This window comes from Arachis hypogaea, chromosome 19 (genome assembly GCF_003086295.3).
Source record: "Arachis hypogaea cultivar Tifrunner chromosome 19, arahy.Tifrunner.gnm2.J5K5, whole genome shotgun sequence".
Lineage (NCBI taxonomy): Eukaryota > Viridiplantae > Streptophyta > Magnoliopsida > Fabales > Fabaceae > Arachis > Arachis hypogaea.
The window spans coordinates 142,860,982-142,933,070 of record NC_092054.1 but is presented as its reverse complement, the minus strand read 5'-3'; the positions used below and the strand labels follow the sequence as shown (position 1 = coordinate 142,933,070).

The 72,089-nt window shown below is 32.4% G+C and overlaps 3 protein-coding genes and 1 long non-coding RNA gene across 4 annotated transcripts; 3 read left to right on the top strand and 1 right to left on the bottom strand.

Annotated features, from left to right (window-relative positions):
* The first annotated feature begins 17,830 nt into the window (after positions 1–17,830).
* On the top strand, positions 17,831–19,932 carry LOC112778930 (serine/threonine-protein phosphatase 7 long form homolog). Its single transcript, XM_025823195.1, has 5 exons — positions 17,831–17,896; positions 18,323–19,065; positions 19,147–19,234; positions 19,336–19,416; positions 19,915–19,932. The coding sequence occupies exons 1-5, from the start codon at positions 17,831–17,833 to the stop codon at positions 19,930–19,932; spliced, it is 996 nt and encodes a 331-aa protein (XP_025678980.1).
* Positions 19,933–32,434: 12,502 nt separating this feature from the next.
* LOC112779494 (transcription factor bHLH30) lies at positions 32,435–35,598 on the top strand. Its single transcript, XM_025823790.3, has 2 exons — positions 32,435–33,393; positions 34,671–35,598. Exons 1-2 carry the CDS (start codon positions 32,797–32,799, stop codon positions 35,181–35,183), a joined length of 1,110 nt encoding a protein of 369 aa, XP_025679575.1. The 5' UTR covers positions 32,435–32,796; the 3' UTR covers positions 35,184–35,598.
* LOC140181961 (uncharacterized) lies at positions 32,702–34,167 on the bottom strand. The gene is made up of 2 exons (XR_011877666.1): positions 33,981–34,167; positions 32,702–33,473 (listed from the first exon to the last, which is right to left on the bottom strand). It is a non-coding gene; the product is annotated as an uncharacterized lncRNA (long non-coding RNA).
* A 15,349-nt stretch (positions 35,599–50,947) lies between the features above and the next one.
* On the top strand, positions 50,948–52,577 carry LOC112778929 (uncharacterized). Its single transcript, XM_025823194.1, has 3 exons — positions 50,948–51,370; positions 51,439–52,332; positions 52,416–52,577. Exons 1-3 carry the CDS (start codon positions 50,948–50,950, stop codon positions 52,575–52,577), a joined length of 1,479 nt encoding a protein of 492 aa, XP_025678979.1.
* The last annotated feature ends 19,512 nt before the right edge of the window (positions 52,578–72,089 follow it).

Genomic DNA, 72,089 nt, shown 5'->3' with positions numbered 1-72,089 from the left:
CTAACAAGGGCGACGCATTTTTAGTTAGCCACGGTTTTTGGTCTGTTAGCCACGGTTTTGTGACCCGTGGAGACATTTGAATAGCCACGGTTTTCACCACTTTAGCCACACTCCAAACCGTGGCTAAATGATAACAATGTAACCAATAAGTATAATTTTGCCACAATTTTTTTCGTGGCTAATATTGGCAGGTTATTTAGCCACGGTTTTTTCCGTGGCTAATCATAAAAGATAAATTAAAAAAAAAATAATAAAAAAAAAAATATATATATATATATATATATATAAAATAAAGATGCTACTTATTACAAAATTATATCATACAAAATTAAAAAAATTAGCCATATCCATATAAGTAGTATTCTTAGTAATAAAAATATGAAATTTAAGTAATAATATTGAAAAGCAAATATCCTGAACTAAATGAGTTTAAACTATTACAAAATCAAGTATCAGAATGCATCATTATTAGATCTCTAACGTCTTTATGGGAGTACCTGCAAAAACATTCAAATAAGATTGTGTTATCTCTTAATTTATGAAAAAATGTCTCAAGACATTATTTAAAATAATAATTTAATGTAGTTAAAAAAAAAGTAAAAATGCATATCCAATAAGCCTGAGTTTTCATTTTCACAATATAAAACATCTCATTAAACTCGTCATCAATTAATATATATATATATATATATATATATATATATATATATATATATATTGCTAGACTTATATTCTGTTAAACAACTTTCAATTCAATTGCTTCATGTAAGTAAGTAAAATATCCGATTGCAATCAAAACCATTTAGAGACAAAGAATTTAAAAGTAAAAATAGAAATGTGTTAGCAATTACCAAGGCCAATATTTTAAAGTAGAAAGTTGAACTTGCCAGGTAACTATCGAGTATGCGAACCTCCCAGATAAGTGTCCCTTGTTCCATGGCAACATGCATCCATTACTCTAAGTTACCATTATTCACATATTAATCCATTAGTAGCTTGAACATTGAAACAAACACTAAAAATGATTTGCTTTGCTAAAAATAAGTACCTGTTAACTCCCTCCAAGAAGGCACACAAGATATTTATGTCTAACATGACCTATAGCCTCCACTTCAATTATGAATTCTCTCTTCTTGTTCTCTGTTAAATAATTTCAAATTTCAATCACACAACAACAACTACGCTTTAATAATGGAAAGAATCATCGTCAACAAATAGTCTCAACTACTGTCTAGTGTCTAGTGCTATAATGAAAGAAAGGTTGAAAGAAGCAAATCAAATAAAGTATCCTTACATTTTTTAAGAAGTTTTTTTACTGCCACTTCATTTCTATTGATCAATCTGCCCTATAAACACATAAACTGCTTTTTACCATTCTTGGAGCTTCCTTCTTCCTCATACATCGAACTAAAACCTCTCTGATAGAGATAGTTTGAACTACACTGACTAACATTATTATGATCACAAAATAACACTCATGCAAAAAGAAATATTCACAAAGATTAGGCTCTTAAAAAAGTTGAGTATATAGAAAATTACATGTTTGAAGAATGGATGCTACCATAGTGATCTAAATGGTGGAATTTCTTCTTCTGAAATGGTTTAGAATATACAGCTAAATGCATAAAGTCATATTCAAAAGTAAGAAACACAAGAAATGCCAAGAAATGTACACAATAACTTTTGTTTGCTACCTTGCTATGGCTATGGGCATTACTAAAATAATGTTGATTTTAGGAATTTCAGCATATAAAAGAGAACTAAGGTTAATTAGGAATTAATCACATTAGTACATACTACTAAGTAGCTAATTATATTTATACATTTAAATTATACTTTATACCAGTGGTTCATTCTCTATACCACCAAAAGGATAAATGAATAAAACATGCAAATCCAAGCCAACGCACTCATCTCCACCAACAACAAGACAAGAAGAGAAAACTTAAATCGACCAGATAGTGTTTTAGAGAGGTAAGATTCAGAGCACTACCTCCAGAGAGAGTGACGGTGAGGGAAGTGCAATGGAGCAATTTAGGGTTCCTTCAAGTCTGCTTCGCGATTCGGGTTTGCCGGCATAATCGGATTGATTTTGCTTGCTTCTTTGGTGACTCGAACTGATGGCACTCGAATTGCAAATTGTGGTCCCTTGCTCTTCCACAAATAGGAATCTAAATAGGAATGGATTGAGCGAAACGGATTTGCTTTGAAGGTTAGTTGGCTTGATCTGAGTGTAGGAACTAAGAAATTACGAATTTGGAGAAACTAAAGAAAATGTTATTAGCGAAAGGGGTTGGTTGCATGTTATCAAATTTTTTTTGGTGACTGAAATAAACTAAACAAAAAAAATAAAACAAACAAAAAAAGGAACTGCTTAAATAGAGGGACAGTCCCTTTTAAGACTACTCTTAAACTCCTCCCAAGGTGAAAGAAGCTCCACATGTGAAAGTTGTAACTTCATCGCGATCTTTGCCATAGTATCTGCCACCGTGTTTGCATCTCTCATAATCAAACGAAAATCAACACGCCAATTCCAATGCATGATATCTCTTCTTTTGAGCACCAATGGATCAATAAACCCAAAACCATCTTGAGTAACAAGATTAAATGCTTCCACACAATTCGTCTCACAAATAACATCTCGTCGGCCCACATCCCAAGCTAAGAGATATCCTCTCCAAATGGCAAACAATTCTCCTTGAAGAATACTATTACTCTCAATTATTCCCAAACGCCCCCTTTGCCAACTCCCATTACAATCTCTAATAACACAAGCAAAACCAACACTATCACCCGAACCAAAATAACTAGCATCACAATTAATCTTAAAAGTACCAATGGATGGGGGATTCCAAAAACCATTTAGAGTAGAGAGAAGGGACATACGTTGTAATTCAAAAATATTCCTAAGCTCCTTTTCTGAAGTTAATGCCAGACAAATCACTTTTTTCGGAGGCCAAGTTTCATGAGGATTAAAGATGTCATTATTTCTTGCTTGCCATATCCACCAAAGTCCCGAAAAGAACTTGAACATATGCTCTCTGCTATGATACAAGAACCAGTTCTTCAAATCCAAAGGATGACAAGAAAGATCCAACCTATGTCAGACAAGCTGAGCTTTTGGACAATCCCGAATACAATGTAAAATCGATTCCTGGCTAGAAAGACATCTTGGACACCTATCCGATGATGACATCCCTCTTCTAAAGTGAAAACTTGCAGTAGGAAGAGCCTCCTTAAGACACAACCAAGCCAAAAACTTATGCTTTTCCGGAACAAGCTGACGCCAAAGCCAAAGCCAATTCTCCCGCTCCTCCCAACCAAATAGCTGCTTACACAACCACAAGTAACCATTGCGTGAGTCATAGACTTTGGCAGCAGACCCACACCAATACCAACCCACTTCCGGACCTGCTTGTTCATCTGGATTGTAAGAGAGAATATTACCTTTCAAATTTTGAGATAAAAGGAGAATAAAGAGTATCCAAATGCCACCTACCAACCGACCAAATATCCTGTATCCGGAGATTCGAATCAGAAATGTGAACATAATTCATCTCATTAGATAACCGTCCTTCTCTCCTCCAGCTAAAAAACCAAAAATTCTGGTTCAAATCTCCAATACACCAAGCAAACCCATCCTTCAACACTTCCCAAGCCTTGCAAAGACACCTCCGAATGGGAGAGTCCTTGTTCTTCGGATAACTAAAACAGTCATATAGAGATGATCGGTATTTAGCATCCAACAATTGGACCCATAGCTTGTTTGGCTACTGGAAAAAAGTCCAAACTAGCTTCCCAAGAAGAGCAATATTTACACAATAAGGATCTCTAATCCCCAAACCTCCATATTTTTTTGGAGTAACCAGTACCTTCCAACTAACAAGATTCAATCCTCTTCCATCAACTTGTCCTTTCCAAAGAAAATTTCTCATGATAGACTCCAATTTACTAATGATTCCTTTGGGAAAAATAGAGGCCTGCATCTAGTACGTGGGAATAGCGGCTGCAACAGAATTAACCAAGCAGAGTCTACCAGCCCGATTGAGTAAACTCCCTTTCAGCTTGCTAGCCTACTCCGAATCTTATCCAGGACACCATTGAAAGCTGAACGAGTCACTCTAGAATGGCTAAGGGTAACTCCAAGATACCTGCCCAAGTCCTGGACAAATCTGATAGAGGATACCCCAGTGAAAACCTCTTTCCTTGTTGTAGAGACATTCTTGGAGCAAAGAGCTTTAGACTTCTCCACATTAATCTTCATCCCAGATGCTTTGCAAAAAGTCTCTAAAACCAACATCACATTTTGCACTTGTCTCTTTGTAGCTTTACAGAATAGAAGCAAGTCATCTGCAAACATTAAGTGGGATATTCTTGGTCCCCCTCTAGAAATAGCAATCGGCTCCCACAAGCCCAAATCAACCTGATGACTAATAAAGCATGCCAATCGCTCCATACACAACACAAAAAGATAGGGTGACATAGGGTCTCCTTGTCTAAGACCTCGGCTAGGAGTAAAGCCATTCAGACGATTCTCATTCCAAAGAATAGATAAGGAAGAAGCAGTGACACAATTCATAATCAAATTAATTGTAGGAATAGGAAAACCAAAGCTCTTAAGGGTATGAGCTAAAAACCTCCAGTCAACTCTGTCATAAGCTTTCTCCAAATCAATCTTAAAGGCCAGTGTGCCTTTCTTTGATTTAGTCTTCTTCATAAAGTGGAGAACTTCTTGAGCAATAATGATTTTGTCAGGAGTTTCTCGTCCTGGAATAAATCCTCCTTGAAGCGGGCCAACAATCTCCGCAAGATGAGGACAAAGCCTATTAACAAGGACCTTCGTGATGATCTTGTAAACTACATTGCAGAGACTAATCGGCCTGAAATCTTTCATAGATACCGGTGATTCAACCTTTGGAATAAGAACCAGTAAAGTCTCCAACATTCTCGGATCAAGAGTAACACCGGAGAATGCCTGCTTAACCATCTTCCAAACATCAAGACCAATGATCTCCCAATATTCTTTTAAGAAGAAAGCTTGAAACCCATCAGGACCCGGAGCTTTAAAAGAGTTCATGTGAAAAACAGCTGTTCTGACTTCCTCCATAGTAACTGGTGCCGTAAGATTATTGCAAGCTTCCTCATTCAGAGAAGGAAGAGGCACATCACCAAGGCAACCCAAATCAACATCATCCAAATGACAGAATAAGCTTTTATAGAAAGACTCTGCTTCTTGACTTAGAACCTCTGGATCAGTTTCCCACACTCCATCCTTGGGAAAAAGGCCATGAATCTTATTATGCTTCCTTCGCGCAAGAGTTTGAATATGAAAGAATATTGTATTCCTATCCCCGAACCTTACCCACTGCTCTCTGGACTTTTGGAACCATAGGAGCTCTTCTTGCACTAGAGTATTATTATAATCATCAAGTAACTGTTGTTCTTTCTGACGCAAATAAATACTATCCACCACTTCCAAACGCTTTTGTAAATAATTAATCTGCTGCTCTAATTCACATTTCTTAACAAAAATGTTACCAAATACCTTCGAGTTAAACTCTAGTGAATTCTTCTGTACTTCCGAAAGCTTGCCATGAATCCCTCTATTACCAGACCACCATGACTGATTCACAATATCCCTATACCCAGGATAAGTAGCCCAAGCAGCAACAAATTGAAAAGGTCGATTCTCTTTAGGATGAGGACGACCTTTACAACGCACCAGAATAGGGCAATGATCAGACTGAAGCCTATTTAAAACTTCTGCATAAGCCTCTGGAAAGATAGATAACCAACTACTATTTATACAGACTCGATCAAGCTTTTTTGCCACGTCAACATAATTTTTCACCCTTCTGTACCAAGAAAATCACCTCCCAATAGTCTTCAGATCAAACAAACCACTATCCCCTAATGAAGTAGCAAACATGTCTGCTCTTTGATGAGAAAATTGACAGCCCTTAGATTCATTAGAAAATTTGACTTCATTAAAATCACCAAGAACAATCCAAGGTCCTTGAAAAACTATGGATTGTGCAATAAGATAATCCCAAAGGAGAACCCTTTTATTAAATTGAGGACTGCCATAAATACCACTACACCTCCAAATTAAATTATCAAATTGAACCTCAACAGTAACACCCTGATCAAAAGCATCAATGAACTTACAACAAACACACTGCATAGAGGATAGAAACCAAATACCTCCCTTATGCCCTTCTGCTTCTACTATACCAACAGAGTGATACTCCAACCTTTCCCAAAACAATTTTAAATGCTGAAAAGGAGAGTGAGTTTCAACCACAATAAAGAAAACAGGTCTAAATTTTCTAACAAGTTCTTTACAATGCACCCGGGCTAACTTATTAGAAGCACCCCTAATATTCCAAACAATCATATTTAAACTATCCATAAATAATAGGGACAGAATAAATAAGAACATAAACTCTAAACAGAATCACCAACCTCAATAGGTGGTTTGTCCTGCGGAACTGACACACTCTGATCCTCAATAATTGCCACCTTCGGACCCTCTAACACTGCACCTGCCATGCTTCCATCTACTAAGGTTTCCTCCATTGTGCCACCATTTTTATCAACTGGCGAGTTCTGTAGGGAGGAAGGCCGAGGACGCTTCCGTAGAGAAATTCCACGACGTGCAGGAGTTCTGCACGATGAAGATGGTGCAATTTCATATTTTTCTCGCTTCCCCATCCTAATGCCAATTGATTTGCCTCCATCACCATGAAAATTGGGCCTTGGAACCTTTCTCGAACCATACTTGTGCTGCTTTCCATCTTGGTCCTTCAAACCTGATGACTGACCCATTGTGAATTTTTCCTTACGCAGCACTTGTTGCCAGCCCTCTCAATCATCTATGCATGCCTCATTAACATGACCATCAGGCACGTGAGGAGCTAATGATTCCGTAACGACATCCTTTCCTTTAACAACTCCTAATTTCTCACCCAAATTACGAGAATTCTCACCCAAATTACGAGCTTCTGATTCAGCCTATTTATGAAGCTCATGATTGTTGTGTGGCACTAGTGTTGGGGCTTTATTATTTTTTTCCATCACCAAAGGAATTTCTGTTTCCTTCCAAGGACTCCTTCTCCATGCACAACAATTTATCATGCCCATACCGTGCACAAGTAGCACAAATCAACTGTAAACTCTCGTACTCCACTTCATGAGTCACACCCTCCACTATAATATGTTTGATTACAGGCAACCCAAGATTAATTTGAACACAAGCTCAGGCATATTTTCCTCTTTTTGCAAGCTTAGTGGCCAAATATACTTTCACCGGAACCCCTGTTGCAGAAGCAATTCGCAGCATTGCTTGTTCCTGGTAGCACCAAATTGGAAGTCCCGAGACTCGAATCCATACCAGCGTTGATCCAAAAGATTCTTCGCATGGCCTAAAATCCACGTCCCATGGCTTTACTGCAACATAGTGACCGTCTATCAACCACGGGCCACCAAGAATGACTTTCTCACGATCCGCAGCAATATCAAATTTAACCAAAAAATACCCAAACCCCACATTCAATAAATCAAACCCTCCTTTGATGCGCCATACTATCCGAAGCTTATGCATGAGAGCCGTGTAGCCATAATGCTTATCCATCACCTTGATCACGATGGCTTCCTTATAAGGTTCAGCTAGACAGCTCTTTGCCTCCTTGGTAAAACTGACACTTGGTGGGCGAGAATCACCCTGCTTACCTGTCACCGTCGCAATACCATCCCAGATAAAGATCCTACTAATGCAAAGGCCTTAGACTTTTCTGCACCAATGACTTTATCTCTAAAAGAGACCTTGGATGGCTTTTCTAACCCCTCTCGAGAAGAACCCTCCTTACCACCGGATACACACCTACCTACGATCTCCTCCCCCTTATCTCTTCCGATGGCATGGCCATCTTTCTCACCGTGTTTCACCCTCAACCGCTCGCCCCGCTCTCTCCTTCTCTCATTCTCCTTGAGTATAGAGTACGTATTCTTTCTCTACTAGGGTTTTTTTTAAATGTTCGGCGTGTTATCAAATTTGAATCAATTGCAGGAGCTAACAAATAGGGGATTTGGGAAAAAAGAAAAGAAAAGTGTGAGGGAGATATCCTAAAAACTGGGTGTGGACTACTAAATAAAAATTGCATTTAACATTGCCACTAAAAATTTCATTTATCTTATTATAGATGTTAATTTGAATTTTGTTTAGTGAAATAACTCTCATTTTTAATTTAGAGTAAAATTTAACTTTAATAAAAAATATTAAATTGTAAATTTTATAACTTTAAATTATATTTCAAAAATTTTATATACTAATTAAAATTTAGAATTTTGACTTGTTGGATTTAAAAAAAAATGGCATCAGTAAAAATTAAAATAAATAAAATTCAAATTTAAGAATTTGATACCTTTGGATTGAAAAAGAATATAAATTTTGTACATAGTTAGAAAATGAACTTCCATGAAATTAATTTTATTTTATTTTTCTATTAAACTAATAAAATGATAATAAATAGATAGAATAATAAAATGTAGGTATAAAACTAATGTTCTGAATTTTAAGAGTTAGGACTTTGCTCATTAATATTGTGTAAATTAATAGTGAGTAATTAAAATAGTTATTATTCCAATCAATCATAATTAGTATTTTTTTATTTTCTAGAATTAGCTAGAGTTATTTTGTTTAAGATAAATATGTACTTTTTTGTACTTCTTTGATACTCTTTTTATAATTTTAACATTTATTTTCAATTAAATCATTTTATTCCATTACTAAAGTTTCTAAATTAATACATACTGTGGAATTGGACACTGAAACTGTATTTGGCCAGAAAGAGTACGAATAAAAAAATTTGACAACTAAAAAACATAAATAGTAAATTTGTATGTATATGAATTAATCTCTTTGATTACATTACAATTTGATTTTTATAAAATAATGAACAACATAACCACACTAAAAAATTACTGTTAAATCAAGAAGGGCAAATTAACCAAATCAGCGTAGAAGTAGTAGTAAGTAAAACAAAACAAGATTCGGAGATATGACAGAGTATAAGAATAATAGCAAATGAAAAAATTGCACACCGTTAACCACATCTAAAATCAAACTATTAGCAAACTTTATTAATTTTTCAGTGGCAGCACTCGAAAGAATTGAGGAAAAAAAAACTAACAATTGGAGAATTAGAAAAGCTTGATAAATCGAATTTACCTTATATTAGAGTTTAAAATTGGAAAAAAGTATAAACCGTATAAAAATATTTTGAGAGGGATGGAGAAAAATACCAAATTAAGCGCGAAAATTAGAAGTGAAAATCGTTCGAATTCGTCACGGTGATCATTAGATCCGTGGTAATTGAGAGAACTCATCTCAAATTAGCCACGAACAAATAAAACCGTCGAAAAATTTCACAAAATTTGGCCACGGAGATATAAGACGTTGCAAGTGATTACCGTGATCATATAAATTTATCACTGTTTTTCATTCGTGGGTATCTTCTCGTTGGTAACGCCCGTGTTTCTGGTAGTGATATAGAGACTTTTGCAATTTACAAACCAAACTTGGTTGTAACACAGCCAAACCGGGTGGTATCTTCATATAACCTTCCTTGTCCAAATCTTCATAAAGGAAGGCAGTGTTGACGTCCAGCTATTTCAAATGTCATTTCTTTACCGCTGCTAATGCTAACATTACTCGTAGGGTAGTCATTATCACCATAATCTACTCCTTGCACTTGAGTGAATCCTTTTGCAACTAGCCTCGCTTTGTGCCTTTCTATGGTGTCATTGGGATTGAATTTTACCCGAAAAACCCATTTGCAGCCCACAACCTTCTTGTTTTTTGGGAGTTCAGTGAGACACCAAGTTCTGTTCTGATCTAGAGCTGTCAATTCATCTTGTATTGCCTTTCTCCAACATTCATATGCAGCCGCTTCCTCATAAGTGTTAGGTTCTTGATTTGAGGTGATGGCTAGAGAAAGTGACTTATATTTTGGGATTAGTTTATCATTTGACAAATGTTGTGAGATAGGATATAAAGAGTTGGAGTTGGCAAAGTTGCCAGAGTGAGCTGTGTGGGTTGTCATACAATGATAGTCTTTTAAATAAGTAGGCGGTTTCTTAACTCTTTCAGACTTTCTAGTAATGCAGTCATGTGTGGTGTTAGAGTAGTAATGGGTGCAATGGTGTGTGAGAAAATTGATGAGTACATTGAATTTGAAAAATATTCATGTTTACGACGCCCCGAAAAACTAAACTGCAATGCAAGAGCATACAAAAAAAAAACACAGATAAAAAATACAAAGAGAACGTAGTTACCATAAATTAATGCATGTGTATGTTGTTTGAAAAAACTTTTTAATTGGTCTATAAAAATGATGACGAATAACATGAATAATAAATAGATATAATTAATTAATGGGAACAATAAAAAAGATTTTTGAAAAACAATTAAGAAAATAAAAGAGAAAAAATTTTGAGAATTTTAAATTTTTAGTGTCTTTCGATTTTTTTGATTTATTCTTTTTATCTTTTAAAATTTCTTTTATTTTGTAATTGAAATTAATTAATAAAAGTATAATTTGATAAAAAAAATAAAAAAAAAAACAAAATTAAACTTTTTTAATAATTGTTATAATTTATAAAAAAAGTTACATCATGATTAATTAATTAGATTAACAAATTTTAGGTTAAACTAAAAGTTAAAATTAATCATAATAAACTAATTCATTTTATTTTGTTTGATAATAATAAGACACATATATCATAAAAAATAACTTACCTTTTTAATTTAAAAAGAATTGGATATATATATATATATATATAATTACCCAACTAATGAATATAGCACTGCTCAAATTACCTGGTCACATGATGATTAAGGATCACAATCAAGAGAGTAATAAAGCTAGTAGTTTTACCATCATTACTTGTTTTTGTGTTAGACGAGAAGATAGTACTTCACGCTAAATTACTTAATAATTAATTAATCTCATGCGAGACTAAAAATGTACTTGATGCAAAATAAATAAATAAACATATTGCAAGCCGTCATCATAAATACATGCATGTCTCAATGCATACTAATGCTAATTAATTTGCTCTATTTCTCTTTCATTCTCTTAATTTTATTATGGCCAGATCTAAAATACCCTAATCATTTCGTAGACTAAAAAATAATTAAAAAAAAAGTAGATTTATAATATATAGAGCAAGCCATAATCATACTGGCATGTTAGTAATTTGAGCAGTTATTTGATATTTAACTCAAAATTTGTTAGTTGGCATAGATTTTTCTACATTTTTAATGTTATAGTGTAATTATATATATTAAATACAGGAGAGTATAGTAGAGTACATGTTGATTTATTTCAGTAATAGAAAGTTATCGCTTGTGATATTGTTATCTAGTGAGATCAGATTTCAATAATTTTCATATGGTATCAATAGTCTCGTTCTTATATATGATCCACTGCTACTAGTACTGCTAATTCAGATTCTTCAGTCACCTTTTCCTCTTCTAATTCATCATTCACTCCACAATTCTTTGATCATCCCATAAGTGACAAGTTCAATGAAAATAATCATAAGACTTGACAACAACAGGCTTTGGCTGCAATTTTTGGACAAGCCCTTGAGGATCATCTACACTCTGACAGAATGTCCTCACAGTATGCAGACGAAGCTAATTAAGTTGCTGGTATTCTATCAACCGATTACAAACAATAGAGGCAAGAAGATTATAATATTATTTTCTGACTTCTTGCTTCCATGGATGAATCCTTCAAAAACAAAATGATAGGTTATGTTTTTACTTCTGATATCTGAAATAGAATTGAGGATTATTTCTCAAAATCAATTCGATATAGGGTCAAGCAGCTAAAAACTCAGCTGAAGCTTACAAAGAAACAAGGTCTTCCTGCTGCTGACTATGTCTCAAGAATCAAAAGAATTTTTTATTCTTTAGCGTCTTTGCGTTTTTTCTTAACTACTGATGAATATATTGATGCTCTTTTGGAAGGGCTCAATGAAGATTACCAAAACCTCATTACTACTATTATCTACTAAACCTGAGCTGTATTCTCTTTAAAAGGTTGAGATGCCCATTCTATCTCATGATGATATGCTTGAGAAATTTCACAAATCTCAGCCCTTTCTTGCTCAATAACATCTCACTCAGTCTGCAATCCCTTCTTCATCCTCTGCTGGTAGAAGTGTTGGGGATAGAAGGGGCGTGGTGGAAGATTCTTTAGAGGTGATCGTGTCTTCTTTGCTAATATTAATCGCCCTCAATGTCAAGTATGTGGCCGATTTGGTCATATTGGGTGGTATTACTTCCAACGATTCAATCAAGAACACCCTCCCCTTCTCAGATCTCATGATTTTCACAGCCCAATGCCTCCTCCTCTTCTGCTTCTTCTTCATATTCAGCAACTTCACCCCCACCATCATCATCTTTCCATAATCCCTCTGCCTATATGGTAGTTCCTTCATCTGTTTCTGATCCAGAGTAGTTTTCTGATACTGGGGCCTCTCATCACATTACTCCTCATCAGTCAAATCTGCTCTCGCGTGTTCTGAATATTCGGGTCCTGAACAGATTCATATAGATAATAGAGGAGGTATGCATATTAAACACATTGGAATTCTGAAAGATTTTTTAAATTGTAATCTTTAATTCATGCACCTGATATTACTAAGAATCTTGTAAGTGTTTCTAAATTTGCAAAAGATAATGCAGTATTTTTTTAGTTTCATGATGAATTTTGTTTTGTGAAGTACAAGTATACCAAGAAGATTCTTCTTCAAGGTTTTAATATTGAAGGACTCTATTAATTTCACAATGTTGCAATTCGAAGACTCACTACACACTACCCACTTGCTCTATTTTCTGTTTTCTCTTTCAATTTTCAACTATGGCATAAGAGACTTGGACATGCCACTACTAACACTATTAAAATTGTTTTTCAATTGTATAACTCTATACAATTTTCTAATAAAAATGATAATTCTATACCTGTGTTATGTAATGACTGTGCCTGTGCTAAAATGCACAAATTACCTTATCATGATTCACTGACTTCTTATACTTCTCTTTTACAACTCATTTATTCTGATGTTTGGGGGCCTATCCCCATGATTTCTCATTTAGGATATCGTTATTATGTAATTTTTATTGATGCATTCTCTAGATATACATGTCTTTATCTATTAGTGAATAAATCTCAAGTTTTTTATGCTTTTCTGCAATATAAGGCTTACATTGAAAAACTGACTGGTCACCATATTAAGTGTTTACAATCTGATAATGGTAAGGAGTATATCTCCGATACCTTTTCTTCTTTTTTATAGTAGTCTGGGATTGAGTATAGGTTCTCTTGTCCTTACATTCATGAGCAGAATGGAAGGACAAAGAGAAAACATCGCCATCTCACTGAGATGACTTTGTCCATGCTCTCTACTACACATATGTCATTAATATACTGGGATGAAACATTTTTAACTGCTGCTTTCCTCATTAATAGACTACCCACCTCTGTTTTAAACAATAAGTCACCTTTTGAAGTCCTTCTAAGCCATAAACTTGACTATATTCTTCTAAAGGTCTTTGGCAGTTCTTGTTATCATAATTTAAGGCCATATAATAAAATTAAGTTTAGCTATAGGTCTCACCAGTGTGTGTTTATAGGGTATGCTCAGAATTATAAAGGGTATAAGTGTTTATTACCATCTGGTAGAGTATATGTTTCAAGAAATATGTTATTTGATGAGAATATATATCCATATCCTTTGTTATTCTCTGGGAGTTCTAAGTCTCTCAGGACTACTACTATTAATGCTTCTCCTAATGAATATGTTCCTAGACCTTTAGCCTTTAGATTTCCTGGTCTTGTATTGCGAGATGACTCCATCCATTCTTTGCAGTCTAGTGATGTTGTCCCTGATGTGTCCACTAATGCTCCCAATTCATCTCCTATCAATACTGTTGTGACAACTCCATTCATTGTTTCCTCACAATCAATTTCAATATCTGACATAGAGATTTGTTTATCACCCGTTTTGCCTGACTCTGTCCCTAAAAATACTCATCAAATGGTCACTAGGTCCAAGGCAAGCATTCATCAACTTAGAGCACATTTTTCTTGCCTGAATTCTCAAATTATTGATGTAGCATTGCCTAAGAATGCCAAATCTGCTTTGAGCATTCCTCATTGATTTCAAGCAATGCAAGATGAATATCAAGCATTGATTAGGGCCAACACATGGACACTTATATCTCCACCAGAAGGTGCTAAGATCATAGGCTGCCTTGGGTGTTTGCTGTCAAAAGGTTGCCAAATGGACAGATTCAGAAGTACAAGGCTCGTTTGGTGGCCCAAGACTTTTATCAAAGTGAAAGTTTTGACTTTGAACATGTATTCAGTCCAGTGATTAGGCCAGCCACAATCAGGTTAGTTCTTAGTGTTGTTTTGTCCAGAGACTGAGTATTTCGACAATTTAATTTCAATAATGCATTTCTCAATGGAGAATTGCATCAAGAAATCTACATGACACATTTCTTGGGATTTGAAATGGATGACAAAGGTTTGTAAGCTTAATAAATCTTTTTATGGTCTAAAACAAGCTCCAATAGAGTGGTTTTTAAAACTAAGTACTACTTTACAATCATTTGGTTTCTAAAATTTAAAGTCTAATATGTCATTATTTATTCGTATCATCTTTAATTCTGTTTTTTATATCGTTTATTATGCTGACGATATTATTATCACTGGAAATGATGCTGTTGAAATTGATGATATGATTAAGAAACTACACAAAATATTTTCGTTGAAAGATGTAGAAAATTTAAATTATTTCTTGGACATTGAAGTAATGAGGATCGTTGATAAGTTGTATCTGTCTCAATCTAAGTACATTATTAATCTTCTTTCAAAAGTAAGTATGTAGTGTACTAGTCCTATGCCAACCCTCATGCTGTCCTCTTTGCAGCTCATAAGCAAGGCCTCTGAGGATTTTGAGTATCCCAAACTCTATACATCTGTAGTTGGATCTCTTTACTATGCAACTATTACTAGACCTAATCTATCGTTTGCTGTTTGTAAAGTAATCCAATTTATGTATGCTCCTAAACTGGCTCATTGAAAAGCAGTAAAGCGGATCCTTCAGTATTTGCAGGGAACAAAGGACCAGGGCCTGATTTTTCATAAATGTCAGGACTTCAGGCTCTATGATTTTTCTTATGCTGACTGGGCTTCAAATCTTGAGGATCAGAGATTGGTGTCTGACTTTTGTGTATTTTTTGGAACTAATATTTCTGTCATGAACTTGTAGGAAACAAAGTACAATCAGCAGATCCTCCACTGAAGCAGAATTTAGGAGTTTAGCTAACTGTGGAGCTGAGATTGTTTGGTTCACAAATCTGCTGGCTGAGTTGCGAATTGGCATGGCTACGATTCCTATAGTATTATATGATAATTTCAATACAGTTCTTCTCACTGCAAATCTAGTTTTTCATGGAAAGACTAAGTATTTTCAAATTGATATTCAATTTGTTCGAGACTTGATTAGGCAGAGATAGCTGCATGTTGTTCATATTCCAAAAAAATTACCAAGTTGCGGATATCTTGACCAAACCCCGTCTGCAGCCTCTTTTGTCAAGTTTAAGTGCAAACTGAGAGTTGTTCCAAGACCAACTATCAATTTGAGGGGAGCTGATAAGAATAACACTCAATTAGTTAGTTCAGACAATTAGTTAGTTAGTAGTTTAGACAGTTATTTGGTGTTTAGCTTAAGATTTATTAGTTAGTGTGAATCTTTTTACATTATTGATGCTATAGTATAGCTATATATATTGAATACAGGAGAGTATAGCAGAATATATAGTAATTTGTTTCAGTAATAAAAAGTTACCTCTTTTTTCTTTGTTGTGATATTATTATCTAGTGAGATCAGATTTCAATAATCTCTATACTAATATAAATTTTTAAACATAAATATTTAAGAGAGAATGAAAATTAATTTATATTAATCTAAAATTATTTTATTTTGTATTTATTATTTATTTCTGAAATAAATATATAATATTAAATATAATAAATATATAATTTTAAATATTATGTACATAAATTATAAATATTAAATTAAATAAAATAATTTTAAATTATTGTATTTCAAACATTAATATTTTTTAATTACGCTACTATATATATATCGTATCCTATGCTGCCTCTCAGAATTTAAATATACACATTTAGAGACTAGCTTGTAATTAAGTAGTGTTATCAAGTTAAACTCTATATGGATGCTGATTTTTCCTTTTTATTTTTAAAATTTTAAATATATGAAATATCAAATGATCACGAATGGGAACAAGCGGAGAATTCCAGTTTTGCATAGTGTCCTCCTATATATACGGCTTATAATTTATTTGTTGGTTTAAAATATTTTCAGTTGAGAAAGGAGAAGTTTGGATTTTTGAGGCACTTTTCGATTGATAATCATGATAATTTGCTTCGAGAGGAGTTAATACTCGATTTACCTTTCAAAATTTGAAGTTAAATTTAATTTGATTCTTAAAATTTTAATAAATTTAAATTAAATTTTAAAATTTATAATTGTAACTCATATTAACCCTTTAGTTAATTTCTGTTAATAATGTGTTGATTTAATATATTAATTTGTTATGATTTGGTATAATTCAAATTTTATATGATCAACATTTATTAGAGTTTTAAAAACTTGATTGTTGCTCCTAAAATTGTAAAATTTTTAAATTAAATTTATTATTATCGTCTTAATTAACGAATATATTGGAGAGCCAATCAAAATTCAATAAGGTTTAGTAAGTTTTGATCATATAAAATTTAAATAAAGAGTCCAAATCTTAACATGCAAAATTAACATACCGTTCACAAAAATCAACTCTAGAATTAACGTGAGTTGTCGTTGTAAATTTTGGAGGCCAAATTGAGTCAATCATAATTTTAAGGATCAAATTAAGCATTAACTCATTTCGAAAAACCAAAATTTTTCCTCCTCTCCCTCATTTTTAAAAAAAAGTTAAAACATTAATATAACTAACTTTGTATTGCTTATATACAGAATACATATCAGAAAATCAATTTGAATTTGTCTAATGATTAAGTCATTAATCCCATTAATTAAAAAAGTGTTAGAAAATTGAATTTTGACTTGTATATATAATTTATTGATCATTGATAATCTTTTAAATAAAGTTTAAATTTACAACAAATTCATTTTTGACTTACCAAATTTAAAAATATTGTGAAAAAAAAAATACACATATTAGGATATCAAGTGTGAGAAGTAAATTCTTACCTCGGTTGAAAATATATTAAAAAAAGGGCAATTTACGTTAGTAAATTGTTTGATCTTTAATATTACGCAAATGCATTGTTTCCAAATTCAATACGCAAATGCGTTGTTTCACTATTTTATGTAAACCGCTACTGGCAGTAGCGGTTTACAGGTGTGCATAAACCGCTACAACCAGCCGCGGTTTATGTGTGTGAGTGTGTGAGTGTAAACCGCTGCTGGCAGCAGCGGTTTACGTGCGTGTGTGTGTGAGTGTAAACCGCTACTGGCAGTAGCAGTTTACGTGTGTGTGTGTAAACCGCTACTGCCAGTAGCGGTTTATGTGTGCTGCATTGCCTATATAAACCGTAGTTGTAGCCACGGATTATGCATTTAGATGGTTTGTGGAGTTTTTTAGAGAGAGGAAATTCTAGAGAGAGGTCAGAGCAAGTTGTGAGCGGGTCCGAGGTATCTCAGCGGCGACTTCTGGCCAGTTATCATGGCAGGCAGGACCCTGTACCGACTGAACGGTGTTGCGCATATTGCCGGTTCTATTGGGGACGAGGTTAGTTAAAATTTATTTTTTTCTAGGCTTTGCATATGTTAGTCAGAAAATGGTAGGTTAGGTAGACGAATTAGAATTTATAGAATATTCCCTCTAGTTTGAAATTAGGCTTTGCATGCTAGGATGTTAGTTCACTGGTTAGGGAAAGGGATAGCTGACGTTAGTGAATTATTTTAGTTTGGTTAGGGTATTTGTATGATATAAAGTTTTAAATTTTAAAGCTTTATAGTATTTTAACATTTCTGGCTGTTATTTATTAAAGTATGGATGTTGTTATTTTTCCTATCGTGACTAGAGAATTTTTTTATTTTTTATTTAGAAGAATTTTTTGATGGTTTAATATATTTGTATCCGGTTAGTTATGGCAAATTTTTTAAGGATAGGAGAATTTAATTGGACTCTGTATATCTTTCTTGTTCTGTGCAGCCCACTAGGTGTATATACAGTGTGAGACGGCAACAGAATATGCCCTCGCATGATAGGATCATCCCGTATTTAGAGAGGGCTGGATTGTACCATTTGGCCAGGCTAAACAGCGAATGGTTATGGTTGGATGAGCCACTGGTTAGTGCGTTCGTTGAGAGGTGGCGTCCTGAGACGCATACGTTCCACCTGCCTTTCGGAGAATGCACAGTGACATTGCAGGACGTGGCATTTCAGCTAGGGCTGCCTGTGGATGGGGAGGCTGTGAGTGGTTGCCTTGGTGAGTTTGAGACATACATGGAGGGTGGCCGACCAGCTTGGGAGTGGTTTGAGGACCTATTTGGTGAGCGGCCTCCACCGAATAAGGTCAAGCAGATGACAGTACACTTTACATGGTTTCGCGATAGGTTTAGGGTGCTACCAGCAGATGCGAGCGAGGAGACTGTCCGCATTTACGCACGGCCCTACATCATGATGCTGTTATCGACTCAGTTATTTGGGGACAAGAGTGCGAACCGGGTACATATACGGTGGTTGCCATTTGTGGCAAACCTTGATGACATGGGGATGTATAGCTGGGGGTCGGCCGCTCTGGCATGGCTGTACCGATGCATGTGTCGGGTAGCGAACAGAAATGTGACTAATCTTGCGGGCCCGCTCCAGTTGCTACAGAGTTGGATATTCTGGCGGTTTCCGTCTTTGAGGCCGGAAGGGTTTGAGGCTTTCTCTTTCCCGCTGGCATCCAGGTATGCGTTATGTTTTTTTACTGTTAACAAATTTCTTTGGCGTTTTTATGGTAGTTTGTGTCTCATATGACTTAAATTTAGGTGGTCTGCCTACTTACCTCCTAACGATAGAAAGGAGCAGAGAGTCATAAGGTATCGGCTTGCATTGGATCGATTGACCGCTCGTGATGTAAGTTTTATAGCAGTTAGAGTTTCATTTTTGCTTTGCTATCTAGTCGTGACTAGATATATACTTGTTGTTGTAATGTATGATGAGTTTTGAAATTTCAGATTGTATGGGAGCCATACTCCGCACTTGATGTACTTGCCGTTGTCCATCCAGAGATACTTACACGTAAACCGCTACTGACAGTAGCGGTTTACACACACACACACGCACGTAAACCGCTACTGCCAGTAGCGATTTACACTCACACACACGCACGTAAACCGCTGCTGGCAGCAGCGGTTTACACTCACACACTCACACACATAAACCGCGGCTGGTTGTAGCGGTTTATGCATACCTGTAAATCGCTACTGCCAGTAGCGGTTTACATAAAATAGTGAAACAATACATTTGCGTATTGAATTTGGAAACAATGTATTTGCGTAATATTGGGGGTCAAACAATTTAGATGCGTAAATTGCCCTTAAAAGAATGTATATAATATATATGAAATAATCCATAGACCTATTGCCTTAAGATTTTAGATAAAATGTAACATATAACTTGATATTATGATTATTACTTACTTAATCTAAACAACCATAAATAATTTACGCTCTTACATAAGTAGTGATGATGTCAAATTACTATTTATTATATATTACCTTCAATAACAATAATGTATATTCCTGTATTGTCAGTGTTTAACACTTCCATAATTAAAATATACATTTAATTAAATGGCAATGGCCACATTCATATATATATGCATGAATTTAAGAGAGAGAGTGTGTGTGTATATCACTTAATTAATCGGATTTTAATAAGTTTCCTCTATATATAGATCAATGAAATGCATGAAGCTTGTGATGATAACAAAGACAGTACTAGTGTAGGAATTCAAAGAGCACTCATTTATCAAAAGCCAAATTCTTATTGTTGAATTGGTTGTGAATTGTAGACATAGAGCAAATAAATCAAAGAAGTAGTGCATATAGAAGCCTATAGGCACTAATATTGAACATGAGCACACGTCATCATAAGGTGGCACTGATGTCATCATAATATAAACTCCACTCAAAGGGACTTATATATATATATAAATGGTGTTGGTAGTGGTGGTGCAACTATCATCAAATGTTTGAATAGCCTTTTCAAAAATTAAATTAAAATTCCTAACACTGTATTTAAAAAATGGAAAATTTTTTTGAAATATTCTAAAAATATTAGTATTTTAATAGTTTTAATAGTTAAATAATTAAATTGACGATTAAAATTACTAAAATATCGATATTTTTAAAATATTTAAAATTTTTCTTAAAAAATTAATACGAAACATTATAAAAATAAATGTATGTACAAACATAAAAGGTATATATTAAAAAATGAAAAAGCTAAGAAGAATGGGACCGAAGCAGACATGCGTGTGACCACAAAAGTGCCCTAAAAAACAAGTACTCTTTGCCTCTAAGCTTCCATGCCCTAATTAAAGAAAAAATGAAAATAATAATTAGCTATTGAAAAAAAAAAAAAAGCTTAAAGGGGTAGCTAGGTAGGGATTTCATGCTGAAGAAGCATGTTAATAGTAACATTGCAGAAAGAAAAGGAAACATGCCTACTAACTGACCATGTTAAGAAAAAGATAACCCTATTTCCCAAAAGAAATAGTGAAAGAATGCATCACAGGAGACATAGTAATGTGGTTATGTGTACTTGCAATTAAAATGTTACATTATTTCAAACTTCTCTTACTTATATATTCTAATGTCCTTGTATATATCTCTTTTTTCCCAAATCCAAGCCACAGCTGAATTTATATTATGTGCCAACAAAAAGTTTATAGTGAGAAAAAAAAATAAAAGGATGCCGAATGTTTGATGGGATTGAATAGAAATGAATTGAATTAGAAATCAAATATATATATATATATATATATATATATATATATATATATATATATATATATATTGTGTTTGAAATAATATATAAAATAAAAATTGAATTAATTTCGCTCAATGGGCTCCCTCTCAAAGACCTTCTCTTTTAGTTTGACACTTAAAATATCAAATTATTTTAATTTCATTGAATTCGTCTAAAAAACAAAAATATCTGAAATTTAGTTATATAGTAAATATATGAGATTTGCAAATTAAATCAATTTGAATGCTCAAAGATTATTCCACACACATGAGAACCTACAACTAAAACTTGGATATTAGAAATCTATGAGCAATATAGTTTGTTAAAATAATATTTAAATATTAGTAAAATTAGTATTTGCATTTGAATTCATATTTAAATTTAAGTTAACTAGTTTAATTATTTTTTATTTGTTTAATATCTATAAATGAGTTGTACTTTATATCATACAAAATACACAATAAATACGGATACACCCTTTTATCTAATCTCTTCTGTTAACATAGTCAATAAAACCCTATGTATCTTTATCATGATAAACCTAAGAAAATACAAATAATTTTATGTATGTTGAGACCCTCTAAGACTTACCGGATTCCAAAAAACTCAGAGCATATTTTTTAAAAAGGCAAAAAAAAAAAAAATTGTGTATTATTATTGTAGAAATTTCGTCTGTCATTGTCTGTTGAACACTGAACAATTATAATGTTTTGAATAGGAAAAAAATGAAGAGTGTATAAACTTTAATGATTTTTGTTTTGCTTTTGATGGCCAAATTGCTTATGAAACCGAGGATTTGGCAGCGAATAATAAAGAAAGAGATCTAAGACTTGCCTTTTAAGCTAGGGCTGCTAAATTATCATCGTGCTTCTATTTTACCATGCACCGTTCATAAAAAGATTGAAAACACAAACAAATAAATGTTATCATTGGACCAACCATGTCTATAGGAATGGCAAAACAGTTAGCCCTCTGCATCAGGATACTATATATAGGGAATTTACCAAAACAAATTAAAGGGAGAAAAAGGGAGCAATAGAAGCCATTATTGAAAATTATTTTCATTTTTAATTAAGTATTGCGTAAAAATTTGTTGCATATTAAAATTCAAGAGGTAGAGCGGAGAAATAATTTTGCAAATCTTGGACCACATACATTACTTTTTTTTTTTCCAGTGTATAATATGTAAAAGTTATGTTAAAAATAAAATGAAGTTCCTATAGTTTTATGAAATTTTCAATTAGGTTTATATATTTTTTTTCTTTTAATTGAGTCTTTGTACTAAATTTTTTTTAATTAGGTCTTTATATTTTTTTTCTTTTATTTAGGTCTCTATACCAATTTTTTTTTCAGTTGGGTCCTTATAAAATTAAGCCAATTACTATTAAAAGATACTTAATTGAAAAAAAAATTAGTGCAGGGATTTAATTAAAAAGAAAAAAAGTATAGGGACCTAATTAAAAATTTTACGAAACTATAGAGACCAACAGAGTAATTAAACCTAAAATAAATTACTAAACATTAAACTCTATAATTAAAAATATTTGTATAAGTATCTTAAAATAGTATTTATATAAGAGTTTATTAATAATAATAATAATAATATAAAAATATTATGTATATTAAAATTTAATTATTAAATTAGTTACTATATATTTGTATATAAATAAATGTGTTAATTTATTTATTTTTAATGCGTATTTGTATTTAATGATATATTTTATAAAAATAATTATTTAATGATTGATTTTTTTAGAAGAAGTAGTATGATTGATAATAACATGAGACAAGGGGGAATAAGAGTGCTTAAAAAGTGTGCCACTTGTCAAAAAAGTAAATGGAAAACATGTATTAGTTCTAACATTCTGGTAGACAATATCTTACCAACCGTTACAAAGTGGCATATTTAATTTATCATTCTTTTCACAATAATTTCCGGAGTGATCTTTCAAGCTATGATTTGTCTAACAAATAAAACACTACTACTACTCTTAATCAGTTTTAAGTCATAAAATCACCTTTATTGGCTGCCCCTTTATTTTTTTATTTTTTTATTTTTTTGTGACTGGCTGCCCCTTTAATTTGCCGTCTCTATATATTTTTTAGTCAATTGTATTGTGAGTAATACTAGGAAATTAATATTGTAGTAGTTAATTTCAGTTAATATTATAATAAATTGTTAAATAAATTTAGTATAAAATATATTAAATAAAGATGAATTTTTGTTGAGTTTAGATTTTGAATTTTTTTTAATTAAGTTTCAGATACTCTTATTTTTTAGATTTTTAGATTTTTTTATGTTACATATTAACTACAATATTGTCTGGACAGTGCTGATTTCTAAAACTTTCTCTTTTAATTATTTAATTAACAAGTGCATATAATTCTAAAAACTCACTCATATTAGATATGTTGGTTAAGTATATGGTTTAGTTTATTTAATTTTCAAAACCAAAAAAAAAATTATTATATCTAAGAAATGTGAAATCAATTCTCCACATCAAACACACTCTTAATTAAGAGTACTCGTTAATTTTTATGTATTTAATGTCATTATTTTTAAATAAAAAATTATTTTTTGTATTTATGACGGTGATACTTGTAGAAAATTTTATTATTAATATGGTTTCATAATTTGTCAATTCATATGATGACTTGCTAATTGTCGTGCTAATATAAAATGAAGCCTCATCACAATAATAATGATCCAAACATAATCTATATATAGATGATGAAGAAACGTTAAGCATTGGTTATATTGAGTTAGGCATCACTACTCCTTGCATGCTTCACATAAAAATGATGGCAACTATACTCACAATTTCTCTCTATTTATTGCAATGTTTGACATCAAATTTAAAAGCTAAACACACTCTCAATTAGTTAGTACTAAGATAAGCAAGTATCTTTCTAAATTTATCCGATGAACCACACTTAAAAAAATAGAACTTAACTTTTTTTAAGTGATATGGTAATTCGTAAATTAATTTTTATAAGGAATAAATTTGATATATTCAAGTATATGGAGTAAAAAAGTGATTTTAATATTTTTCAGTCTCTTGTAGGATGTGAGAAGGTTCTCTGTTGTCACCACATATTTGATAAATCAGTTACTTCAATATTTTTCATAAATTATAATAAGTAAAAAATATAATTTTTTCTTTGTACAAAAAATTAAAAAAAAAGTTTGCTAGGATGCGAAAAACTCATTCTTAGATTTCACCCAAAAATTCCTATTTTAGAACATTACACAAAAAAATCAAACTATATATAAAAAAATTTAGCCTGATATTTTATAATAGTTTTTGAATAGGACTAATTAAAAAATATTATAGAATAAAAATTATATTTAACAAATATTCTGTCCACAATAATTCTCGGACTAACAATCAAAAAATAAAGCGGTGAAATAACAATATTTCTCAATAAATTGATTATACAATGTACATTGATTTTCTTAATAAATCCTAAGTTATAAGTTGGTTACAGAAAGAATAAAATATAACTAAAAAAATAAAAGGAAGTATGTTTTTTCTAAGTCCAAGTACTATTTTTTTTTAAAAAAATACAATTTGGATTTACACTAACTTAAGCATGGAATAGATGCTGCAGATAATAATAACTCGTAAAGGAGTATACATGAGCATACCTCGGCGCACCTTTAGGAAACTAGATCAATTTACCTAAAAATAATTAAAAAATTAATTTATATTTTAATATTAATAAAATATTAAGATATTATTATAATTTATCTAAAAAATATTTTATATATATATATATATATATATATATATATTTTTTTTTTTATATTTTATAAAATTTTAAAATTTGTGTGTCTATATATTATTTTGTATGGTATCATATTATGTACTGTATTTATATGAGTATCTATAAATCATAATGTGACTAAGAGAATAAAATAAATATAAATAAGTGCACCTAGTTAGGACTGAAACCAAGGCAAATTAAAGGCACACACATATACAAATATGAGTATGAGAGAGGGGGGGTGTGTGTGGAATGGAATAACTGTGGAAGAAGGTGGAGTGTGTTCCAAGACACAATGATTACATAGTCTTGGAGAAAGGGTGGCGTGGACATAGCAAGTGTATAGAAGAACGTGGGAGGGGCTTGCATTGACCGAGGTACCTTACCACCATTGAAAATGATATGCCTTAACCCCACAAACCCTAAATAATTAACTACTACTATACTAATTAGTAATTATGAATCCTGCTTGCTAGTAAATTATATATATATATATATATAGTAACTAATTAAAAATGATGTGGAAAACTATTATGTTGTACGATTAGTCAAATATAATATACCTTAACTTCAGTGGGAAAATTAAGGTTGCCACTAGAACCTAGCTCTATTATAATCTATAGTATCTCATCTATATATACTATAGTTATTATCAATATATAAAATATTACCCTCGTATATAGAAAAGTTAAATTTTGATGAAACTTTAATTCCATTCTTAAAGGGAAAGAAACGAAAAGAAAAAGTTTGGCTAAGCTATTAATAATGATGATGATACTATATCAGTCTTATATATAGTCCTTGGTCGGTCGACAATCTGTGTTGTGTGTTTATTCAACAGTGCTTGTGTTTGCCATCGCCATGGTTCTTTCTCTCTCACACATAGACAAAGTTATAAGTCATTATGAACTTTATAACAATAAAAAATTAGATTTTACTTCTATACATTATTCTATGTATTAATTACTGTGTACAGAATATATATAGATATATTAGCAAGTTTGATGAGTTAGGGCACTTATAAGATAGAGTGCTACAAATAAAAGGTAAATTTTACTCGAGGTATATAGAATATATGTTTTACTTATTATACCAAGTGTCTTAATTAAAATTAAAACACCTACTAATAAAATTATTGATCACCATGTGGTGCCTATTTAGGTCTTAAGTTAATAGAATTTGTGTATGAAAAGTAAAATTACATGTGAAAATAAATTCTGCAGAGTTGTATTATTACTTGTTATTAGTTATTGATATAAGAGTAGTATTTATATAAAAAATATTTTTTTTTTCTTTAAGAAGACAACACATACTCTTTTTGATAACTAACTAAATTAATTTTGTCACTATTTTTGTATTATACTGGTATTATTATCATTCCTCTTCAAAATTAAGGTGGCTTTAGAAACAACCTTAAGTAGTTTGATACTAAACTTTGTAAATAAATTCAAGAAAATAGGCTTTGTAAATATATTAGCCACCTAGTCAATGGCTCTTATATACACCACATGTAGCTGACGTTGATTTACTCTATCTTTCACAAAGTGTAGATCAAGCTTAAAATGTTTGATTTTGCTGTGCAAGATTGGATTTGCGGACAAGAGGACAACACTTTCATTGTCACAGTATAAAGTTGGTGGTAATGTAATCTTTACTCTCAATTTTTGTAACGGATTTTGGATCCAAATAATTTCCGAGTCTGCAGCAGCAAGAGCACGGTATTCGGCCTCCGTGCTTAGGCTTGGTTTGGTAAAACTTTTCGAAGAAGTGCTTGTGCTTTTTAAAAGTTCAAGCTCCTCATTTTGTGTTTGGTAAATTAAAAAGATCACGTACTTATGCTTGCAGCTTTTAAAAGATCGGGGTACTTTTGAAAGCACCTAAGATAGAGCTTTTCAAAGTTGGCTTGTGCTTTTCAAAATTTAAAAGTCTAATATAACCTCATATATTAACTAATTTTTAAATTTAATGCTTGCATTTATGTCTATTATAGTATTTTTAAATTTTAAAAGCTATTTTACCAAATGCAATTGTTGTTGCTTGTATTTATTAAAAGCTATTTTTAATTTAATTTACCAAACATAAATGCTACAACTTTTAAAAAACCATCTTTTAAAAGTTAGCTTTTATAAGCTACTTTTGAAAAGTAAAAGCTTTACCAAACCAAACCTTAATCTACTAACGGATGCTTGCTTCCGACTTGATCATGAGACAAGATTTGATCCCATATAGATGTAGTAACCACATATAGAACGACGGTCATCTAAATCTTAGCCCCAATAAGAGTCTGAAAAAGCAAATAAATATAAGTCATTGCTAGCATGAAATACAAGACCATGAGTAATAATTCCAGAGAGGTAGCGTAATAATCTCTTAACACATTTTCAATGACTAATGAGAGGTCTCTGCATATATTGACACAATTTATTTACCGAAAAAGCTATGTCAGGACGGATGAGAGTAGCATATTGAAGGGAGCCCATGATCGACCTATAAAGAGAAGGATTTTCAAATTCATCCTCTCCATTTTTGGACAACTTAACCGAGGTAGTCATGGGTGTAGAAATCGCTTTAGATTCTTTCATGCCCAATATATTTCATTTGAGAAAGGTGGACAACACCAGATTCTAATTTGTTTGCCTCTATTTCTAAGAAGAAGCTAAATTTACCTAGATCCTTGAGGAAAAAGACATTGTTTAATTGATCAATAATCGACTGTATGGTTTAAGAATTATTTCCAGTAATTAGTTATATATAAGATAAGATCACCATCATGTTTATTTACTAAACCTGGGCAATTTACAAACCTGGGCAGCATCACCTTGTATAAAACCTGGTGGTTATTTCATAAAAATAAATTCATTCAAGTCTCCATTAAAAAATGCATTGTTAAAATTAAATTGACGAATTTGCCATTGATTTTTCAATGCAATTGTAAGAATAACCCGAATAGTTGTAGGTTTAATAACGGGAGCAAAACCTTGATCATAGTCGGTGCCCTCTATTTGATGATTTTCTTTGGCAACTAATCTTGCCTTATACTTCATAATTGCACCATTTGGATGGCATTTAATGACAAATATCCATCTGTAGCCTATCACTTTAGTATTTGTAGGTGCAGCAACAATAGACTATGTATTGGTCTTGTATAAAGCATTTAGTTCTTCAATCATTGCTTGATGCCAATGTTTAGATTGTAAAGCTTGAGTCACATTAGAGGGAATATTATTAATCAAATCAAGTTGAGGAGTTACCAATGTGTGATATAACTTGGGTTTACTAATACCCGATTTCAATCTAGTTTGTATAGGATGATTATTGGGTTTAATATGAGTCTTAGGAGCACTACCAAATTGTAACTCGATATTTGAGATAGGGAGACTACTAGGATGAAGTTGATTATTAGAAAAAGAAGGATTAGATGAGGATGGTGGGAGTGTAGTTAGTGAAAATTTAGTGTGAATAGGATGAGAAGTAGAATCAGGACTTTGATTATTGTGAGGATGATTTATAAGTCCCTCATTCTCTATGGTTGGTGTAGGTAAATTATGAGAAGAATCAGGAGATAAATTAAGGGTTGAATTAGATGGTACAGTGGAGATGGTAGTGTCCAAAGAAAAAACAAGAGAAGTATGAGAAAAATGGGTTCTGGTCTCAGGGGGCAGAATCAGTGGAAAATAATTCTGCATAAGGAAAGCATTGCTCATAAAAAATCACATGGCGAGTGATAATGATTTTGCTAGAATTTGTAAGGCACTTATACCTTTTATAGTGAGGAGCATATCCAAGAAAAACTTATAATTGAGATTTGAAATTTAATTTTGTTTGAGAATAAGGTTTTAAACATGGAAAGCATGCACAACCAAACACTCGCAAAAATTCATAATCTAGTTTCCTAGAGTGCATAAGTTCAAAAGGAGTTACCAAGTTTGTATTGAGAGATGGAAGACAATTGATGACGTATGTGGCTAAGAGGAAAGCATCATCCCAGTGAATTAAGGGAAGAGATGCTGTAGCAAGCATTGCCAAACCAGTCTCTATGATGTGACGATTCTTGCGCTCAGCCCTTCCATTTTGTTGATGCGTATATGGGCATGCAAGAATACCTGTACTTAATGCCTTGATCAGCGAGATATTGTGTAAAAATTTGTGATAAATACTCGTACCCATGATCAATTTAAAATCGCTTAAGCTTAAAACCTGTATGAACATAGTTTTATATTGCAAAAAAGCCTGAAAAATTTGAGACTTTGAATGCAGTAAATATATACAAGTATACCTACTAAAAGCATCAACAAAAGAGATATAATAATTAAAACCATGATATGAAGTTACCGGAGCAGGCCCCCATAAATCTGAGTAAACCATATTTAAAGGAGCAGTGTAATTATATTTATCAAGATTAAAAGGAAGAAGATGCATCTTTGCATTGTAACAAATTTCACACACATTAGATGGAACAATATTAGAAGAGACATGTATTTTGCATTTATTCATTATACTCAGAACTATTTTTGAGGCATAATGACCTAGTCGATGGTGCCACAACTTATAAGAATAAGATTTTGCAAGAAATGCCCTAGGTACATGATCACTAGAATTCCGATTGGAGAAAATATTATTTAGACTAGAACAAGGCACAGAAACACGTTCAAACACATAAATTTCTTGTCTAGGTGTTTCTCGGAGTAGAACCTCCTGAGTTTTCTGAGATTTAACAAGACAAAAATCAGCATGGAATTCAAAATAATAATTGTTATCAGCTGCAAATTTTGTTACACTAATAAGATTGTGTGCAATGTCAAGTGAATGCAAGAGTTTATCCAACAAGAAAGTTCTATGAGTATCAAGATTAATCAAATAATTTTTACCATAGTGTGTAATACTCGCACCTTTACCATTACCTAACATAATTTGTTCTGAGCCATTATATTCAGATGACGATAGCAGATTCTGAGCATCGCCAGTGACATGATGGCTAGCACCAGTATCGGGTAGCCACATTGAATTAGAAAATATTAAAGGAGTAGCCAAGTATGCCCTGAGATTATGAAAAGTGGATGGTGAAAGTGGTGGAGCCTGAGATACAGATTGAGATGAATTCATGGTAGATTGTTGATAAGAAGAATCAAATCGGTGAAAACAAGTCATTGCAGTATGGCCAAATCGATAACACACTTGACACCGAGGTCGTTGATCAAAATTGAAAAATCTGCCAGCACGGGAGAACCTTCCACCGCGTCCTCTGCGTCCTCCAAAGGGTGGTCTTGAAGATCCTCTATCAAATTGATCTTGTGTGTGGGTGTAATTTGCATGAACTACACTTAATTCAATTTTTTTAAATCTTTTAAATATTGCTTCATGTGCTAGTAATAAATCTTCAATCTCAATCAAAGAAAGTGAATCAGATTTAGTCATGATGGAAGATATGTATAATGCATACTCCTCAGTTAAACCTTCAGTTATGGCTGTGACATGATCATCAAGAGATAATACATGTTTAAGAGAGGCCAAAATATCAACAACTTCTCTAATCTGTTTGAGATATTCTTTTGCAGAAAGACTTTGCTTGCAGATTGTCTTAAGCTGAGCTCTTAATTGCTGAACACGAATCTTGGACACTTTAGCGAAGTGATCTTGAATCTTTGTCCACACTTGATGAGCATAAGCACAATCTAACATTTAGTTTTTGAGGGAATTATCAATGGTCTTTCACTTTCCATTCGGTATAAGCAGCAGATTCAGTTCCAACAAGACGTGCAGCCTCACTATCAAATTGAGTTGGAATTTTGGTTGCATCAAGATAATTATCTAATCTATTTACATTGATTACATGGAGAGTCAGTTGCTGCTATGTGCAATGTGTATCTTCATTGAGTTTGTTAATGGTGAAAATTGATAGGTTGGAAAAGAAAAAAGAAATGGTGGATAAAAAAGAGATTAAAACAGCCATAAATCTTGAACCAAAGTTATGGATATCATGATAGAATTTGTGTATAAAGAATAAAATTACATGTAAAAATAAATTCTGTAGAGTTGTACTAGTTATTGATATAAAAATAATATTTATATAAAAAATATTTTTTATTTCTTCAAGAAGACAACATAAACTCTTCTTAATAACTAACCAAATTAATCTTACCACTATTCTTATATTATACTGGTATTATTATCATAAGGGTTGTAAAAGTGTGTATTTCTTGATCTGTACGAGGATTCTTGTGGCTTAATTTAGAAGACAAAAATTCATGATAGGATATATCTAATTCAAATTCCATTTATGGATGGCGCATGCTATATAAAATTATGATTGAGCTATGAAATATTTTTTATGCATTATATGTTATATAAACATAATTTTTGAACATTGAACTACAGTTTGAATAAAAGTGGAAAAAAAATTGTCTAATGGAGGAATTTAATTTTAACTTATTAAATAAATTTCAAACATATCAATACAGTGCAGATTACTTTATTAATAGCGTAAAGTGTAAACACTCTTCACATTTTTGTTTTAATAACTTAAATGGCATAGTCTCCCCATATTCAATAAAAAAAAATACTTTAGTGTGCTATGCAATAATACATGTTTTCTATTTTCAAAGTACTTTTCAAGAATTAATTAGAATACTCATTTACACACGATAAATGTTATAAGAATAATGATAGAGAATTAATGTTTTTCAATTTATATTATTTTTTTAAAAAATTATTTTATCTGTCTTAAATTTTAAATCATTAATTTTTAATTTTACATTTTAAATTATAAATCTTAAACTCTAATTTTTTAATAAAAAAATTAACTAATATTGACTAACTAAAAATTAATTTTATATATTTTTTATGTTAATATTATATTTATATATTACATTCCAAAATTAAGTACATAAAATTATCGTAATTAAAAAGATATCCATAAGCATAATAAGGTCAGAGATTGCCGTAAGAGGAAAGGAAAGTGGAGTAGCAGCACTCAAAAAGCTAGTTTGAGTGAGAGATGAGAAGAAAATTTAGAAAGGTAAAGCAAATAACAAAAAAACGATGAAGGAACCAAAAAGAGAGCAACAAAGCACAAAGGAAAAGGAAAGTTTTGTTGAAGGGTAAAAGGATAAAAAGGGTCACCACCTTACCCCGCACAAAGGTTTGTGGCAGAAAAACACCCACCAAGTGAAAGAGATTTGACACTGAGCCAGAAAGATAGAGAGAGATCCAAACTCCCTCCTTGATAAACAATTAAAAAAAAAATCATAAATTACTTGCATATATTTATTTTCAAAAATATTTTTTTTAAAATTTATCTTATTTAATATTTATTAATTTCGGTATCGTATATTTATATGGTTTATATATATTTGAATAAACAAATATGGTAGGGGATTAATTAATTATTAATTGAATGCCCAAAGCATGATGATGATAGGATTAGAAGGAAGAATTAGAAGAGTATAATGAATGATCACACATGAAAAGGAGGTTTTGTAGTGTCCCACTTTATTTCTTTTTTAATATGTCTCTTAGCTTTTCACTAACCCCCTTGAATACCCTTTTCATTTTTATTCCTTGTGCAAGTGTAAAGCAAAACCTCTCCGAGCTTTTGTTCTTCTTCCAATCCTCCCTTTTTCTTAGTCACATCAGACAAAACCAGAATAAATAATAAAAAAAATTTGTAGACACATCATACAATACAAAACACCTACATTCCTACCTTATAAGCTTCTGACATTTTGAATCTCCATATATACATACATATTTCATTTACTAATTTAATATTAATATTATTATTGTCACTTGCAACAGGCACAGTTGCACAAAGATATTGTTATATAAAGCCTTGGAGTTTGTAATATTATTGTTGAATAGAGTTTTTCAATATATGTATATATATATATGAAAGGGAAATGAAACAGGAGATAGATCATAATCAGCATCAAGGGGAGTGTTCTTATTCTTCATCTTCTTACCAACAAGCCAACTTCTTCAACAATATGATGCATCAACACAACATGATGATGATGAGTAGTGATGACATGATCTTTGGAGGAGGAAGAGGCTTCATCAACAACAACAATATGAACATGATGAACATGAACATGTTGTCTTCTTCTGATCAAATGATGATGCATCAGCAGCAGCAACCATGGTCCATGCCATCAATACAAGAACTACCCTTCAACAACCATGAATCTTCTTCTTCGTTTATTGTGCCTCCACAACAACAACAACAAGCTTCACCATATGCAAGCTTCTTCAACAGTAGAAGGGTTCATCCATCATCATCTTCCATGCAGTTTGCAGCAGCATATCATCATCATCATGAGGGTGCTACTTCATCATTTGATCTGCAAGCTGAACTGAGCAAGATGACTGCTCAGGAAATCATGGAGGCTAAGGCTCTTGCTGCTTCCAAAAGCCACAGTGAAGCTGAGAGGAGGCGTAGAGAGAGGATCAATAATCATCTTTCTAAGCTCAGAAGCTTGTTGCCTAGCACCACCAAAGTAAGTCTTCTTCTTTTCTCTTTCTTCTCTTCTATCAAATCAATTCAATTCTTCCTCTCTAACTTCAATTTCTTAATAATCTGGATTTTAAAACAGATTCATTAAGGGTTTGATATGTGTTTATTTCATTAATTTATAAAAACCATTTCAAGAACTGTTCCAGTATTGTTGTTTCTTAGTCTTTATCTTAACAAACATTCTTATTGTTGTTATTGTTCCTTAATCATTGTCACAAAATTTAGGTATATATATATATATATATAACTATTGTAACACAATAGGTGTGTATTTTAGGATATATTTATTTTGTCAATAAAATAGTATATTTTTGTCAATTTTAAAAATAAAATTGATGGAATTAAAATATCAGAAACTATTTAAAAACACGGAATTGGTTAGTAACTTAACTATAGAGGTAGGCTTTCTGTATGATTGCTCTCTAGTTAATTATGAAGCTAGATGTGTTGTGTTTTGGAGAGTGTCTCTTGTCTTTCTTTGTTGTGTGGTAGTTCCGAGGAAAAGTAATTAAGTAGCTAAGCTAATTAATAGAGTAAAAGAAGAGAGAAAAGGGTAAAGGGAGGTGGTACCGTTAATGTCGCAGGGTTGATACGATAAAGAGGAACCAAGAAGCAGTCTCAAAAAGCTAATAAGCTTCTCTGCTAACTTTGCTGCTTAATGCTAATACAGATTATTGATTAGTCAAACTCACCTTCGAGAATTCAATTGAAAAGCACCCTTGTCAGTCACACACGCTCTCTTCCACATTATATATATGCATCACACTCTTGCTTCCACCACCACTAATATTTCTATCATGCCATAACCTACCAACTTCTCATCACACTATCATCACATTTTAAAGTTGATGTTACCAAATAAATAAAGGTGGATACTACCATGAAGATTTTATTATTGTCTTTATATGAAGATGCTTCTTTTTTACCATTAGATGATGAAATGTATGGTTTGATTTTGATGTGTTACAAAAGTGTTATTTTTTTTAAAGTGTGGCTAAACAAACAAAGTACACTTTTAACACAAGAATCTTCATAAAAAGATGTTTTTAGCATCTTCATTTGAGTAGTTGCCATAAATAAAAATATATATGGACTTTCAACTTCTCATATAATGTTTTACACGTTTTATTTAAATTTAAATATAATTAGATAATAATTTAGCTAAATATGTCAAATTGATACGAACATGACTGTACCTAAATTTTTATCTATTACAGTATTCTAGCTTGTATTGATAATTGTATGAAATAATAATTTCAGACAGATAAAGCATCATTGCTAGCAGAAGTGATTCAACATGTGAAGGAACTGAAACGGCAAACATTAATGATCGCAGAGACGAGTTCAGTTCCAACAGAATCCGACGAGCTCACTGTGGACGATGCATCTGATGAAGATGGCAAATTGGTAATTAAAGCCTCTTTGTGCTGCGAAGATAGGTCCGATCTCTTGCCTGAACTCATCAAAACCTTGAAATCAATGAAGCTTCGAACCCTCAAAGCAGATATCACTACACTCGGTGGCCGTGTCAAGAACGTCTTGTTCATCACCGCTGAACAAGATTACTACTCATCATCAACCGCCAATGAGGATCATCATCATCAACATGACCATAATAATAATAATAATAGTTACGAATACTGCATTAGTTCAATACAGGAAGCTTTGAAGGCAGTTATGGAGAAAAGTAATGGCGGTGTTGGGAATGAGCCTGGTTCTTCTTCTGCAAGTGTCAAGAGACAAAGGACTAATATCATATCCTCCATATCTTAGATCCAACGCTTTTATATTGCGGTTGCCATTTTACTGCATTTGCAAGATTGCAACGGTTATTTATTAGGTGAAAATTCATGTGCAGTTGTATTCATATGAATTTGATAGCTAAAAATAAATTTCAGCTATCAACTTTAGGTGAAAATAATTGTACTTGAATTTTCACTTGTTTATTAACTAAAGTTGAAGGTCTTTATAAAATTTTAGCGGATTAAAGGCCTAGTTTAGTTTGTTGTTATATATTTTTATATATCTTTTGATTTGAATTATATTATTTATATTGTAATCTTTTGTTTTTGGGGGGTGTTTTTTTCATGGTGTGCTGAGAAATGTGATCACTACTACTACAATGTATGTTGTTGTGTCCTCTATATATCAATATCATCATATATTTGAAGGAATGAGTTAATGATAATATGATGTGTATGTTTAGTATTTAGTGTTTTGTGTATGTGTAATGGTTGACAGCTTATATATACATTATGAGTGGTTGGATACAATGGATAGTGGGAAGAGAAACCTTCATGCATGTGCTTTGCTGTTGCATTTTTTTCTGGATTTCTAAATTATTGGTGACGATGTGAAGAGACTATTAGTGGTTAACATACATACATATATAGAACAATTTTTTATTTAAAAAATATTTATAAGTTTAAAACGATTATTTTATTTCTTTAAAAATATATATAATTAACTTTTTGAGTGTATGATTAAAATTAAAGTATCATCGGAATAACTAATTAACTTTTCATATGTAATTGTTTACAAAAATTATGTTTTCTATGTAACGATAACATCTAATTTTTTTTTTTTTTACCAAAGATATAAGACTCGAACCCGCAACATCTTAATTGAATATGGGAAGACTATGCCATTTGAGCTATTATTCATTGACAACAATAACATCTAATTAAATGTTAATATAAAAGATATTATATTAAAAGTGCATAAAATTAAGTTTTTTATACGATTAAAATTTAGCAAATTTAAGCTAAAAAATAGTTTTCAATAAAAAGCACCTTTTTAAAGTTCATGATTATTGATTATTTCAGAATTATTATATTTTTACGTAGCCAGTTGTTGACCATCATCCTAAGTATTATTACAAAGTATAAACGATCATTTCGTCTTTAATTTTTCTTATTAATTTTCTTGTATAAAATATATGCGTTTCTTTAAACAATTTAAACATAAATTAATTTTTTATATTTATTATAAGAAATAATCTTTATAAAATTAAGTAGATACTAGTAAACTAACTTTAATCTTCTAACAATTTAAATATAAATTAATAAATACTAAATAAAATAAATTTTAATTATTTTTGACTAATTTTTTTGTTATCAAATATTTGTGATATATACGGATATACAGGATATATAACTAAGGATAAATTGAACTATATATGGGTACAACTTTAACATTTTGTCTTTTATTATATAAATTTAATTTTAATATATTAATAGTATAAAAAAATTTTAAATAGTTATTCAATTATTTATTATGATGTCAATAAAAATAATTAATTTTTAAATTATTATTTAAAAATTATTTAGGATGTTCATATAAATTTTTTTCATACGTTATTATTAGTGCATTAAAATTAATTAACTCTTATTATATTTTACAATAACGAATATGAATTTCATCATTAATACGTTATTGTAATTCATCTATATACAAGCAGTGATACTAATAATTTGAGGTAAGACGGTTTACAATATAACGTGCATGTGATAAATGTGCACACTACTTATACAAGAATATAATTTTTCATATTTAATATGCGGTAGAATAAGTTTTATTTTTACTTTTCATGGTATACATGAAGTATTTCATTTGAGGCTAGTTTAAGAATTTTCTTAGAAATATACTTTTAGTGTTTTTAGATCAAGTTTTTCTCAATCTTATATATAAAAATTAAAAGAGTACACTAATTAAAGATTACGAGAAAATAATGCTATACACATACATGCAAGCTTTGTAAATCCAAACGTAATTACTGTTCGAAATAAGTAGTATGACCACACTTTAGTGTGTGTTTGGATTACAGTTTTACGGAAGTTTGCATAAAATTAATTTTGAAAACTTGATTTTGATAAAAAGTAAATTTGTGTTAAAGTGATTTATGTTTGGTAATTTTTGTATCAAAATTGATTATAGTAAAATAAATGTTGTTTGGCTTATACCATTCAAAATCACTGTTAGATAAAAAATTACTAAAATAGACCTCAACTTAAATAATTTTTTTTATATTATCCTATCATTCTAATTTAGATATTTAAATAGATCTTATTAATTAATTTTATAATAAAATTAATATTTACTTACTAAAATAAAAATAACATATAAAAATAGATAAAATATATTTTTAAATAAAAATAAAACAATATAAATTATATATATATATATATATATATATATATATATATATATATATATATATATAAAAGAATATTTAATCAAATATGTTACATTTTTTTAAGTATTAACTAAGAATGTTACTTTAATATTTTTTACATCGTACTTTTATTCTATTACTCTCAATAATCTTATTCTTAATATTAATTTGGAATCCAACATTTATGATTTTATTATTATCTATGATTAATTTTTTATTTAATTTATTTTTTTAATAGAATCATAATCTATGTTATAAAAAATTACACTAAAACATAGTATATGAGAATTACAATTATAACAGAGAGTACTAAAAATAATAAAAAAATTAAATATTTACTTTATAGTAATTGAAACAAATCTAAAAATTTTTTATGATCTTTTTATATAGTATATTTTTAGTATTTTTAGTATTCTTTTTTTAGTATGCTATAATTTTTTATTATTATTATTATTTATAGTTAATTTTTTGTTTAATTTACTTTACCTAATAGAATTAATAATCATATTATAAAAAGATAATAACAAACATTATACACAAAAATTACAATTATAAAAGTGTATAATATCAAATAAACAGTTGAAAAAAATAAAAATAATAAATAATAAAAAATATAGCTCATATAAATAGAAATAACAAGAATTTTATAAATAATATAATATACATGAAGGATAAAGTTGGTAAAAGATAAATAAATGGTTAGTATCCATGGCTAAAAGCTCATTAGGAAAACGCAGAAGCTAAAAATAGTTGTTTCTTGTAAACGTTGGTTTTGGTAGCAAAATCACTTCTGCGTTCATGAAAAAAAATTTGCCAAACCAAAAGTTGAAGCTTTCAAGAAATCTAAACGTGCTTCTTCTCTTCCAACGAGTTTCCCAAACACACCCTTAATCAATCATGTGTTAAATAATTTATTATTATTATTATATTAAAATGTTAATATAATAAGGTCCATGATTAAATTTAGAGATTTATCATTATGATAGTGATAATAATATTACGAGATAAATCTTTTATAATTTAATTTAAATTGTTCTTGGTTATAGAATTATTAAAAAGGACATTATAATCCGCAAAGATATATATATATATATATATATATATATATATATATATATATATATATATATATATGTCTTGATTAAATGGAGATTAATAGATCTCTTTTATTAAATTATATATATAGATTGTGTATATAGAGATATGACCATTGAACTGACTCAATTTGAGAATTTTTAATAGTTATAATTACCGCATATTTGTCAATAGGATATTTTCAAGATGAACATAGTAATAGAGTTTCTTTTGACCTGTGCCTATCATAGTAATTAATAATGTATTTATTATACTTTGATTCTGGATACATAATACCCTAGGGTGCTAGTTGAATGGATATTGGGTATGATTTAAATACTTGTAGAATTAATGATTAGTCAATAAGGAATCCATCAACTCTCGGTAAAGAGTTTGAGCTCTATGATTATAATGACTGATGAGATGAATAAAACATTGACCAAGGAAATTGAATGAATAAAGAAATGAGTTTCTTAGGTTATTCACAGTTGATTATAATAATAGTAACAAGTTAGAGTTTGATAATGACAATTAAACCATACTCTAAGGGTTAACCAAGAGTCGAAAAAGATGGAAGGAATTATACTTTATTCTTCTGAGGTTCTTAGTAAAAATATATTATTTCATACTATCGGGTCGTTGAGGAGTGTTGCTAGACGACAACCTTGATTAGTAAATTTAGTATGACTAATTTACTACACGCTTAGTATTGAACCTATGGAGTCACACACTAACGAGTGTTCTAATCTTTGTTGTAGAATTATTTAATTATTATTTTAATTTGATCAAATAAATAATTATATTAATTCAAATAGAATATTATTGTATTCTTTGCTAGCACCAAGAATATAATAATAATATGATAATTGAGAATATTAAATGAGATTTGAGAATAATTAGTTATTCTATTTCTGAATTTGAATTATAAATTTGGATAAGATCCAAATCGATTATGTTTTAAATTGCTATGATATGATTCATAAAATTTGAAGGATTCAGATTTGGAATTTCAAAATATGATTCAAATTTGAATTGAGAATCAAATTTAAAATCAATAACAAATATTATATATATGTATGCCAAGAGTAGTAGAGGAAAAGTGAGAGAATAATAAGAGTTTTATTCCTTTACTTCTACATACAAAAATGTATGTGAGCCTAATTCTTGGAGAAGAATTTTATGGTGTGTAAAAAGTTGCAAAGAGATTCTCAATTTAGATCACATATCCATTGGTCAAAGAGTTGATAGCAACGGTTAGCCTCGGTGTGGATACACATAGCGCCTTCGTACCATCGAAGGAGAAAAAGATTTTTACTAGCGTATACAGGTATTTAGATCTGATCTATATATTTTATATTATTGGAATAAAGTTTAAACACAAAATAGATCTTTAGGATTATCTTCTTTTCTTCCGCTGCGTGTTATGAATACATGGTAATTCTTCAGTGATATCAGAGCCAGGTTTTTTGTGTTTAAATTTTTATTCCTATTTTCTTAAAGTTTGTGAATTAATAGGATTAATTCAAATTGTTTTTTAAGCATGTGATGTATTTATTTCCATTGAGATGATTTTTTAATAAATTAATAGTTATTTTTTTAATTATTTAATTATGATTAAATTATCATTTTTTAATATAAAAGTTATATTTATAATCAAATATTTGATTTGATTTGATTTATTTATTAAATTTTATGATTTTGATCACAATAAAAGGAATAAGATGTAAAATATCTTTTGTTTGTTTCTGATATATATAAGTATATATATAAAGGTCAATTTTGATTTGATAATTTTTTAAGGCTAAACGTTAGTACATGAAAAATCAAATTTTGATTTGATTAATGTTTTTTGAACACTATTGTAACAACTCAACTTTCAATACGTCATGATCGTACTAAAAGTAAGGCGTTACTAACCTATTTTCCTTATTAGTTATTTAATATTGAGTGTAATACCCTAATGTTTTTAAACTGAGTTAAGCTTTACCTGGATTATATTTAGTAGCTGATATTCAAAATCTTGCGAAAATTTTAAAGTAATATAAAATCTTTTTATAAAATAATTTACATGTGTAAAAATATTGAATAACTAGTTTTTGTTAGAATAGTTATTAGTTGAAAAATATAAGTGGATCTGGAAATACTAACATGAAAAACAGGCATGCTAAACTATGAAGGCATAACAATAACAAGCTTTACTCATACCAAATAATTATAACAAGAAACATCATAGTTACAATTTACAATCACTCAATAAAAATAAAACAAGACACACCGAAAATCCTAATTCTCTTAATTTGTATAACTATGGCTAAAACAATCACATATTCTTCCTTCTTAAGGTAAACACTTAATGTTTTATATCTATGTTCTCGATAGCTTGCTCCCACTGGTGCACTTGTCTTTTCACCTCAACTGAGCAGTGTATTACTTTGTACTGCATCGTTCCTGAAGATGGTATGGAGAGAGGGGTGAAAAACAAAAGTTTCTCAGTAATTTATCTATATGGTGTCATCGTATTCATCCCCAGCCACTCCAGTTTTAAAATAAAAACAGTGATAATGTAATGTTGTTTAATTATTATTTTCAAAAGTCTTTATTAGTCGGAGTGGTGTGACTTTTAGATACTTCTCATTTACCTATGTTATGACATGTGTGATGCATACAAAATGGCTATAGTGTTAAAACATATAAAGGTAAACTCATAAATCTTGGTATGATGTTCTCATAGGCCATAAAGCAAGGCAAAATAAATAATAAATAAGAGAAGAATAGTAACATTGTCATAGATAAGTCAAACAGAATAAATCTGAATAAAATAAAGATCTTAAACAATATCATATATCATACAAAAGGAACTTTGAATAAAGAAGGATCTTTGAATGCAATAATAAACATAATCATAAATAAAAAAAAGGATAAAAGAAGAATAACCATGATCACACTTTTTATTGCACTTTTCATTACTTTTTCTCGTAACTTTTATGGAAGGTATTAAGCTCAAACCGGTATAAAAAGTGGGAGTCCCCTTCCCTTACCGAAGGTTCTTATCTCAAACATTTTGGCGATCACCTTCCCTTACCAAAGGATCATCTCGATCGATCACCCTCTCTTACCGATGGATCATCTCGATATCTTGTCTTTGGGGGTCACCTTCCCTTACCGAAAGATCATTCCTTCAATTCAATTTACAATCAAGGTTATTTAGACATACACAAGAGGGAAGTTATGACAACCAAGATATATTATTATAAAATTGATGGGAGTCCCCTTCCGTTATCGAAAGTTTCCAAAAGTTTGCCGATCACCTTCCCTTACCGAAAGATCATTCTCTCAGTTCTTTAATACACATAAGATTGTTATTATAATTCATAATACGTATGAAGGAAAGAGACATTATATCATGACATTTAATGCTAACATCTATATATGACATATAAAAATTAGCATAAAATCCCCTATCTTGAGTAAAGTTTCGATAGGTATTCTGATGCAAATATATGCGATTTGTTAGTGAAGAGAGACTTGTTCCATAGCTAGACTTTGTGTATACTAGAATGTTTTGTATAGAAAAAGGAAATAGAGTAAGAAAGGAAGGATTAAATAGCTCTCAGGTATGTGCAGATTATGTTAAGAGGCATTTAGGTGAAATCTTCAATCTGAATCGTCACTTTGGGAACCCTATAATGTTTTCTACGTTTGGAATTTGGAAATAGCTATTAGAGACAAATTTATAGAGAATTGAATTAGCTTTAAAAAAAATCTTAAATAAAGTCAATTGAACAACCACAGCTTGAGATATTCTAGAAATACTGTTAGTATATTAGGCTGGCTGATAAGAGCGTGGTTTTCTACTATGAACTTGTAACTGATTTATCTACCTAATTTAATTTGAATTTGATTTTATACTGAACTTGCACAATAGAGCTAGTATTCTTATATTTTCATATAACTAAATATCATTCAAATCTAATAAATGTAGAATTAATTATGACTATATTTTAAAAGGTTGTTTATTGTCGGTTAGAGATTTACTACCACTAATACTTTCATATGTTTAAATTTTAAATTCAAATCTTAAATCATTACCATTTTAATTAATTAATTAGTTATTAAAAAAATGACTTGATTCAAAAAGTTGGGATGTTACATTGAGCTTTTAGTTCGAAATCGTATTGCAATCTTTAATAAAATGCCAGATAATTATTTTCAACTCACTAAAAATCATATATCAAACATCACCAAGTAATAATAATCACATAATTACTAATAATAATAAATCTTATACAAGTAAATTAAAATAAAATTCAGATACAACACATATCCCTTTGTATAAAATAAAAATCTTAAGCAACAAGTGAGGGAACTCTATGAAAATAACTTAACTCATAAATAAAGTCAATAATCACCCTCAGTTTCAAACTGAGTCTTCAAACCTGTATCACTGAAAGAGTAGAAGATATTGGGATGAGAACAAACCACAGGTTCTTAGTAGGGATGGGAATACCATCAAAATAAAGAAATACTTGCAAATAGAATTAATTCCATTATAAAATAATTTTTTTTGAAGTAATCTTTTGAAAAAGTTTGGTGAAAAACTTACTTTAAAAGGTATTTAAAGAAATTCCTTTAACTTACAAATTAGTAAGATGAATAGTTTAATGAAACAAAAAGGACCAAAGACGTGCCTAGTGACTTCCTACCCAACTCACCTCGCTCACTCCTATCCAAATAATATATACATTAGAATACTCAATCAACACCTAGTCAACTTGCCTCAACCTTCATTACCACATACCAGAAACCATCCTCATCACGCCTCCACTAAAAAGGGTCTCTCAGATAAACATACACATACAAAACAAACAAAGAAATCACAGATAGGATTCAAGTACAGCAAGTAAAACAAGTAGCAGATGAACATGGCTAAGTAGTTAAGCAAATAAAAACAAATACACACTCAATCAAAACATACAAATGCATATGATGCATGTCTGTCCTGTGGCTAATGAACTTATCTGTCGGTTATACAGCCAAACCGACATGTCCTGGTAGCTAACCATTGCACAATCCCTCGATGCACATCCCCATGAGTCTATGTATAGCTTTTTCTCATATATATATATATATAAAATCGCTCAATGGGGGTACCATTCCCGGGAATTTATATGCTCCCGGTCACCCTTACGTCGTAGGGTCAACAGAATATCGAGTCTCAACCTGGAACACGTGGTGGCAAGCCACGGTACTTTATCCAAGAAAACTTGTATCTCAGATAATTTAGATAAATAAGCCATATGAATATTTCAATCATAATTCATCAATATCCACATCATTCTCAATCATGTCTCATTCATCACGAATCTTGTCATCAATATCATAACCTACGTCATCAATCACAGTCATCACCCTACATCACTATAATTAACCAGAATCATCACCGGATCTCACACAACTCAATTTTCACTAAATCACACCTGACACCTCAATTTCAAAGACAACCTTCAAACAACTCACTAAACTCGCCTCCAAATCAACAGCACACATTTTTCATCATATTCCTTAAAATAACTTTCTTCTTTTAACTCTTATGTTCAATTTTATTAAAAATATTAAACCCACTTTTCTATTCCCAAATCCTTGAATTTATACTCAATTTCCTACTTTAAAGTCTTTGGCTAGTTAATCAAATCTCTTCTCATTATTAGAAATCAAATGAGTTTAAAACTACAAGTTAACAAAATTATAAGAATCTGATTTTCTTTAATAATCTTTAAAAACATTCAAAACATACTTCTTTTATTAAAGCTACTTAAATCAAAATCGTTTTCAAAATCACAACTAAAACTTCTTCAAAATTTTTAGAAAAATTCCGGCAGCACCTCCCCTAAAAACTGGAGTTTGCCACCCATTACGGGTCCCCTATTTTCAACTTCGACTCAATCAAAACCAACATTTCAAATTAACATTTTCAAATCCATCTTTCATAATCAATCAGAACCAATTTCAAACAAAGATTCAAAATCAATATATTCAATCATTTTTGCCAGAAACTCATAAAAAAATTGACAAATCAATAATCAATTTCGCCACAACTTCAATCACAACAGAAAATCATTTCAAGCACAGAAATTAATTCACTTGCATCAATTCACTAAACTCATCAGGTATTCAACCCCAAAATATTTTAACTTTAAAACGATCCCCTACCTCAGTTAGCCGAGTCCGCATAACTTATCATGACAATTCCTTTTCCTTTTAATTCATGGCAATAGCGACAGCATTAACCCAACGAAAATAGCAACAACTCTGACACCTCTTATAGCGACCGCGTTATTACAAATTGCAATTACAGTAGCTAAAACAGCTTCAAGAAACCCAGACAAGGACATATACAAAAATCGAATAAGAAATAAGCATGGCAAAGACAGTAAAACATGTAAATGACCTAGAATCGAAAAAGATATCCGACCAGAATCATTAGGAACAGCTCCCGTGTCGGCTCCTAGCGGCAGAAAAACAGAAATTAGACCCGGACATCCGTCCTAGCAGCAGTAGCTTCACTCCAAGTGATTAAGGCAGCGGAGACACCAACAATAATAACAAACAAGGAGCAGAACAAATTTTCAAGAAAGGAAGTAGAGTTACCAGTAAATATGGCCCGCTTTCGGCGACGGCGTCGGCAGTGGCGAAGCTCCCACGAAGCTCCCTATCCTCTATCTCGTGCGTCTTGTTCCTCATAGTGACGGTGGCCTAGCAGCAACGGTGGTAGGACGCTGATGAGCGGATAATTTATACACTTTTTGGCATTATTTTTAGTATGTTTTTAGTATATTTTAGTTAGTTTTTATTATGTTTTTATTAGTTTTTAAATAAAAATCACAATTCTGGACTTTACTATGAGTTTGTGTGTTTTTCTGTGATTTCAGGTATTTTCTGGCTGAAATTGAGGGACCTGAGCAAAAATCTGATTCAGAGGCTAAAAAAGGACTGCAGATGCTATTGGATTTTGACCTCTCTGCACTCAAAGTAGATTTTCTGGAGTTAAAGAAGCCCAATTGGCGCGCTCTCAATTGCGTTGGAAAGTAGACATTCTGAGCTTTCCAGCAATATATAATAGTCCATACTTTGCCCGAAATTTGATGGCCCAAACAGGCGTTCCAAGTCAGCTCAAGAATTCTAGCGTTTAACGCTGGAACTGGCACAAAAGCTGGCGTTTAACTCCAAAAAAAGTCTCTACACATGGAAGCTTCAATGCTCAGCCCAAGCACACACCAAGTGGGCCCGGAAGAAGATTTCTGCATTAATTACTGATTTCTGTAAACCCTAGGCTACTAGTTCTCTATAAATAGGACCTTATACTATTGTATTTTTAATCTTTGATAAGTCTTATGCTATCTTAGACACGTTTGAAGGCTGGCTATTCGGCCATGCCTAGACCTTGTTCTTATGTATTTTTAACGGTGGAGTTTCTACACACCATAGATTAAGGTGTGGAGCTCTGCTGTTCTTCATGAATTAATACAAAGTACTATTATTTTTCTATTCAACTCAAGTCTATTTCTTCTCCAAGATATTCATTCACACCCAAGAACATGATGAATGTGATGATTATGTGACACTTATCACCATTCTCACCTATGAACGCGTGACTGACAACCACTTCCGTTCTACATGCAAACAAGCTTGAATGTGTATCTCTTGGGTTTCTAATCTCAGATTGGAACCTTCGTGGTATAGGCTAGAATTATTGGCGGCCATTCCTGAGATCCAGAACATCTAAACCTTGTTTGTGGTATTCTGAGTAGGATCTGGGAAGGGATGACTGTGACGAGCTTCAAACTCGCAATTGTTGGGCGTGTGACAAATGCAAAAGGATCAATGGATCCTATTTCAACATGATCGAGAACCGACAGATGATTAGCCGTGTGGTGACAGTGCATTTGGAATGTTTTCACTGAGAGGACGGGAACGAAGTAGCCATTGACAACGGTGATTCCCAACATAAAGCTTGCCATGGAAAGGAGTATGAATGATTGGAAGAAGGCAATAGGAAAGCAGAGGTTCAGGAGGAACAAAGCATCTTTATACGCTTATCTGAAATTCCAACCAAAGAATTACATAAGTATCTCTATCTTTATTTTATGTTTTATTTATCTTTTAATTATCAATTCTCCATCACCATTTGAATCTGCCTGACTGAGATTTACAAGATGACCATAGCTTGCTTCAAGCCGATAGTCTCCGTGGGATCGACCCTTACTCACGTAAGGTTTATTACTTGGACGACCCAGTGCACTTGCTGGTTAGTTGTGCGAAATTGTGATTCACGTTTAAGAGCTCCAAGTCCTTTGGCGCCATTGTTGATGATCACAATTTCGTGCACCAAACGCGGCGGCTCGGAACGGCGACACCGCTCACAACGATGACGGCGGTGGGCTTGCGGCTCTACACGGCGGCGACAGAGGCAGCTTCCTCTCCTTCTTGTTGCGGTTCCGTTCGCGAGTCTCTTTCTCACTACTCTAAGAACTAACGTATTACTTGTCGTGTCTAAGATCGCACGTGGCATTAAAATAAATCTCGAATTTACTCAGAAGGACACAAGATTTTAGAAGGAAATGACAAGCGACAAAGACAGTAATCATAAAAATTTGAAAGAACTAATGAAATTACAATTAAACATGGATGCACAAGCAATGAGGAGTGCTGAAAAGGAGTCAATTGGTAACTACAAGGATAAATCTTGAATCAGAAAAATTTCAATAGGATCAATAAGAAGAAAAATAGCGTATTAGTTTGAAACAAATTCAAGCTGAGTCAAAGAAGTATGAGATTTTACAAAAGAGAAATTATCAAAACCAATAGTAACGCAACGCAGCGGATCAACTTCAAATTATTACACGAATTTCATAGTTCGTGGAGGAATATGAGATCAGCAACTGTGTTGCAAGAGTTTTTAACATAGTTGAAAATGTAAATAGATCAAGATATGCGTAAGGTACAGATTGTGAAACAAAGAAATATAAACTACATTTCAAGAAAATGAAAAGGTTAAACGATACTTCAAATTACACGTCACGATTAGAATGTATAAGCCAATACTGCCTAACTAAAAGGAGAACTTAACATTTTCAAAGATTTAAGAATCCGTGTCATACCCAAAACAATTTTCAAAGAGATAAGCGTAAGTATGTTCAATGAGATGCAAATCTCAGTAAGAGAAGAATAAGCGACAAAGATAAGATTCACATGAATTCAGAAGAAGGCGTAGGATTATAACTAAGCAACGATGTATATGCACGAGAAAATGTTCCAAAAAGTGTCATTTCGCATCTTAACAAGAAATATTGAATCTAGGAACTCTATAAGGAACAAGAAAAGGATAGCAGTAAATTAGATCAAAATAAGCTAAAACCAAATCAGAGGAGCACAAAGTTCACCAGTATATGAAAGAATGGTTCAAGTTACCAATAAACAATAATGGTAAAAAAGTTATGAAGTATGCCAGAAAGAAGAATCAAAATACAAATAGAAAAGAATTTTGATTTCAAAGAACTCCAATAGTAACTATAAAGGAAAACAAGGCAATTATATATTTATGAAGTTCAAGAGAGTCAATAAAAATGTAAATATTGCGTCTTGTTAAAACAGATTCAAGTCGAATTAGATTATGCAAGATTTGTGAAATGAAAATTAGTTAGACTAAGGATAAAATATTTTCTCAAAAATCTTGAAAGATGCTTTAGGTACATAATCAAATAAGAATTTGCATAAAAACAATAGCGAGGTTGATAGGAAATCAAGTTATAATCTTAAGAAGGAATTTGAATCTAAGAATTTTGGTAAGAACAATAAAAAAGAAGAACAATGCACTCTTTTGAATCGAATTTAAGCTGGGTCGAAAAGAATACTAAAAATCGATGGTAGTGTTAACAAGGAATGGATAAAATCAAGAAGGAATGAATTCACTTTCTCAAAAGAAATATAAAAGTATTGCATCCAAACAACTCAAATTAAAATTAGATATGCAAAGTTTATAAGATAGAACTCAATTGAGCTACGAGCAAAAATATTTTCTCAAAATCTTAAAAAATACTCGGGTGCAAAATCACATAAGAATATGTAAAAAAAAAAAAGAGTAAAATACCAATTATGCCCCCGAATTTGTAAAACGCTGACAAAAATAACCCTAATATTTGATAACAACAATCATACCCTCGAACAATTTAAAAACGCTACAAAACTGACTAACCGTGAGGAGAACCCTTCTCCGTTTAACGGAGCTTGGTGATGTGGCAAACGAAAATCCAACGTAGCCTCCGTATTAGGATCTCAATCCCTTATCTCCCTATATCCCTAATTTATGAAACCCTAATTGCCCAATTCAAATGAAATTACTAAATTAACCTTTAGTGAAAGACCATATTTAACTAAGACTATGTTGGACGCGCGAAAGTGAAGAGTTTCTTGGTGGTGGTCTTTACTTGTCTTCGTCACTTGTCGCTTTATATCCGTCTGTTGGATTTGGTAACGTCACATGCAGTGTCACGTTTGGCGTTGATACGGAGTGAAGAAGTCGCCATGGAACAACCAAGGTTTTGGTAAGCATTTTATGTTTCCGTTGTTTTTATTATCAGTTGTTTGGGGTTTGAATATGGAGGTATGATGATGGTGTTTTGATGTGTTGTGTTAGCTGATTATGACTTTTGTGATTATTTTTGTCAGATGGCTATGCATATCACATTTGTTTATCACCATCAGGGTTGGTTAGAGAAAGATGCGGATGGTGTGCTGAAGTATAATGGTGGTTCAGTGAGTATCATCGAGAGGGTGCACGTTGATACATGTAATCTATTCCTTGTGGAAGGCTTGTTTCTAGATTTAGGTTATACTAGGTATAATGAAGTTTATTGGTTGGAGCCAGGGAAGGATTTAGCTAATGGGTTACGGGTGCTCAGGAGGGATGCCGATGTGGTTAAGTTGTGTGATGCTGCATTGAGGAATGAAAATAGGGTCCACTTGTATTTTGAGCATCCAGTTGATGCGGATCCAGAGTATGTTGATGAGGCTGAGGTTATCGGTAATGAAGAAGTTGAGATTCCTCGTTTAGAAGATCAGGAAAATCAGCACCAGGAACCCCAACAAAATGAAGAGGATGAAGGATATGAAAAGACAGAAGTAGAAGGAGATCCTTCAGAAAATGAAGCAAATTATCAAGATGATCCCCCACAACACGAGGAGCAAGAGTAAGAAGAGGATGAACCAACGTTGAACAAAGGGGGGTATGATGCTGCGTTGCCAGATGAGGCTGCTACTGAAAAGCTTTCTAATCAAACTCAGGCTACAACAACTAAAAATGAGGCCCCCAATTTAGGAGACAACCATCAGACACATGTTGAAGACCAGGAGGGGCAACGTAATCCTGAAGAAGCTGATGGCAGGGGAAGAAAACGCAGGAAGAAACATGCGAGGCCCCAACCATCTGGTAGAGCTCAACCTGCACAACAAAATAATTGTGATGCACATGCTGGTAAGCATATGAATTGTAGATCCTAGTAGTAATATTGTTTATTGTTGGGATTGTGTTTTACTTATCATAAGTTGTTTATTAATTAATAACCTAATCATATGAATGCGTAATGTTGTAAAATTAGATGAGGATGCATGTTGTGGGGTTCAAGGCCGGAGGAATCATCGAAGACCCCGTCCATCCGGACAGAGGATTCTGCCACCTAGGGAAGAGAATCAGGCTCCAAGGGTGGTTGTTCCTAACCCACATGACCATGATGAAAAGCCCATTGAGTATCAGTATCATTCTAAAGAGCTGCACACCCCACCCGGTTCTGATTCTGAGGATGAAAAATCGGTATTCCCTCAGCATAATCCTGATACAAAATTTGGCAAAATTAGACTGGTGTTAGGAATGGAGTTTGGCATGATGCGGCAGTTTAAGGATGCAGTCAGGAAGTACAATATTTAGCTGGGCAGAGAAGCCTTTTTTCTCAAGGTTGAACCACATAGGTGCAGCGTCATCTGTTACAACGAAAATTGTCCATGGGAAGTTTACTGTGCAAGGAGAAACCAGCCACCTAGTTACCAAATCAAAACATTGGTCGATGAGCACACATGTCCAAGGAGTAACAAAAGCAGGTCAGTCACTTGTAAATGGGTTTCGAAGGAGTTGATTAGCAAGATTAGGGTGTGTCCTAACTTGTCTCATAGAGAGGCTCGAGATATGTTCAAGGTTGAGTTTTATATATGTGTCGGAGAGAGAATGATGTTTAGGGCAATGGAGAAGGCTAAGGATGTCATTGAGGCCACAGAAAGGGAACAATATTTGAAGTTAAGGACTTACTTGAATGAGCTCCGTAAGGCCAACCCAGGATCCACTTGCTGTATGAGCACAACCCCACAACAAGAAAGGTTGCCTAAGTTTAGAAGTCTTTACATCTGTCTAGATGCCTGCAAACGGGGATTCAAGCAAGGATGTAAGCCTTTCCTATGCCTTGATGGAGCATTTTTGAAGGGTTATTTTGGGGGGCAGCTGCTGACAGTCGTTGCTCAGGATGCCAACAATCATCTATTCCCAGTTGCATATGGAGTAGTTGATGCAGAAACAAAGAATAATTGGAAAGAATTTCTAGAGTATTTGTTGGAGGATATCGGAGATCACAGGCAATTTGATTGGCACTTTATGTCTGACAAACAGAAGGTAACTTGTCTGTAACTTGTGTCTTCAATTATCTTATAGTATATGATGACCAACTTAGTTATAGACAGGGGCTGATTCCTGCTCTACAAGAAGTTATGCCAGGGGTTAATCACAGGTTTTGTACTATGCATATGTGGAGGAATTTCAACAAGCGCTGGAAAGACCTAGAGCTTAAACAGTTGCTATTTCAATGTGCAAGGGCATTGACTGACCAGGAATTTAATGAAGGTATGGATGCTATCAAGAGAATTAATACTTCTGCATGGAAATATCTGTCGAAGTATGAGCAAGAAACTTGGTCAAGATCAAGATTCTCTACTTGGCCTAAAGTGGATAACATAACCAATAACAACGCTGAGTCACTTAATGCAACCATGGTGGGGCTAAGAGGCAAGAGCATCATTATCATGCTAGAGGAGATTAGATATTACCTCATGAAGACTATGGCAACACATAAAGATGCACTAATGGCCTACACGGGAAAATTGGCTCCTATCCAAATGAGCAGATTGGAGAAGGAAAAGAAGGAAGGAAATTACTGGGAAGCTCAATGGGTGGGAGACGATGACCACAATGTCTTTGAAGTTAGAAGGCATGGTCGAATAGTTCGAGTCAACACTGAGGACAGGACTTGCACTTGTAGAAAGTGGCAACTGACAGGTCTGCCGTGCTGTCATGGAGTTGCTGCAATTCAAAGAAAAAATCATCGACCAGAGGATTATACCCACCATTGGCTGACCATGGAGGCATACAACAGAACATATCAATTTCACATCAACACTGTCCCTAGTCAAGAGTTTTGGGCTGATGCAGAGGGCCTGCCGTGTCTCCCTCCACCTTATAAGAGGCCAATAGAAAGGCCTACAAAGAAGAGAGCACGACATGAATCAGAGAGTCATAGTGGGAGCCAGTACAAACTCAAGAGGAGCTATGGAAAAACAAGCTGTAAATATTGCAAAAAGGTAAATAAAAACTCACTTGTTCCACAACTCTTGCTGTTGACTGTTCTTTTCTGTTGATGCTTGGAATTATGTTGTCTTCGTAGGTGGGACACAACTCCAGGACCTGTCTGGATAAGAATCATGTTGCACATGGGGAAGATGCAGATGCACAAGAAGCACCTCAAGGAGGTCAGCCAGTAACAGGAGGAGTTGTGCCACCCAGGGGCTTACAAGACATGTCAGACTCAGAGCAGGAGATGTATTGAGAGGAAACCATGGATGCAGTCGAAGAGGAGCTCACACAAGGCCATCCACAATCTGAAGCTGATGAAGAGGTAGCACATTTTTCAATAATTGCTGTTTACACTAACTTTAGATGTATTAATTAGAGTTAATTTATTGTAGGCCAACATGAACACATCCAGTTCAACTAGTCATGCTGAAACAAGGAGATCTGCTAGATCCAACCTTGCAAGGAGAGCACCAAGATCTACTAAGAGTGCTACAACAACTCCTAAAGCTCCCTCCAACACTGCTGTGGCTGCTGCAGCATCTATTAGCAGGGAAAGAATCAGGGTAAAGATACCTATTATGAGACCCTCCTTAGCCCAACCGCATCTGAGGCCCACAGCTATAGCTCCAACAGCCCAACACCATGTTAGGCCCACAGCTCCAGGCTCACAAGCCACTCCAAGGCCCAACCCACCATTTAGGCCCCACAAACAAAGCCCCCTGCACCTGCTACAAATGTTGCTATTGGTTCAGGAGTTCCAAACTCCACAAGGACTCCACTTGTGTCAAATGAAACCATAAATGGAGCATCTAAGGCAACCACTTCTAGGTTCTCAAAGTTCATGCCAAATCAGTCAGCTTGAAGGAGACTTGGATATATAATTAGTTCATCTTTTGGGTTATAACTTGATATTTAGTTGCCCTTTGTTGGACAATTTGAGTATTTTGGGTTGTATGTTGATATTTAATATGGTTGGTATTTAGTTATAACTTTATCTACTTTTTGGGTTGTATGTTGATGTTTAGTATGGTTAGTTATTGCCCTTTGTTGGACAATTTGAGCATTTTGCTGTCTGGTATGAAGACTGATTAGCATGTATAGAGTATTTTAGTTGGAACAGTTAGTGCTAATGCTTAATGTTATGCAGACCAGTTGTTTTGGTTTTAATCTTGTGCAGTTACCAATTTTGATTTCTTAGGTCTATTTGAACTTATTTCACAGATCCAATTCATTAACAAGTAAGTAAATAGCCACAGCAATGTCAACATAAATTCTACGCAACAATAACACATTACATTCGTCAATAAACCCTGTCCTGCATGCATCCGTTGTCCTATCTAACCAAAAAAATCAAACTCATACTCAAACTCAGTACAAGTCCACCCAGAATGAAACACAGAAGCAATTCAACTCTCTTCATCTGCTCTATCAACATCTTTCGATCTATCTGTGTCGTCTCACTCTCAACACTGGTAAACCTCCCTTTCAAGACTCTACATGCATTGCATACTACTGTGCCATTCTTAGAGCATTCCTCCACCCCAGCAGATTCCTCATTCGTTTCGTCCATCCATTGAAAATAACGGCACCCAGTGTTCTTCGTCTGCCCAACACAAAAACCATTCATGAAGGTCAGTTGTCAACGGGGGGAAGAAATCAAGCAGAAAATTCATACAGACCTTCTACAGAGGACACCTGAAGAACCATCTTCCTGGATTTCTCATCATCTTCGACTTCAACGCCACCACCTGAAGACGACAGAAGCATGTGCCATCACATGGCTTGCTCACATATTCTTCGAGCCCTTCAGATCTACTATTTTCCATAGACTGTGTCCTTCGATTACAACTGGACATGACTGAGCTTCCACCATGCATGGCAATGGTTAGGGTTTTGCTTTCTGCTCAAATTGGGGAAAACGTTCTCGCTCAATTCCATATAAGGGAGATAAGGGATTGAGATCCTAATACAGAGGCCACGTTGGATTTACGTTTGCCACATCACCAAGCTCCGTTTAATGGAGAAGGGTTCTCCTCACGGTTGGTCAGTTTTGTAGCATTTTTAAATTGTTCGAGGGTATGCTTGTCGTTATCAAATATTAGGGTTATTTTTGTCAGCGTTTTACAAATTCGGGAGCATAATTGGTATTTTACTCAAAAAAGTTGTGATAAAATTGGTAGAAAATCAAGTTGTAATTAAAGAAAAAAGTCTAGAGTGTAATAACTTTTTTTTCCATAAGTCAGTAAAAGAGTAGGTGTAGCATTATGAACCTACAGGTTTTAAACCATATAAAGAAGTTACAAAATTCGTATAAGTGTATGCTAAATTAGAAGTAAGGTTTAGAAGTTCAAAAGATAGTCATGGACAAGAATTCAGGTGAGAGGAAAATAAAATCAGAATAACTTTGAAGATCCAAAACAAGGATTATAAGAGGACACTATAAGATAGGATGTATTACGGCAAAACAGATTTAAATTCGTCAATGAATTACATCGTCTAAGTAGAGGAACAAAAAACCTAAAACTATGATGTCAAGATTCTACGGGATAACTAGTCGCATATTCAGAATAGAATACGCATAAGATGTAGATTATGTAACTCTAGAATCAAATCGTACCTTAAGAAAGAATCTAATTCAGAAAATTTTGATAGAAAGAATAAAAGACAAGATGATATATTGATCGAAGCAAGTTCCAATTAAATTAGAGTACAAGGTTCACATAGAAGAATGCAAAGTTGAGAACCATAACATCAAGAATCCAGGGGATGATCAGGAATACAATTTGACAAAGAATAAAGCCACATTTCAAGAGAAGACAGTGAGACAAGGAATTTCAATGCAACTGATAGAGGAAAAGATAACGCCAAACACAAATAAGGATCATACGTCAACTAACTTCAGAAATTAATTTCTAACGCTCCTAAAACCTGTTATTCACATTACCTATTAATTCTATTTTATCTATGATAACCCATTAACTTTCCCGTAGACATAACCATCAATAACATCAACAGATATGCAACGGTAAGCTAATAGCGTTAATCAATAGACAGTCATGTGTTTAAAGATCCAATTCTTGTTATCCAGACAAGACCTACTATATGACAAATACTCAGAGTATGCAATGAAGCATAGTCAGTCAATTTCCAAGGCTCTAAATAGGATGAACTGCTTTGATACCATAATATAACAACCCAACTTCCAATACGTCATGATCGTAACAAAAGTAAGGCCTTACTAACCTATTTTCCTTTTTAGTTATTTAATATTGAGCCTTTAATTCGAAATCGTATTTCAAAATCACAACTAAAACTTCTTCAAAATTCTTAGAAAAATTCCGGCAGCACCTCCCCTAAAAACTGGAGTTTGCCACCCATTACGGGTCCCCTCTTTTCAACTTCGACTCAATCAAAACCAAGATTTTAAATTAACATTTTCAAATCCATCTTTCATAATCAATCAGAACCAATTTCAAACAAAGATTCAAAATCAATATATTTAATCATTTTTGCCAGAAACTCATAAAAAATTGACAAATCAATAATCGATTCCACCACAACTTCAATCACAGCAGAAAATCATTTCAAGCACAAAAATTAATTCACTTGTATTAATCCACTAAACTCATCAGGTATTCAACCCCAAAATATTTTAACTTTAAAATGATCCACTACCTCAGTTAGCCGAGTCCGCATAACTTATCATGACAATTCTCTTTCCTTTTAATTCATGGCAACAGCGATAGCATTAATCCCACGAAAATAGCAACAACTTTGACGCCTCTTATAGTGACCGCGTTATTACAAATTGCAATTACAGTAGCTGAATCAGCTTCAAGAAATGCAGACAAGGAAATATACAAAAATCGAATAAGAAATAAGCATGGAAAAGACAGTAAAACATGTAAATGACCTAGAATCGAAAAAGATATCCGACCAGAATTATTAGAAACAGCTCTCGTGTTGGCTCCTAGCAGCAGAAAAACATAAATTAGACCTGGACATCCATCCTAGCGGCAGTAGCATCACGCCAAGTGATTAAGGCAGCAGAGACACCAACAATAATCAGAATAGTGGCACAAACTAGGAGCAGAACAGATTTTCAAGAAAGGAAGTAGAGTTACCGGTGAATCTGGCTTGATTTTAGTGACGGCGTCGGCAGTGGTAGAGCTCCCACAAAGCTCCATATCCTCTGTCTCGTGCGTTCTGTTCCTCATAGTGACGGTGGCTCAACAGCAGCGGTGGTAGGACATGGCGGCTCGGAACAGCGACACCACTCACAACGATGACGGCGGTGGGCTAGCGGCTCTACACGGCGGCAACAGAGGCAGCTTCCTCTCCTTCCTGTTGCGGTCCCCTTCGCGAGTCTCCTTCTCAGTGATGGTGACAGTCTCGATGATGGTTGGCTCAAGGCAACGGCGACGCGGACAGGCTCGGACAACGACGACGGCGGCACCCTCATCGCGGTCTCTGGCTCGCGTCTCCTTCCCGCGTCAGCGCCAGCGACGATAGTGGCGAGCAATTCGGCGACAACAGACGACGGCGGTGTGTGGCTCGTTCTCTCTTTTCTTCCCTCACTCCCTCGGCACTCCCTCTCTTCTCCCTTTTCCCTGTTTTTGTTTCCCCTTTCTTTTTCTTCTTGCTTTTCTTTCTTTCTTTCTCGATGAATGGGTGAATGGTTGAGGGATTTTGGGGGAGGATAGCGGTGCTGTTAGTATCAGGGAGGTTAGGGTTTAATTTGGGGATATCTGGGTTAATTAGGATTTGGTAATTCTAATAAAATTAGGGTATATTTTATTAATTTAAAATTTAATTTAATCTTTTAAAATTATTTTAAAAATATTATTTATTATATCAAATTACTAATTGACCTTCAATCAAGTACTTTAATTTAAAATATACAATAATGTAATTAATTTTTTTTATTAACAAAATTTAAAAGTTAAAATATTAAATTCTAAAATTTCAATTAGCTAACTCAAATCATATAAAATTCTTACTATTTTACAACTATTAAACTTTATGGTTTAAATATAGAAAATTATCCAGTAATTATAAAATTAAATAAAATTTCTAATTTAATTATCGAAATTTGATTTAATTATTTTAATAAAATAATTTCTGAAAATAAAATCTTTAATGAATAAATAAATTAAAATTGACTCATAATAAGAATTTTAAAAAAATTATGGGTCTTACATCCTACCCACCTTATAAGAATTTTTAAAATTGATAATGAAAGAGACTTCATATCACTTTACTTTCAAACACATTTAAGGATAAACAAAAGATCACAGCATATATACACATACAGTTTCATATACCAAGATTTTCATATGGCATAAGGATATAAGGATATAAGTGTGATGTGAAACAGAAGCTACAAAACAAGCTTGGTGCAAAAGATCACAAAGCATACCGGCGTTAAAACAACGTGATTAACATTCTCAACACTGATCTCGCACCGACTCCAAAGATTCAACTTCCTAAACTTCAACATGATATAACTTCACTATTCCCAACCACACTTTATCAAATAGATCCCTCGGCAACTCTCCACCTTATCTATCACTCCGCAAACTCACTACCGGTCACAAATCCAACATTGACAAAACCCTTTTGCGTAAAACACAGCTCCAAAACATCTTGTAGCATCGCACACTTACCAGCTTCATATTCCGCATTCACTAACCGTGCTCTAAGAACTAACGTATTACTTGCCGTATCTAAGATTGCACGTGGCATTAAAATAAATCTCGAATTTACTCAGAAGGACACAAGATTTTAGAAGGAAATGACAAGCGACAAAGACAGTAATCATAAAAATTTGAAAGAACTAATGAAATTACAGGTAAACACGGATACACAAGCAATGAGGAGTGCTGGAAAGGAGTCAATTGGTAACTACAAGGATAAATCTTGAATCAGAAAAATTTCAATAGGATCAATAAGAAGAAAAATAGCGTATTAGTTTGAAACAAATTCAAGCTGAGTCAAAGAAGTATGAGATTTTACAAAAGAGAAATTATCAAAACTAATAGTAATGCAACGCAACGGATCAACTTCAAATTATTACAAGGATTTCATAGTTCGTGGAGGAATATGAGATCAGCAACTGTGTTGCAAGAGTTTTTAACATAGTCGAAGATGTAAACAGATCAAGATATGCGTAAGGTACAGATTGTGAAACAAAGAAATATAAACTACATTTCAAGATGACGATAGCGATGGCGACAGTCTCAACGATGGCTAGCTCAAGGCAACGGCGACGCGGACAGCCTCGGACAACGACGACGGTGGCTCCATCATCGCGGTCTCTGGCTCACGTCTCCTTTCCGCGTCAGCGCCAGCGCCAGCGACGATGGTGGCGAGCAATTCGGTGACGTCGAACGATGGCGGTGCGCGGCTCGTTCTCTCTTCTCTTCCCTCACTCCCTCGACACTCCCCCTCTTCTCCCTTTCCCCTGTTTCTGTTTCCCCTTTCTTTTTCTTTCTGCTTTTCTTTCTTTCTTTCTCGGTGAATGGGTGAATTGATGAGGGTTTTTGGGGGGTGGATGGCGGTGCTGTTAGTATTAGGGAGGTTAGGGTTTAATTTGGGAATATTTGGATTAATTAGGATTTGGTAATTCTAATCAAATTAGGGTATATTTTATTAATTTAAAATCTAATTTAATCCTTTAAAATTATTTTAAAAATATTATTTATTATATCAAATTACTAATTGGCCTTCAATCAAGTACTCTAATTTAAAATATACAATAATATAATTAATTTTTTATTAACAAAATTTAAAATTTAAAATATTAAATTCCAAAATCTTAATTACCTAAATCAAATCATATAAAATTCTTACTATTTTACAACTACTAAACTTTATAATTTAAATATAGAAAATTATCCAGTAATTATAAAATTAAATAAAATTTATAATTTAATTATCGAAACTTGATTTAATTATTTTTAATAAAATAATCTCTGAAAATAAAGTCTTTAATGAATAAATAAATTAAAATTGACTCATAATAAGAATTTTAAAAAAATTATGGGTCTTACAACTATAATTTTAGAAATTAGTTTTTTCTAATATTCTTGATTATAAAGAGCAGTCTGAGAACCAGAAGTTTTATTTTCAAGATAATAATCAGTGTATACATTTGATGTATTAAGGATTTAATTTTATATTTTTACCTAGACAACCTGGGAGTATAAAATTTAATCCACAAATACTGGTAGAAATTCTTTAACAATTGAGATAAATCCACGAATATATTGGCTAACATCTAAGAATTGTTCTCATGTATGAAAGGGTTATCATGGAGATGATAATTCTATTAAAATAATATCCTCCAATAAAATTGGTTTTGGAATGTTCAGAACTTTTGAAGTATTTGTAATATTATTTTACATGGATTATTTTGACAACCATAAGTTCTAATTTCAAAAGCATCTCCCCACTATTTATTACTGAATATCTTGAGAAGATATGATGCCCAAAGTAAGATAGTATGACTATAAAAAAATTTGTTTAAATTAGTGGGAGTATTGGGCAATATATTTTTATCTAAATAAGTTTAGAAGTTGGAATGTCATTAGATAAATGGTTTTAGCGAGAATTGTTCTTGTAAGTATTTTTGGATATTTATTTTGTTACAAACAATTTATAATAGGTCTTAATACGATTAAGGTTTGTGATCTCTTTGGAAAAGCTCAATATAAGTATTGAGGATGTGAATTAAAATTGTTCTTAATAGTTGGTTTGACCAATAATAAAGATATTGAGTATTTTTATTATAAGAGTTTAAAGCAAAAGCTCTAATATCTCATTGATATTCTATTGAATAGAGAATGAGATTCTCTCAATGCACAAATACTAGTACTCTATGTACTTCATCATGTTTAAGAAACAAGGAATTTAGCTGAGGATCACTATTTGTTAAATATTTAGACTACATTTTAGAAATGTGGCTAAATTAACAAATTTCTCACTAAATCAGTTTTTACCTATATGAGATATAGAAATGGCATAAACTGAAACTAAAAAATATTAGAGTTTGGAGATGTCTTATTATGTGTTAAGAGATTGTACAATAATAGAATTGATATTAGGTTCGATAAATGAATGTTATTGGTTATCCTAAAGAAATAATGAGTATTATTTCTATCACCCTTCTTACGACAAAGTGTTTGTGATAAGAGGTTGAACTCTTTTTTAGAAAAAGATATTCCCTCCCAAAGGAAGATAAGGTGAACAAATAGAATTCTATAAAGTTCAAGACAATCTAAAAATTAATTTGTGCAATGTCAAGAGAAACTTTGTATTTACAAAGAAAAAGTAGAAGTACAATTACTTTTATTAGAATTGTTTACCACTCAATAAAGGATGTACTTTCAGTATCCTAAAAGTATAAAAAGTTTGATCGTCAAACTAAATTTTTGAAAAGTAGTCTATTTGTATAATGATACAATTCTATCAAGATAGATCTAATGGTTACCTAGATTTTTTATAATCATGTTCAATAAGGATTGTCCTTCAAATAAAATTATGCGCTATTATAGTGGGAGATTTCATATTTTGAGAAAACGTGATATTTATTATACACTAGGTGTATTTTGCAAAAAGTCAAGCACATGTACTCAAGAGCTAAGGTGTTTAAGTTCAAAAGAATTTTGATAAATACAAATATGCATTGAAAACCTATAGACATGATTGATTGTCTCTAGTGCAAGTGGGATATTATTGAGATAATAGTATGCCCAAGATCCAATCTATTATGATTGGCTCTCGTGCAAGTGGGAGATTGTTAGGAATAAGTAGTATGACCACAATCCAATCAATCATGTGTCAAATAATTTGTTATTGTTATTATATTAAAATGTTAATATAATAAGGTCCATGATTAAATTTAGGGATTTATCATTGTGATAGTGATCATAATATTGAGAGATAAATCTTTTATAATTTAATCTAAATTATTCTTGGTCATAGGATTATTAAAAAGGACATTATAATCCGCAAAGATCAATATATATATAATGGTCTTCATTGGATGGAGATTAATAGATCTCTTTTATTAAATTATATATATAGATGGTACATATAGAGATATGACCATTGAACTGACTCAATTTGAGAATTTCTGATGGTTATAATTACTGCATATTTGTCAATAGGATATTCTCAAGATGAACATAGTAATATAGTTTCCTTTGACCTGTGACTATCATAGTAATTAACAATGTATTTATTATACTTTGATTTTGGACACCTAATACCCTAGGGTGCTAGTTGAATGGATATTGGCTATGATTTAAATACTTGTAGAATTAATGATTAGTCAATAAGAAATCCTTCAACTCTTGGTAAAGAGTTTGAGCTCTATGATTATAATGACTAAGATGAATAAAACCTTGGCCAAGGGAATTGAATGAATGAAGAAATGAGTTTCTTAGGTCTTTCACAGTTCATTATAATAATGGTAAAGAGTTAGAGTTTGACAATTAAACCATACTCTAAGGGTTAACCAAGAGCTGAAAAGATGGAAGGAATTATATTTTGTTCTTTTGAGACTCTTAGTAAATATATTACTTCATACTATCGGGTCGTTGAGGAGTATTGCTAGACGCCAACTTTGATTAGTAAATTTAGTATGACTAATTTACTATCCGCTTAGTATTGAACCTATGGGGTCACACACTAACGAGTGTTCTAATCTTTGTTGTAGAATTATTTAATTATTATTTTGATTTGATCAAATAAATAATTATATTAATTCAAATGGAATATTATTATATTCTTTGCTAGCACAAAGAATATAATAATAATAATAATAATAATAATAATAATAATAATAATAATAATAATAATAATAATAATAATAATAATACGGTAATTGAGAATATTAAATGAGATTTGAGAATAATTAGTTACTCTATTTCTAAATTTGAATTATAAATTTGGATGAGACCCAAATCGATTATGTTTTATATTGTTATGATATGATTCATAAAATTTGAAGGATTTAGATTTGAAATTTCAAGATATGATTTAAATTTGAATTGAGAATCAAATTTAAAATCAGTAACAAATCTCATACTATATATATGTATGCAAAGAGTAGAGGAAAGGTGAGAGAATAACCAGAGTTTTATTCCTTTACCTCTACAGACATAAATGTATGTGAGTCTAATTCTTGGAGAAGAATTTTATGGTGTGCAAAAAGTTACAAAGAGGTTCTCAATTTAGATCAGATATCCATTAGTCAAAAAGTTGACAGCAAATGTTGGTCTCGGTGTGGATACGCATAGCGCCTTCGTACCATTGGAGGAGAAAAAGATTTTTACTAGCCTACACAGATATTTATATCTGATTTATATATTTTATATTATTGGAATAAAGTTTAAACACAAAATAGATCTTTAGGATTACCTTCTTTTCTTCCGCTATGTGTTATGAACACATGGTAATCCTTCAAGTACATCTGGCATTTATATTTATGTGATAGAGAGAAGCCTAATGCAGAGTCCAAGAATGATCAAGAATCAATTAACATAACATAATTAATTAGTTTTTAAATAGGAAATTCAGTAACCAAAAGTTGGTCTAGTGTTTAGGCCACTAGTCCGCTTAAGTAAGTATGGGGTTCGAATCCCCCTTGTGCATGCAACAACTCATTAGTCAGCGACAAACTCTTAAATAAAGCTCCGATATATATATATATATATATATATATATATATATATATATATATATATATATATACCGTATTCATGAGAATAAAGCAGATTGTAGTTTCTGATTCACTAATTCAATATCCAATGATATTCAATAATTTTCTCTTATTCTCTTCATCATCTCCTTTGAATCACTATCTACATTGTCACCTTTATCATATTAACTATAATTTTTTTATGGTTTCTAGATCTCGTTAAGATCCATAAAAAAAATTGTTCCTGTTTCTATTTTTTATCACCCTTCTCAACCTGAAAATTTTTCTTTCTCAACCCATTCTTGACAAATTTGTCGACAAAATTAGATTTAGAACATGGGAGCAACATGCACTCCATACTATTGGAGCAAATGGTCTCGAAGATCACCTCATCAAAGAGAAGATTTCACCACAGTAGAGCATTAAGGCAAAATGAAAAAAGAAAATCAGCTAGGACAAAATCTTCCAAATACAAAGAATAGGAGGCGCACGATCACTTCCTCATGACATGGTTACTAACATCTATGGATGTTTCCTCTAAGAGAACAAGATGCTGGATTGCGTTTATGCATATCAAGTAAGGGAGAAAATTCATGACCATTTTACTAAGACTTTAAAGATTCAAATTACTTGGCTTCGTACTCAACTTAAATCCATCAAGAAAGACAGTACGTTAGCTATTACCTTAAGAAGATTCAACAAACAATTGCTTTTCTTACATCAATCGACTACACACTTTCTCGAAATGATCACATAGATAAATGCAATTACCCAAGGTTTGGGTGAAGATTATGCTTGTTGAGTTTAGTAAACAATAATAATACTTTTTATGATGACAATTATTTAGTGATGTAGGTCCAAGTGTTATTGTACAACCTAAACAATAGAACCAAATATATAAATCTTAGCTACTTGGACCAAGTTCTTAGTCCATCCCATTACCTTCATGAAAGGAAGAGCATCTTGTTGCTGGTGGAATTCTGATGATTCGGGTAAGGCACAAAAAAGAAAGAAAAGCTCACTTTTTCACAAAGCATCAAAGAAGAAAAAGAAAAAAGCAAAATCTTGGAGGCTATGTCAAATCAAATGGGAGCCGAAAATAATTGCTCAAATTAAGCTAAATCAGAAGATAAATGTATGAAATTTTCATTAACATGCAAGTCAATTACTTGCTGATTTCTCCTTCTCTCTGCACAACCATTTTGGATAACATGAAGAAAGTGGTGGCAACTCTGATCTGCTGTGAATCAATAGCTAATATTAAAATTTGGGGCCAAAGCACAAGATTAAGGGTTTGAATTTGGCAAACTCATTAAGAAAGCAAGTTGTCACTGCTCATCTCTCCTCTGCTGTGCTTAACTTTGATATCTAATATCTGATTTTCTGGTCTGATTAAAGGAAAAGAAAAGGAGATTTCAGCTGGTTCAAGATTCAAGAAGTTGACTTTGGAAAGAAGCTCTAGCTATGGAAGTAGAACTCAATACAAAAAGGAGAAATTAACTTCAGTTTGTCAAGGAGAGTGAACCAAAGTTTAAGTTTCATTGAGAGCTTCTCTATTGTTCTTGATCAACATTTTGGACAATGTTTCTACATCAAAGAAATATTCCGCCAAAATGAAGAGCTATATCTAAGAGTGATGAATCTGGTTTATCTTATAACTTCAGAGCTATTCTACATCATCACCTTCATAGTTTATCATTGAATATTCAATTTGTATGTTATATCTTTCTTTGTTTCTATTCAGTGGTAAAAGGCATATAAGTGAGGCATTAAGAAAAGCTATCGAGAGAAAAGGCAAAGAGAGGTACCTGGAGAGAAAAGCCAAAATTTATGTCATATCTCTTTTGATTGTATTTATATTTTGTATCATGTATCTGAGAGGTATCCCTTACTAAGTTGGGTGAACACTTAGTATGCTGAGAGTTTAAGGAGTGAACCTAACCAAGTCAAGCTTAGGTAAAAGTTTGGTTTGTCCCTGATAGGATTAGGTTGAATCCTTAGGAATTAGTGTATATAATACTTGAAAAGATAGAGAAAATTTTACCTCAGTTGTGGTAGAGACTGGATGTAGGCTATATTACACAAGGTAGCTGAACCAGGATACATGGCTGTATCTTTTTCTTCTTCCTTGCTCTGTTTCTGTGTCTATCGTTATGAGACAAAATGAAATTATCTCCTACATAAACAATCTTGCAGTCTATAAAAAAGAAAAGTTTTACTTTCTGGTTTGAGGATTATTTAATCAAGTTTAAAAGAAGCCATAAATTCAACCCCTCCTTTCCTAGGCCATCAAGAACTTCCAATTGGTATCAGAGTTTGGTCTCAAGGATTAAGCTTCACAGCTAGGAGAAAATGTCCAATGGTAAACAACATAGGTGTGAGCACTATAGCCTACACGCTTACAGAGGGTCAGTCCAATAATAGACCACCTTTCTTTAATGGCAAGAACTACACCTATTAGAAAGAAAGGATGCGAATCTTTGTGCAATCTATTGACTATAATATTTAGAAGATCATTGTAAATGGTCCTCAAGTTCCAACAAGACCAATGTCGAAGGAGTGGCAACTTCAGAAGAAGAAGCCAAATGAAACGAAGAAGGTAAGAAGAAGGTGGAGTTAAATGCCAAAACCATCAACATGATACACTGTGCTATCAGCTTTGAGGAATACCGGAAAGTATCTAGATGTAAGACAGCAAAAGAGATTTGGGATAAACTCCAAGTCACTCACGAAGGTACCAAACATGTCAAAGAAACAAGGATAGATATGCTGCAAAAAGAATATGAGATATTTTCTATGAAGGATGGAGAAACCATTGATGAGATGTTTAAGAGATTCTCAATCATCATAAACAACTTGGATGCTATGGGCCGGGAATGACCCACACTGAAGAAAAACTTGTGAGAAAAGTTCTTAGAAGTCTTACAAAAGATTGGGAAACAAAAGCTACCGTGGTAGCCGAGAGCAACAATCTGAGTCCTTTAACATATGATGAGTTAAGAGAGAAATTTCTTGCATATGAAACCACACACACCAACCAAGACACAAGAAGAAAATGAGTGGCCCTAAAATCCAAAGTTGAGTCATCGGAAGATGATTCTAATGATAGTTTTTCAGATGATGAGATTGTATTTTTTGCTAGGAGATTAAGAAGGCTAATGAGGAGCAAAGGCAAGAACAGAGGCTCGAATTTAAAGGAGCAAAAAAGATATCTAAGCAAAGTTATTTGCCATCACTACAAGGAGGCCAGTCACTATAAGTTTGACTATCCTAAACTCAAGAAACAGGACAGGATGAAGAAAGAAAAGAAGAAAGTGCTTATGGTCTCGTGGGAGGATCTAGAGAACAATTCTGATGATGATGAAGAGTCTAAATTTGAAGCACAAATCTGCCTCATAGCTGGTCACGACCAACTAGATGAGGTAAACTACTTCTACTTGTCTATTGAAGAGTTGCATGTTATTATTGATAAGCTCACGGAGCATTCTAGAAAACTGCTGAATAAATACAATAAATACAAATTTGAAAATAAAGTTTTAAAAGCTGAAAATGATTTCTTGAAAGAAAAAATGAAGGAAACCAAAAATGCCATTGAACTCGTTGAAGAAAACATATTTTTAAAATTTGAAATTAAAAAATTTAAAGAAAAGCACTCGATTAATTCTTCATCAGACCCAGTTGCAGAAAATGAAAGATTAAATGAAATTATTAATGGTTTAAATAATGATTTAGCAAAATTTGCACACAGTTTCAGCAACCTGAACAAATTACTTGCTAATCAAAGACCTTTATTTGAGAAATCTGATTTGGGGTACTTCACTAAGGTTGATGCAAATTTTGAAAAATCATATTTTGATACAAATCATTATTTTCAAGGACCAAACCTTTGTCAAAAAACTCTGGTCTAGGCTATGTTGCTAAAGATGGTGTGACTGCTAAAACTCATTTTTATCAAAAGTGATGCATCAATCTCAAAAACCAGAAAATTCAAAATCTTTAATCACCTTCAAAATCATGCATGCAGAAATCTTTTTTCAACTTTCAATAAACATGGTCATTCTTCTTCTCAATGCTTTATTGTCAAAAGAATAGTCAGAAATAAAATATACAATATTATTTGTGATTTGAATGCTCTTGGGCAACCAAGATGGATTAACTTCAAAGGATCCAAATTAATTTGGATACGTAAAGTCACTTAAGAATATGTGCATATTTGCCTAGCATCCAAGAAGAAGAAAGACATGTGATACTTGGATAGTGGATGTTTTAGACACATGATGAAAATGTCAATATTCTTTGTCAAACTTAACAAGTATGATGGAGAATTTGTGACTTTCGGTGATGATGGTAAAGGAAAAATCATTGCTATTGAAAAAGTTGATAAAGATTTCTCTACTTTCATTAATGATATTTTCTTGGTTGATGGATTAAAACGCAATCTTTTAAGTATTAGCCAATTATGTGATCTTGGTTATTTGGTAACTTTCAAAAAATTAGAATGCCTTGTTGTGAATGAAAAATCTGATGAAGTGTTGTTTGTGACAAAATAATGTGATAATGTGTATGGCCTCACTTTAGATGAACTTAAGAGTCAAAATGTAACTTATTTTCATTCAAAAGATTCTGAAAAATAGCTATGGCACAAAAGACTAGGTCATGCTAGCTTGTATCAAATTAACGAACTAATAAAAAGAGAATTATTAAAAAGTCTTCCTAAAATCAAATTTGAAAAAGACATCACATGTGATACTTATCAAATGGAAAAACAAACCAAGAGTTCTTTTAAACCAAAAGAAGATATTTCTACTAAAAGATCTCTTGAATTGCTACATATTGATCTCTTTGGTCCAACTAGAACTCAAAGTGTAGGTGGTAAACATTACAGCTTAGTGATTGTGGATGATTATACTAGCTTTAGTTGGGTTCTATTTCTTGCATATAAAAATGATGCATTTTTAGCCTTTGAAGTTTTTAGCAAAAGAATCCAAAATTAAAAAGACTTAAAGGTTGCTTCTATTAGAGGTGATCATGGTAAAGAATTTGAAAATAAATGTTTTGAATCCTTTTGTATGAACTAGGAATTTCATATAACTTCTTTTGCCTAAGAACACTCCAACAAAATGGTATTGTGGAAAGAAGAAATAGAAACCTTCAAGAAATGGCTAGGACCATGTTATGTGAAAGTGAAGTTCCTAAGTTTCTATAGGCTAAAGCCGTGAATACGGCATGCTACATCTTAAATAGAATAATTATAAGAAAGTCTTTAAAGAAAACCACATATGAGATTTGGAAGAGAACTCCATCAAATCTGAAATACTTTAACATTTTTGGATACAAATACTTTGTTTTAAACACACTAAAGATAATTTAGAAAAATTTGATCCAAAGACTTTTGAAGGTAGTTTTGTTAGTTACTCCACAACTAGCAAAGCCTATAGAGTATATTATCAAGATACTAGAATGATTGAGGAGTCCATATATATTATATTTTGTGATTCTAATGTTGTTCTATGTGTTTTGGAAGATGATGATGCAGGTAATCAAGTGAAAGGCAACATGAGTAAAGTCCAAGATCAAGAAAAATCTGAATTTGTGAATCATATTCTTGATTCAGCTGTTGCAGACAACTCTGCAGGAGACAATCTCATTTTATCTTCTGCAACTGCTGAAATTCTTGGGAATATCAGTACCAATGAACCAAACTTATCCGAATCTATTCCTAAATCTCCAAGACCTCGTGAATGGAGATTTCTAAAGAACTATCCACAAGAATTCATCATAGGGGATCCTTCACAAGGTGTCACCACAAGATTCTCTTCTAGAAGAGCCACAGAAGAAAATAATTAGGCTTTTCTTTCTAAAATTGAAACTCAAAATGTAAATGAAGCTCTTGGTGATCCTTCTTGGGTCAAAGCCATAGAAGAAGAGTTACAAAAATTTGAGAAAAATCAAGTGTTGACACTTGTACCCAATCTAATTGGGAAGAAAGTAACGGGCACCAAGTGAATTTTTAGGAACAAATTGGATGAAGATGGAAGCATAGTTAAGAACAAAGTAAGATTGGTGGCTCAAGGATATAATCAAAAAGAAGGAATAGATTTTGATGAATCCTTTGTACCAGTAGTCCGAATGAAAGCTATAAGGCTTCTCCTTGCATATGTTGCTCATTGAGGTTTTAAACATTTTCAAATGGATGTGACATGTGCATTTTTGAATGGTATCATAGATAGAGAAGTGTGTGTGGTACAACCTCCTAGTTTTAAAAATAAAGAATTTTTAAACCATGTTTTCAAGCTTTCTAAAGCATTTTATGGTTTAATACAAGCTCCAAAAGCTTGGTATAAAAACTTAGTTCCTTTCTTTTGAAAAAATAATTTTCAAAGAGGCACCACCGATACTACTCTCTTGATTAAAAATTCTAATATTTTTTCATCCTAGTGTAAATTTATGTTGATGATATAATTTTTGGTTCAGCCGATGAGTCCTTTTGTGCTGATTTTAGTAAACTCATGACTAGTGAATTTGACATGAGCATGATGGGTGAACTTAAATTTTTCTTTGGGATTCAAATAAAACAAACTTTTAAAAAAAATTGTACATCAAGAGAAGTATGCCAAGGAACTAGTTAAAAATTTGGAATGGAGAATGCCAAGCCCATGGGCACTCCAATGCATCTAAACTCACAGTTGGAAAAGGATGAAACTGAGAAAGATGTTGATGAAACAAGGTATAGAAGAATGCTAGGTTCTCTTATGTATCTTACATCTTCTAAACCAGATATTGTGGAAAGTGTTAGAGTTTGTTCAAGATTCTGATCACAACCAAAAGAGTCACATCTTTCTGCAGTTAAAAGAATCATTAGATATGTTCATGGCATATCCAACTATGGTTTATGGTACCCTAGGTCTGATAATTTTTATGCAGTTGGTTATTGTGATGCAAATTTTGTTAGAGATAGAGTGGATAGAAGAAGCACTTCAGGAATTTATTATTTTCTGGGCAGATATCTAAATGTGTGGTCAAGCAAGAAATTGTCCACTGTAGCTCTATTCACTGCTGAAGCCGAATACATTGCTGTCTTATCTTGTTGTTCCCAATTGTTATGGTTAAAAATTCATAGCCGATTACAAATTAAAAGCTGAAAATATTCCTTTGTTTTGTGATAACATAAGTGCCATTAATATTTCTAAAAACTCTGTTTTTCACTCAAGAACAAAATATATTGAAGTGGCATTTCACTCAATAAGGTATCATGTTCAAAAAAATATTGATATTCAATTTGTTAAATCGGAGGAACAACTGGTTGATATATTCACAAAACCTTTGGCTGAAGACAGGTTCTATAAATTAAGAACTAAGTTGGACATACTCAATTATGAATCTTTGTTTAACATTGCTGATTGGTGTTTGAAGTTTTTGTCTCACAGGTCGAAATGAGATATTACTGGGCAGATGAAGAGCTTTCAATATAGAAGTGACTCTAGGTTCTAACTTTTCAAATAATTCTAAGTGGGCTAAACTTTCTTTTCAGATCTCGAGTGATCCTTGGTATTTCCTTAAACACAACCCTTTTGGGCCCAATATGAGTTTGTATATTTATTAATGGGCCTCATTGGTTTTGTTGGTCTTACATTGAAATTTTTTTAAAACTTTTGTCTTTTCTACACTTTAAATTATTATTTTAAAATACAACTTTTTTCAACTTCAAGTCAAATCCTTTTCAAATTAAGTTGTCATAGGGTTCTGAACTTCTCTTTTTTCAAGAACTGCTATAACTTGCTACAGTTGCAAAACAAAAACTCTTCATATATCTTGCATGCTTCTTCATATTCTTCATTCTCATCATTTCAAATTTTCTTGAAAAACTACAACACTCCTGTGTTATTAAGATGAGGAAGAAAATCGCTACCCAAAGAGGTACTGATGAATCCATAGTTGATGATAAAGTTTGACATGAATTGAATGGATTTCCTCACATAAACTCACATTTATTCACTTAAATAGCATACACTTGTGATTTTCTTCCAAATTACACTTAATTGTAAAAACATTGCTTTTTAGGCTCCAAAAATGCTAAGTTTAATTCTCTTAAATTTCATTCAATGTCTTGATATGTCTGTTAAGTGATTTCAGATCTTAGGAATCAAGGTTAAATTGGAAGAAGTGTAAAAAAAAAGCAAGCAAGAATAAGAAATCATGAAGAAATGAAGATTTGGGATTTTTGCAACCATGCGTACTCATCGTCCATTTTTTCCTCGTTCGCGTACGCGAATCACATTGTCGCGTACACGGGAATGCTGGCACATGCTTCATTAGTGAAAACACGCTGGGAGGCAATTTCTGAGCTCATTTTGGCCCAGTTTCAAGCCCAATTCAAAGATTAGAGGCTTAGGGATGAAGGAAGCTTGGAGACAACACTCCATTAGTTAGATTTTACATAGTTTTGAGTTTTTAGAGAGAGAAACTCTTCCTTCTCTCTAGGTTTCAGTGTTCTTTGTTCACTTTTACTTCAATCCATGGATTATATGCTTGTTAATTTTAGTTTTTAGTACTTTAAATGTAGCTCCTCTTCTCCAATTTTACTTAGCACTTTTACAATTTTAGTTATTTTGGGTTGACTTTGGATCTTGTTGGATTTAATTTGTAGTAATATATTGAGGTTTTCTTGTTTCAATTGTGTTATTTTGCTTTGTTATTGTTGATTATTGATATTGGGTAGCCTTAATTTGGATTGCTTTCTCAAATTTATGATGTCTTTTATCATTGCTCATCAAGTGTTTGAAGAAATGTCACTTATGACTATGGAGTATATTTTTATTCTTGGATTTAGAGTTGAGCAATTAGAGCCTCTTGAATTGTAAGAATCTAGTGTTGATTGGTAATTGAAGGTTTCAGTTAGCTTGAACTCCACTAAATCTAGTCTTTCACTAGGAATTGACTAGGACTTGTGGACTAGAGTTAATTGTACTCACTTGACTTTCCTTCAATTGTTAGCGGATAACTAAGTGAGAGCAATAAGTATTTACCATCACACTTGAGGATAGAAATTCTAATTCTCAC

Excerpts from the sequence above, each read along its gene's own strand:
- LOC112779494 (XM_025823790.3), top strand. The coding sequence starts at position 32,797 with ATGAAACAGGAGATAGATCATAATCAGCATCAAGGGGAGTGTTCTTAT. Across the intron at positions 33,394-34,670 it reads TGTTGCCTAGCACCACCAAA|ACAGATAAAGCATCATTGCT; the intron begins GTAAGTCTTCTT and ends TAATAATTTCAG.
- LOC112778930 (XM_025823195.1), top strand. The coding sequence starts at position 17,831 with ATGGCAGGCAGGACCCTGTACCGACTGAACGGTGTTGCGCATATTGCC. Across the intron at positions 19,066-19,146 it reads TCTTTCCCGCTGGCATCCAG|GTGGTCTGCCTACTTACCTC; the intron begins GTATGCGTTATG and ends ACTTAAATTTAG. Across the intron at positions 19,235-19,335 it reads ATCGATTGACCGCTCGTGAT|ATTGTATGGGAGCCATACTC; the intron begins GTAAGTTTTATA and ends TTGAAATTTCAG.
- LOC112778929 (XM_025823194.1), top strand. The coding sequence starts at position 50,948 with ATGGAGAAGGCTAAGGATGTCATTGAGGCCACAGAAAGGGAACAATAT. Across the intron at positions 51,371-51,438 it reads TTATGTCTGACAAACAGAAG|GGGCTGATTCCTGCTCTACA; the intron begins GTAACTTGTCTG and ends AGTTATAGACAG. Across the intron at positions 52,333-52,415 it reads GCTGTAAATATTGCAAAAAG|GTGGGACACAACTCCAGGAC; the intron begins GTAAATAAAAAC and ends TTGTCTTCGTAG.